At 34.3% G+C, this 72,089-nt stretch overlaps 4 protein-coding genes across 4 annotated transcripts in view; 2 read left to right on the forward strand and 2 right to left on the reverse strand.

The window, feature by feature from the left end:
* The first annotated feature begins 10,093 nt into the window (after positions 1–10,093).
* Positions 10,094–24,615, forward strand: LOC133195191 (neurogenic locus notch homolog protein 1-like). The gene is made up of 10 exons (XM_061331050.1): positions 10,094–10,129; positions 10,344–10,519; positions 12,828–13,605; positions 14,762–14,779; positions 15,287–15,441; positions 16,925–23,259; positions 23,616–23,763; positions 24,048–24,207; positions 24,367–24,461; positions 24,546–24,615. The coding sequence occupies exons 1-10, from the start codon at positions 10,094–10,096 to the stop codon at positions 24,613–24,615; spliced, it is 7,971 nt and encodes a 2,656-aa protein (XP_061187034.1).
* Positions 24,616–30,022: 5,407 nt separating this feature from the next.
* On the forward strand, positions 30,023–33,725 carry LOC133194707 (uncharacterized). Its single transcript, XM_061330617.1, has 6 exons — positions 30,023–30,114; positions 30,646–30,678; positions 31,100–31,432; positions 32,298–32,528; positions 33,244–33,319; positions 33,421–33,725. The coding sequence occupies exons 1-6, from the start codon at positions 30,063–30,065 to the stop codon at positions 33,686–33,688; spliced, it is 993 nt and encodes a 330-aa protein (XP_061186601.1). The 5' UTR covers positions 30,023–30,062; the 3' UTR covers positions 33,689–33,725.
* A 10,623-nt stretch (positions 33,726–44,348) lies between these two features.
* On the reverse strand, positions 44,349–59,900 carry LOC133195766 (nucleolar protein 8-like). Its single transcript, XM_061331695.1, has 17 exons — positions 59,828–59,900; positions 59,382–59,502; positions 58,693–58,758; positions 58,377–58,455; positions 57,076–57,226; positions 56,824–56,892; positions 52,563–54,254; positions 51,876–51,992; positions 51,491–51,610; positions 51,055–51,166; positions 50,504–50,618; positions 49,025–49,123; positions 48,321–48,556; positions 47,460–47,565; positions 47,023–47,099; positions 44,664–44,746; positions 44,349–44,497 (listed from the first exon to the last, which is right to left on the reverse strand). The coding sequence occupies exons 2-17, from the start codon at positions 59,497–59,499 to the stop codon at positions 44,426–44,428; spliced, it is 3,312 nt and encodes a 1,103-aa protein (XP_061187679.1). The 5' UTR covers positions 59,500–59,502; positions 59,828–59,900; the 3' UTR covers positions 44,349–44,425.
* Positions 59,901–64,285: 4,385 nt separating this feature from the next.
* LOC133194708 (uncharacterized) overlaps positions 64,286–72,089 on the reverse strand; it is a 14,091-nt gene continuing 6,287 nt past the window's right edge. The window contains exons 2-3 of the mRNA XM_061330618.1: positions 65,024–66,429; positions 64,286–64,596 (exon numbers count right to left, since the gene is read on the reverse strand). Of these exons, the coding sequence (XP_061186602.1) occupies positions 64,482–64,596; positions 65,024–66,420 (1,512 nt within the window). The 5' untranslated portion in view covers positions 66,421–66,429 and the 3' untranslated portion in view covers positions 64,286–64,481. The remainder of the gene's footprint in view (positions 64,597–65,023; positions 66,430–72,089) is intronic.

Consider the following 72,089-nt stretch of genomic DNA (forward strand, 5'->3'; position numbering starts at 1 on the left):
ATCGAGGAAGCATGAAAACTTTCATTTTATCTACATCACGTCTTTTGTGACGGTGTTTATAAACCTTAAAACAGTTATCAGGAGGCTAACACCTAAGACCTGAAAAAGGCAATCACTTGGTTCAGGAAAGGGGTGGAATACCAATGAGGTGGGGGAAGTGACAGGTGATAAAAGTACCCAAGGAGTGGCAAAACAATAGTTATAATTCCGTTGACCACAGTTAATGACTATCCAATGAAGAAGAAACCAACTCTAATTGTACATATGTAAATTTTTTATATTTTAGTGGTCAACAAATACCTAATCTAACAAGTTACTGAGGTTAACGAACCCTGAGTGTAACACCTCGGTGATAGTTTAATTATCCATATCACCAAACACCAATGCAACTCGGCTTTGTTGCACGTTACAAATGAATACCAGCTTTTTATGTCCGAACTTTATCTATAGAATGATAAAGATTCATAAAAATTTTAAGTTGGACCAACTTTAAATTACGGGTAATGTTTGTTTGCCCTCTCTGACTCAGGATGAAAAATTTGGGTTGGTAGGTAGGTGAGAATTATTTTTTTTTTTTTTACAGAAAAGCTGAATTTTTAAAATCTATTTTCTGGTATGCATAAAAAAAATTATCGTCTCTTGGAGGTTAAACAAAGTTTTAAGTCGGACCATTTTTAGTCACTCGATCGGGAGAGGGCAAACAAACAATTATTTAAGTATGGCCTTGGCTTAATATTTATTTCTAAATTATTCATCTAAATTGTATTTTGATTTCCACGAATAAGTTTTAGCTGCTCAAAGAAAAAAACTGACCATTCCGACCGTAATACTCAGATCACTATGTGAGGAAAAAAGAGCATTCTGTCCACTAAAAGTTTTTGTTCTGTTCAGAATAGACAGATTTCAAACATATTAAAGAGTGTAAAGTTACACAATGAGTCAAAATAAGTTCTTTTAAAATATGTGTATCATACAGCGGAAGATGATAAATATCATTGAGTACCGGTATAGCGAAGTTTTGACAAACACAACAGAACTGTAAAGCAAAAAAGACAGCAAAATATAAGTGCTGGAAAAACACAGGTCATACATGTATAGATCTACCGCATCGTTCTTATCGCCTATGTCAATGTCACGCAACTTAATTTTTTAGCTAAAACTTGTAAACACTATTCCATTGGAAGCATATAAGGGCGTAAAAATGTTCTCATACGGGCTGCGTTCAAGATCGTAGTGGCTAACCTTACAGCTTAGTTGTAGCTATCTATCTCTATTGAACGGGCAGGTAACCTAGCCGTTCGAACATAAATATATCAGTATAAACTTATTTTTGGAGCAAAAAAAGTTTATTTCAAGCGAAAATAAATATGTAAATATACATTTAATATGCTAAGATGTACAAAATAATTCCTCATTTAGTTAAAATTATATGTGCTGCGAAGTTTTAACTAAGGAGGCCATCTCCCAGCAGGCACACAACATTGAAAAAAACTTTGAATCAACGTTGATTATATATGTTGATTCAACGTTTAGTTTATGTAAGATTTTGAAAATTGTGTTCAACGTTGAAATCTTAACATTGATTCAATGTTGAAAATCAATGTTGATTAGACACTGAATAAAAGTTAATTCAACGTTGTTTTTTTCGGGAGGGGGGGGGGGGGTGGTTGGTTGGTTGGTGATTACTTATTTAAAATTTTAACTTTTTATTAACTAAGATGCCTTCAAAACTATATAAAGGAAAACATATATAAATCTATATTGTAAACATTTAATTAACTTCCTATCAATAGATCAGTTATAATAAATTTCACAAAAATATATTTTATAAATTACATGTTATCAGTACAAAACCCAAACATTTTACAAACGTTTTCTATTTTCATGTGTGGTCAAGAAATAGTCCAATACATGAAACATTCCAAGATAAGATGTAAATCTTATACGGTAACCATTTTGATGCACCAGATGCGCATTTCGACAAATTATGTCTCTTCAGCGATGCTCATGCCAAAATGTCGGAAATCCGAAATCTGATAAATATTTCTTTTTAAAAAAATACATTTTTAATTAAATCTTGGTGTTAGAGTCCTAGTGTTGGAGTCCTGAGGGTGGTGTTGGTCTTTGTGGGTGGTGTTGGACTCCTGGGGTGCTGTTGATCTCCTGATTAGTGTTCTCTCCTGGATTATGTTGGTCTTCTGAGTGGACAGATTGGTGCAGCGTTTTAGTTGATTACCCCTACAATATACAATTTGATATAATGAATATTTGTATAATGAAATACGTTAAAATTGTGTTCAATCTCATAATCTATTTATTCCAAAATTATCTTTCAGTGAAAATTGACGAAAACTTTAAGGAAGCTCTATACACTAACAAAAAGTGCTTTTTGGACTTGGAGAAAAATATATCATATAAAGGTGTGTATATTGAGTCTGTTTAGTTCATGTTCATCATAGGGTACCTGCCTTATTTCTGCGGGAAAAATGTTTAAAGACAATGGACTATTCGTGAGCAGAAATCACTACTGTTTACTTGTATTGGGAAAATTAATGGAAAAGTGAATTCAATTACTTATTCTCAGTCTAATATAATGCTAGGAATATTCTGATCTATTACAAATTGTGTAATTAACTGTAAATAACCGTTTTTTCTATCTTAATTCTAAGGGCAGATCACTCTAACTGCATAAAACTGCCCTATAAGTAGAACTCTTTAGTGTGCAGTGTTTAGAGCTTCCTTAATAAACAATTAATATCTTGCGCTTTTTTCCAAATTATGAATAGTCAATCCAAAGACAAATTATTAAAAACGAATTATTAATTAAATACATATATGCAAAAATTAGTTAATTTCTTGGCATTGCAAATGATATTTATTAATAAAACTTTAAAATGCAAATTTTTAAAGTGTAATGAGAATGGTTAATGCACTGTACCTTTAATTTCCATGTGTTAACATTCACCAGCTGCTTAATTTGCTGGAGGCTGTGAGGTGCTGAAAATCAAATGTCCTTCATTTACAAGGTACATCTATATTATTGTTTGGCCGTGAGATTAAATCTATCTCTTCCATTTCTTTATAAGCCATGCCTACTGTTTACAAAACACAAAATAAAATGAAGTAAATTGAAAGTGTAACAGGAAAGTAAAGAAAAAAGTTTGTGTTCCATCAAAGCAGAAGACTTACACATGAATTTCTCAACCCAAACTTGTGCAGCAGTTCAATATTTCATAAAACACATGGCCGTAGGGGGGGGGGGGGGGGCATATATAGATTACTATAGTAAACATAGATACTATTTGCCTTGTGCTCCCTCAATAAAAACCTCTGATGACCTTTTTTTTGCTTGTCAGGAAATTTTTGGTAGTGCCCCCTCAACTGTCGACTGAAAATGTATGGCTGTGCCCCCCCCCCCCCCCCCCCCCCCCAACTGAATTTGCTTCCTACGGGCCTAAAACAATTATTTACAAGAAAAACTCAAATCCAAGACATGAAAAAAAAATCATTGAAAGAGGAAATTACTTTTAAAATAATGATTTACTCATCAAATATAAAAAGGGGGAAAGGGATATACTAGAAAACAGACGGAGAATTCCTGACTCCCCCCCCCCCCCCCCCCCCCCCCCGTAAAGCTATACAAAGACAGTTCCATAAGAATCTGAAAATAAAAAATTCAGGGTTCCTTAAGATGTTACAGACTTGAAAATGGGATGTAAACGGGACTAGGTGTGCCGTGAAAACTGCCCGAAAACCTTCGGTGGAGATGGTAGACCTCCCCTTTCAACATGTTCAAGTGGCCACCCCCCCCTTTTTTTTTTTACAGAATCTTTGATCCGTTTATGCTATATATCCTAACACTTAACATACATAAGATGTAATACTCTCAAACTATGAAGTTAACTAAACTATACAATGGAATAGTTTTCAATGTGGTCTTCATGCATTCTTTGAATTGCAAAAAATATTGAACTGAAATTGGCGTCAGTTGGAATTCGAAAACATCCATAATCACGAGCAATTAAGATAGATGCCAAATCGAGTTATATTTTTAAAATCTTAAAACAGCTGTATATATAAAATCTTAAAATTATCAAAACTTACCAGTAACTGTTATGATTTACTGTTATCCTGTCTTTTTGAATATTTTCCGGATGTCCTACTGCGCACGCTCTTAATTCGTGCATTGGCAAATTCGTACTGAATTAATATTAATCACTGAATTTGTAAAATTCATATATTTACCATTCTTGTTTGTTATAATAGTTATCAATGATATACGGTAGTGCGACTTTGTCAAGTCCGACCTCGTTATGGTCCGACAATGTTATAGTCCGACATTAAATAGTATACACTTATTTCATGACTACGAGGGGAACAGTCAAACTGTTGTCCCGAGGTAATGGGGAAGACCTGGGAAACTGTTGCCCGAGGCCGAAGGCCGAGGGCAACAGTTTCCCAGGTCTTCCCCATTATCGAGGGACAACAGTTTGACTGTTTCCCGAGTTGTCATGAAATAAGTGTTTTATTACCTAACCTACTATATAATTTCTTAAAGTAATGATATCGACATAATAATCAATGGCTTTTAAAATACATTGACAAAAGTTTTTATAATTTTTTAAAACCAAACTAAACAAGTTGAATATTAATCAAATATTCACACCGATTGGTGTAAAATCAGAAAATTAATGGGTGTGATATTATCATGCACTAATAAATGAAAAAAAAAAAAAAACATGTAGTAAACAACATAATGATGTCTTAAAAATTTGAATATTGCACGTTTATGGCAAAGATCTATACTGAATGAAAGGGGCCTACATTTTTCCCAAACTACCCTCAGAAAAGGTGTTCATGGCCTCTTCTTTGAAATGATATTAAATTGAATATATATTTAAATTGGTATCAGGTTTACTTTTCAGATGATAATTTCAAATTGAATAAAAATGATTCAATTTATATATAATTCAATATTATAGCTGTAAAGTACGGGAAATTAACTATGACGTCATAATGGAACAGTTCAGCCATGCAACAGTTCATTCTGTGACCGGGTAAACAGTTTTGATTATTACCTAACCTACTATATAAATTGTAATTAGGCATTTTGAACTGTTTCCTGATTCTTTTTAATGTTTTTGCAAATCATGAAACAGTCAAAACTGTTTACCCGGTCACAGAATGAACTGTTGCATGGCTGAACTGTTCCATTATGACGTCATAGTTAATTTCCCGTACTTTACAGCTATAATATTGAATTATATATAAATTGAATCATTTTTATTCAATTTGAAATTATCATCTGAAAAGTAAACCTGATACCAATTTAAATATATATTCAATTTAATATCATTTCAAAGAAGAGGCCATGAACACCTTTTCTGAGGGTAGTTTGGGAAAAATGTAGGCCCCTTTCATTCAGTATAGATCTTTGCCATAAACGTGCAATATTCAAATTTTTAAGACATCATTATGTTGTTTACTACATGTTTTTTTTTTTTTTTCATTTATTAGTGCATGATAATATCACACCCATTAATTTTCTGATTTTACACCAATCGGTGTGAATATTTGATTAATATTCAACTTGTTTAGTTTGGTTTTAAAAAATTATAAAAACTTTTGTCAATGTATTTTAAAAGCCATTGATTATTATGTCGATATCATTACTTTAAGAAATTATATAGTAGGTTAGGTAATAAAACACTTATTTCATGACAACTCGGGAAACAGTCAAACTGTTGTCCCTCGATAATGGGGAAGACCTGGGAAACTGTTGCCCTCGGCCTTCGGCCTCGGGCAACAGTTTCCCAGGTCTTCCCCATTACCTCGGGACAACAGTTTGACTGTTCCCCTCGTAGTCATGAAATAAGTGTATACTGTTTCATGATTTGCAAAAACATTAAAAAGAATCAGGAAACAGTTCAAAATGCCTAATTACAATTTATATAGTAGGTTAGGTAATAATCAGAATTATTTATCAGAGAAAAATAGGATTCCCGCTCAACGAAGATCCGACGTTGAATCAATGTTGGCAATTCAACTCAATTTGAATTCAATGTTGAATCAACGTTACATTTTCAACGTTGAAAAGTCAACGTTGAATCAATATTGAATCTAGATTTATCAACGTCTAAACCCATTTTCAACTAATATTCAACGTTTAAACAACGTTGTGTGCCTGCTGGGCTTGGATTTGGTACTTAGCATCAAATATTTATGCTAGCTCTCCCTACTTAGTGGCTAGGCTTTCTCTCCGTTCAAGAGCGTAGCTTTACGTAGATGCTACGTAGCAGCTACACTGTTGAACGCACCCCTGATTTGAAGATTGTATCAAAATTGTCCGGCATTCGTTTTTTGGGACTAGAGACCATGGTTTCTGCACACGCGCACATTAAGGAGGAAGAGGTGAAGCAATATTTTTGTCTTGGGGCAGACAAGAATTAGTTTTTCTTGATAAAAGTAGATTTTTAAGGTTCTGAAACCTTTGAATTTTAAAACCTATAGTAATATTTTCAAGAATTGAACAAAATTTGCCCGTGTCATGGAAAAATTCTGTTCTTGTCAATTTTCCGTCACGGCGTCGATTTAAAAGGAACTTTCTTGAAAGACATTATTCAAAATGCATTACAGTGGTGTTTTATGAAATTCTAAATGAAAATATTTTAAAAAAATTTCTGTTCTGAGAAACCGATGGGTCATGATTCAAAACATGTCTTGTAAATAGCCAGCTAACAACTTAACTATATGACAAACGGGACTACTTCAGCATTTTCATCGATATCCTCAACTCGCTTATTTATGTATATTTATCCACTATCACCTGCATACGGTGTTTATGACTCCAAACTGATTCGCTGAGCAAAGGCATTATCTGTGTACGATCAATTCTTAAACCGAGGCAGGTTACTGACAAACAAGTTGATGTTATATATAACTATCAACAATCTCGTTTAAAGTCAGCATTTCGCAAATTCTATGCTCGTTATAATGACTTCGTTTGCAGATACAAGCTACATGTATCGTTGAGTTGCATACAATTATTAGGCTATTGTTTTAATATACTAATTTTGACTAACAGTTACTCCGTTCACCTGATCAATACAGAGGGCTCACGTGTGTGACCGGTCGAAAGGGGACACTTAATACCTGATCAATACAGAGGGCTTACGTGTGTGACCGGTCCATAGGGGACACTAAATACCTGATCAATACTGAGGACTCCCGTGTGTGACCGGTCGATAGGGGACACTTAATACCTGATCAATACTGAAGGCTCACGTGTGTGACCGGTCGATAGGGGACACTTAATACCTGATCAATACAGAGGGCTCACGTGTGTGACCGGTCGATAGGGGACACTTAATACCTGATCAATGCAGAGGACTCACGCGTGTGACCGGTCGATAGGGGACACTAAATACCTGATCAATACAGAGGGCTCACGTGTGTGACCGGTCGATAGGGGACACTTAATACCTGATCAATACAGAGGGCTCACGTGTGTGACCGGTCGATAGGGGACACTTAATACCTGATCAATACAGAGGGCTCACGTGTGTGACCGGTCGATAGGGGACACTTAATACCTGATCGATATAGAGGGCTCACTCGTGTGACCAGTCGATAGGGGACGCTTAATACTTTTTGTGACCTTGTTTTTTTTTTTACCTATTCACAAGCTTGATTTTTTAAGGAATAATTATTTATGTTTACCATTTCCACATTTTTGATATGCAAGCATTCAAGTAAAGTGCAATTTCATTTTTTGATTGATTTATGAGGCTGGAGTAGAAGTGGTCAGATAGTGGTCGGTAGCCTTGATAGTCATTAAACTTTATAGATTTTCTAAGATAGGCTGAGCCCTTTCTTAAATTTCAGGTTTAAAAAAAAGACAAAGGTCACTTGATATGCCCACTGTTTCTAGCAACCCTTAGTGTTTTTTCAGATCAAAGAATTTTTTTGTATCGCATGCATTTTGTTATGCACAGCAAAAATGTTCTATTTTATGTGCATATGTATCGTTGACTGACAAGGCATTTTTACCAAACACCCGAAAGAATGATTTTCTGGTGGATAATGGTCAATTTTTAGAATTTCTTATATTTTTTGGTACACTCTTATTCTTATCCTCACTGAAAATAATTCAAATCTTGGTAAATACCTTACCTTATTTCTGAAATTTCGGAATTTCTTTAGTAATGAAGTATACATGGAAATTAAGTATTGAGATGCATGACTGTATTAATCTTCACAATACTATACCGTATATTATCATTTCGGCAATCCAAAATAAATCTTGGTAGCTTTCAAGAAAGTTATGCATTTAGCCGTTTCTAGCAGTTATAGAAGTATAAAATTTTAAAGCAATTCCAGTAAATATTTCATTCAAACTATTGTTCACAGCGAGCTCTTTTAATATATAATTCAACCTACGTATTAGCTAAAGAACTACCGGTATTGATGCAGAAGAGCAACTGTTAACTATAGCTACTACTGGAATGCGTTTATGCAATAAAGTAAGGATACTGAATGTGACTGCTGAATAAGTTAACTACTAACTAGCAGCTAGAGAATGGCCTTTATATAAAACTAGGGTAAAAAAAATATAACTAAATAATAGTCACTGTTCATTTTGACTGGCAGTTCTATAGCGAACATAGAGTTAAGCAGCCTAAGGAAATGCTTATACCTTTCGGTTTCTTATAATATTTCATTTATCAAGTTTAAGTGAAATTAAGTAGATGTGTCACTTGTCTATTACCGGGTACCTTTGTACATTTCAAAACAATCGATTTTTGCATATAATTTATATACAGATACGATACATATATATGTATATGCATTTTTTACTTCCGTTTATAACATGTACTTATATAGCTTTTGAAACATTATAAGTATTGTTTGTATTTGTCTACATCAAGGTGACAGTTACTTGGCGGCGTGTGAATTCATCAGACGTTGTTATACCAGTTAAATTGGACAAATGCTTTGGATTTCAAACAAAGGTTTATCTCGCACTGCTGACAGTAACATACAGGTATATCTGAAGTAATTTTTTTAATTGGATTTTATCTCGGTTTAACTACAGCGTTAAGTATTCTTTTAGTTTTACGATTAATTTTCTTAATTATTGAGCCTCACTAAGTTTAGATACCCTTTTCCCTACAATACTCTCCCTCTCTCTCTCTCTCTTGTAAAATACCCATGCAATAGTCTTAAACCATTTGTGCTCCTTTATTAGCCGACCTGTTTTTATATTCCTATGAATTTATTTAAAAACCTTCTATATGAGAAGACGAAAACACTTGCTGTGGCCCCTACAACTCAACATTCAGATACATCAATTAACAATACAATTGTAGTTACTTCCATTCATATGTGAACTCGATATATCCCAGTGAACTTGAAATAAAAGACACCAAAGAGTCTGTCACATCTGTTTCATATTTTGATATTTTACTGACTATAGACGATAAGGACCAACTAACAACTAAGATTGTATGACCAACGAGATTACTTCGCTTTTCCATCGTCAACTTTCCCTATTGATGTAGTAATGTTCTGCTATCACCTGCATATGGTGTTTTTGTCTCTAACCTTAGTCGATATTCAAGATCAGTTTTCAAAAGGGAAGCAGGCTAATTACAAATAAGTTTATGTGTCAGGGATTTCAACAAACTAATCAATTTAAAGTCAGCATTTCATAAATCCTACGGTCGTTGTAATGACCTTGTTAACAAATATAACCTATCATGGGGTCGTATTACGTGTTTCGAACCAATCATTAGGTTTTTTAATACTAAATTTGACTACGGAATGTTCCGTATACCTGATTCCGTCTATATAGGGCTTACGGCGGTGTGACTGGTCAACAGGGGTACTTACTCCTCCCAGGCACCTGAACCCACCTCTCGAATTTCCATGGGTCCGTGTTTTATGCCCTTTTCACAGGTTTGTTTGTTTGTAGATTTTCTGAGATCGATCACTGATCGTTATCTTAACTTTTTTCATTGTAGAGGAAATAACGTTACAAAAACGAAAAATATATCATGGAAGAATTCGAATGGATCAAAGATTATAAACGGAAATGATACTACCAAGACAGTTTACGGATCTTTTCAAGGTTTGGTATGTTTTATGACAATTACAATGAAATTCTACAAACGCGTACAAAGCAAGTGCTCAAATGCATACAGTTTCTAATTTTTTTTAATTGACAGACAACTGATTTTTTTTGTTTTTATCTTAATTTCTGAGGAAAATTGTTACATGTTACTACCATAAACAAATTGTTGTTTGAAAAAAATGCATCAGTATTAGTAGTATCATACTTTTAGGACGGGATAAATGTAGAACTTCGGATGACATTGAGCTATTATACTAGAGACCCTTCTGGCAACAATATTCCACACAATCTGGCACTACAACCACAACCCATCAACGTCGGTAATTTTGATAGTTCGACATTGAACCACAGCGTATTCAAAAAAGATTTCAAAGATAAAAGTAGCAGGTATGTCAAGTTTTATAAAATCTATAAATCTATTTTTTCTTTTACCTGTTTTGATTAATGAGGTGCCCGATTCAATTATAATTTAATATTTTCCACACACTATGAGTACATTTACGATAATTTACTTTGCAAATGAGTCAAAATTTTAATATTCATTCAGATAACTGTAAGGTTAACTCAGCTCATAGAATATTCAATTACCTTTCCTATAAAAAATAAAAATATTTGAATTAATGTGTGCAGGCCTTTTTTCGATAACGAAAATACTGCATTCGATTTCAAATTTTCATTTCTTCGCTGAAACAATACCAGAAAAATTAATTTAATCAAAGTCACAAATTGTCATGAATTTTTTTTTCTATCAAGTACATTACATTAGAACTCTGAGGAAAATTGAGATTCTGTAAAATAAAAATGATAATAAATACAAATGTGTATATTGCAGTCACTACTGTATTTATCCACTTTAATAAATACTGACGTACAAAATATATGGATATATGATCAGACTCTTTAATGTCAGCCATAGTAAAAAGATATTTTGGAGAAGTGCTTGTACCTCTTGTGCATTCAAGATGTCCTTTAGACCCACCTTACATTGAAAGAAAACCCCGTTAAGCTCTTCACGTTCTTCGCGATCTATAAGATAGTGGTGTAATCGTTTGTTTGTTTGTTTGTTGTTTAACGTCCATCTCGAGAATTTTTCACTCATATGGAGACGCCACCACTTGCCTTTGGAGAGCTGCAAATTTTGTCCTATGCTCGGCACTTACGGCCATTGAGCAGTGAGGGATCTTTATAGTGCCAGCACCTACTGCGACGCGGGACCTCGGTTTATACGGTGTCATCCGAAGGACCACGTCCCACAATGGGATTCGAACCCGCGACGAAAGGATGAACTCCTTACTTCGTGACTCTAGAGCAGACGCTCTAACCACTGCGCCACGCGGGCGACTGGTGTAATCGTAGAAAAATAGGAAAATTACTTCTTGTTTGAAGACAATCAGAACTTATACGAAAATGGGTGGGTGGGTCCCTCTATGTTCTTAGCGACCGATGCGCTCCTCTATGTTCTTAGCGACCGAATGCGCGAGGTCATATGACAGCGTCATTATGCAGTTACGTTCGAGAAGATTGTACCACGCTAGCGTTAAGCTACTGCCACAGGCACGTAGTATCGGGAGGGTTAAACCCTCCCCTTTCCAAACATAGCTTTTTACAGTTGAAAATGTTCATTGAAAGACTGTTTGCCCCTCCCCCACTTTTTTGTTGCAAATCGGGGTTGTGGAGTAATGTACTAATAAAATATGACCGTGAACAAAGTTTGAAAAAACCCCTTCCCGGAAATAGGATTTTTGAGTTTGGACACTTTGCCCTTTTTTCAGGTAAGTTGTCAAATTTCATAAACGATACTACGTGCCTGTACCACGAGTATCTCAGAGGGTTCAGATTTTATATTTGACAAATATAAAGGAAATTCACATTTCATTTGTGTGAAACTTAACATATTGATTTATTTATGTATTTTTTTCAATTCATTTATGTATTTTTGCACTGTGACACATTCTTTAAAGGTTTAATTTGATTCAAACTTGTATATCTCTCACCCAGTGGTGTAAATACCTATCGTTGCAAGCCACTTAAATTCGATCGCTTTCTATTTCCACCCATACTTTTTTTCCCTAGTAAGTACAATACAGTATTTGCTATATGAAAGCATTCACAATAATGGAATTTTTATTCAGAAAATGAAAATAAAATTTTCGATGAAGGATACATATGCTTTAAGGCTTGCTAAACGAAAATCACAAATCAAAAAAGCAAAAATGAACCAATGTAAATGAGGAATTGAAAGAAGTTAATATTAGTTCAAAATAAACTATTTGAAGAGTTAACATTTGAAGAATTATTTTTTCATAAATGTATACGTGCGGTACAGCTGTAATCAATGGGAAACAAATGAATTTTAAGTTTGAACTTTAAGATATTTTAGTGATAAAATAAAAATATTTTTTTACAAAAAGAAAAGCTTTCAAAGAAAAAGGAGATAGTTCTTACAAAACTAAAATACAAATACTTCATTTCTTTTTGAAATAGATATCTCTTAAGCTTTTATAAAAATATCGCTTTCTCTTTCAAAGATATTTTTACACGAAATTTTTATACATGTCTTCTTTCAGAAAAACATTGCATGTATTTCTGTAAATTTTGAAGATCTATTGTTTCTGGCTACTTGTAAAAATTAGTTTCTTGCAAAATCTATTAATATTTTATCAATTTTTTCTTGACAATTACTTCCTTTATTTAGTTTTCCAGCATGTAGAATAGAAATACGATTTTTTCACAACTGTACACCCAATCCAAATTACGAGTACTGTGATAAAAAAGGAAACTTGCAGTGCAAACCCTGTAAAGGATTGGGATGTATTTCAAACTGCTCAGAAATTGATCCTAGAAAAGGAGAGTGTAAATGTGGACATGTTATCTGCCATGAAAATTATTTCGGAGCCCGGTGCAAAACATATTGCAAAAATACTACGACAGGATATTGTGACCAGTATGGTTCATTAGTATGCAAAGATCAGTACTACGGGGATAATTGTACAACCCACTGCGTTAATGTTACCAATGGATTGTGTGATGCACAAGGCAATCTACAGTGTAAGAAAGACTATTATGGAGAAAATTGTACCGCTTTCTGTCGAAGTCAACATGGAAATTGCTCCGATGACGGAGATTTAAAATGTGATTCAAATTACTATGGGAAGGAGTGTGAGCATTATTGTGCGAATACAACGGAATATTACTGTGATGTTAATGGTGTGAAGGTGTGCAATCCTTCGTATCACGAAGACAACTGCTCCAGACGATGCTTGGAAACTAACACTTCGATTTGCACCAGTGACGGTTATGTCAAATGCAAATCTGGATTTTACGGGGAAAATTGCACTGTGCAATGTCAGAACACAACATATGGAACCTGCAATAGTTCGGGAATTCTGGAATGTGCAAGAAATTATTACGGAGTTAAGTGTGATAAGTTTTGTGATCCTAGACAAAATATTGGATACTGTAACAGAACAAAGGTATATATATACAAGTACACTAATATAAAAGAATTGGATCTCCTAAACCTTTTTGAAATTGCTGATAAGACTTGATCCCTTTGTGTTCTAGTCATTGCTTTATTAGTAAATACTATATATATATATATATATATATATATATATATATATATATATATATATATATATATATATATATATATAATCACAGGCACTTGACAGGGATGTCAAAATATTTATTTTCTTTAGTCGAATAGTCGATTGCATTATTCGAACGATAGTCGAATATATTCGAAACTAAAATTTTATTTCAAACTCCACTGGTACTTCACATATTTAACCCCAATTCCCCCTTTTTTTTAAATTTATCAATAAGTTACATCAAATGTTACACACAGATGTTCACATGGGCCTAAAATGTGGATAGCGTGTTTTTATTTACTTAATATAGACCGCTAATTTCTCCAAAATGCATGATTTCTCCGTCAATCATGTTCATAAATCGGTCTGTAAAGTCAGTTTTTTAGGAAGCATAAAAAATGACTGTGCGATATATCTTTTTAAAGCTTATTAAAATGAGGGGGGGGGGGCACACACGGTGTCTGTGATAATGTTAAATATTTGAAAATACTTTTTGTACCAACTATCAAAATGTCTTTAAAATATGTAAAAGAATATTAATTTTATAATAATTACCGTAGTGTCCAAACATGTCACGGCTATAATGGGTTCATGGTATGGTTTGTTCCCATGATTTGAGATCAAGTCCAATTAATAATTTTACAAAGAAAGCGCAGTATAGCGAAATAATTTTAGTACAAAAACAACACATTAATTGACAAATAATTCTCGTGGAAGTGAAGCATTTCTAATCACTGTACTTTCTACATGTAAAGTCAGCAGTTTTTAATGAGGAAAATTATCTTAACGACTGTGTCTGAGGAAAGACGGTCTCTCAGTTTTAGGATGAGAATTCCATCCCTTTATCACTCTTTTATTGAATTCAATTATTCGAATGTCGTTTTGTTATTAGATCGTCGGTGCTTTCGACTGATGGTCGAATAGTTGACTATACGTTGACATCCCCAATATATATATATATATATATATATATATATATAGATATAGATATAGATATAGATAGATATAGATATAGATATATACTGTACTATTACAGGGAGGTGGTGCAGAATTGGTAATTTGGATTAGTGTCGAAAATTTCATATGTTCATCAAGCAACCAATACTTAATGATGAAATTATCGTGAGTACATTATGGTCTGTTCAGTAAAACGATAAAAATCTGCAGAAATTCAAACACAGAAAACGGTACACCTGAGTGAAAAATATACACAACAAATTCAGTTTCCATTTTTTCACATTTATTACATGAAAGTTGAAAATAATTTTTTGCACCCCCTTTTTTGCAGACATATGCAGTTTTGAGTAATATTATTAAGGGTTAATCTATATAATTAATTATTTTTACTTTTATACAACAGTCCAACCAAAAATCGTACTTGTCAGCAAAACACAAACATATTCCATGAGTCAAACATGAGGCAACCGGAAGTCGTAATTTATAGATTGAAAGATCCCGGGGTGAGTGTGCTTTACTAATCAGCACAGTTATTAGTGCATATATATGAATACAAATTGTATACACTAGTATTGAAATGACTAACTCTAATTATTTTTTCCAGAACCATTTCTATACCCTTATTTTTAGTGCGTCTAAAAACATGGAACAGCTCGCTGGAAATCAGATGTCATCTCATTCTTATATGCTCAATTTTTCCTTACCACAGTATTCGGCAGAACACATACTGTTATACAAACAACCCATATACATTTCAAGGTAAGAAAGTTGATTGTACCGGGACTTATCTGAATGATTTTTGCTTACATTTATCCTTTTAACTTAATTTTGACGCTTCTTAGTATATACAGTATCTCGAACACTGATATCTCGAATACTATGGATATGTCGAAGTGATATGGAAGTCCCAACCCCTTATTCTTTAAGTATTTTACCCTGGATATCTCGAATCCTCGGATATCTAGACGTTTTTTCTCGGTCCCATTGAGTTCGAGATAACGAGGTTTGACTGTAATTCGAAAAATATGTTTGTTTTTAACTCTTCTTCAAACGTGCGGTAACATGACCTAGGAGGGGTAGGGAGTGGAGGAAGGTAACCACGAGAATGGAAAGAATTTAAAATGCTTTTAAGAAGGAATTGTTCAAAGATGGCATGAAATAGTATCGTCATAGAATCATGGAAAGCATGCGTTTCGTCATAAAAATAAATAAACACAAGACGTATGTGGAATTTGTGTGTAAATAAGGATACTCAAAGTTGAAAGACGTTTATATTTCAAATTTGTTTGCAATCAATGTGTATTTTTAGATAAGTAACTAAATTCTTTTAAACGGCCTTTATTTGGTTAGAATTGCATTTCAATATTCTGTTGAGGGGTGTTAAAAATAATTCTTTAATTCTTCATGTATGTGACGCAAACCTATTAATGATACAAAGTTTAGATCTTGATAACGTTCCCCAAGAGATTGAGTAATTCATCTATCCAAGTCAAATAATCAATGTAAAAGACTAATAACCCTCTGCTCTAAATTTTACAAAAAAAATTTTAAACTTCCCAACATTGATTTTCATTCAGAGCTATAGCATCAGCTTCAAATGGAAAACAGTAAGAAGTGTAAAGCGCTGCTTATCTTATCAGAAATGATTTTTATGTCAGACCATGATATGAAGAAATCTTACACAGAGAATAGAAAGAGTAAAAAATTCATTTTCACAACATAAAATTAAAAATATGAGGTGTACAAGAAAATATTATTTAGTGTCATACCTACTAAATTCATATTAGAAAACATAATGAACCGCTGCTTTCTAAATCAGAATATCACAATGTTATATGTGCTTGTAAGAAAAAAAAACATTTATTAGCAAGACTTATCTTTCTTATAAATATTTTTTCAATGGAAAAATGTAATACAAATAAAAATTCTACATTGATACTTGATATATTAAAGCATTTTTAAAATGTTACATAAAAAATTAAAACTTATACAATTTTAAGGGTTTTTTAACTGGATTGAAATGTGTTTTGTCAAATTAAACAATTTGAAAAGTATAGGCAAAAGTAGACTTTATTAACTATTGTAATAATCATATACATGGATAACTTTTTGGATCTCCACATGAAATCTGACAATTGTGAACAACAGTAAAGGCATCTCCAAAATTACATGAAAAAAAATGTAGATAAGTTTAGAAAACGTTTGAGAATCAGTGGATTGTAAACAATTTGTTAATTTTCAGCTGCTCTTTTAAAGGAAAATTCAAATATTATTTTGACTGCCATGAAAATACTTACACATGTGATCACAAAGGAAATCAGGTTTGCAAATCAAGTTACGTTGGACCAAATTGTGCACGTACCTGTCCGATACTAGAAAACGGATCTTGTGACAAAAACGGCGACGTACAATGTAACGCAAATTGGTACAGGCGAGACTGCAACAAGTCGTGTACTCCTCCCACCAACGGTTTCTGTGATCAATGTGGTAATGTGGTGTGTAAAACACATTACTATGGGAATGATTGTAATACTTACTGTGCTGATTCACATACCGGAAACTGTAATACAAACGGGACGATGGTCTGTCTCCCAAATTATTACGGAGAAAACTGCACACAATTTTGTCAAAATATAACTCATGGATACTGTACATCATATGGGAAACAAATTTGTCATGACAATTATTATGGAAACGACTGCACAACTTTCTGCCCAAACGTCACCACCGGTCACTGTTCAAATGATGGAAAACTACATTGCCAGGCAAGATACTATGGAACAAATTGTACTGCATTCTGCCCAAACGTCATGCATGGTACCTGCTCTGGGAATGGGACATTGAATTGTCATCCAAAATACTATGGCGACAATTGTACGATATTTTGTTCTGATGTCACATATGGTACTTGTTCACCACATGGAAAACTTATTTGCCATGAAAACTATTATGGAGAGAACTGCACCCAATTCTGCCCAAACGTCACCTATGGTACCTGCTCTGAAAATGGGACATTGAATTGTCACCCAAATTACTATGGCGACAATTGTACGATATTTTGTTCTGATGTCACATATGGTACTTGTTCACCACATGGAAAACTTATTTGCCTTGAAAACTATTATGGAGTGAACTGCACCCAATTCTGCCCAAACGTCACCTATGGTACCTGCTCTGAAAATGGGACATTGAATTGTCATCCAAATTACTATGGGGACAATTGTACGATATTTTGTTCTGATGTCACATGTGGTACTTGTTCACGACAGGGAAAACTTATTTGCCTTGAAAACTATTATGGAGAGAACTGCACCCAATTCTGCCCAAACGTCACCTATGGTACCTGCTCTGGGAATGGGACATTGAATTGTCATCCAAATTACTATGGCGACAATTGTACGATATTTTGTTCTGATGTCATATATGGTACTTGTTCACCACAGGGAAAACTTATTTGCCTTGAAAACTATTATGGAGAGAACTGCACCCAATTCTGTCCAAACGTCACCTATGGTACCTGCTCTGAAAATGGGACATTGAATTGTCATCCAAATTACTATGGCGACAATTGTACGATATTTTGTACTGATGTCACATGTGGTACTTGTTCACGACAGGGAAAACTTATTTGCCTTGAAAACTATTATGGAGAGAACTGCACCCAATTCTGCCCAAACGTCACCTATGGTACCTGCTCTGGGAATGGGACATTGAATTGTCATCCAAATTACTATGGCGACAATTGTACGATATTTTGTTCTGATGTCACATATGGTACTTGTTCACCACATGGAAAACTTATTTGCCATGAAAACTATTATGGAGAGAACTGCACCCAATTCTGCCCAAACGTCACCTATGGTACCTGCTCTGGGAATGGGACATTGAATTGTCATCCAAATTACTATGGCGACAATTGTACGATATTTTGTTCTGATGTCACATATGGTACTTGTTCACCACATGGAAAACTTATTTGCCATGAAAACTATTATGGAGAGAACTGCACCCAATTCTGCCCAAACGTCACCTATGGTACCTGCTCTGGGAATGGGACATTGAATTGTCATCCAAAATACTATGGCGACAATTGTACGATATTTTGTTCTGATGTCACATATGGTACTTGTTCACCACATGGAAAACTTATTTGCCTTGAAAACTATTATGGAGAGAACTGCACCCAATTCTGCCCAAACGTCACCTATGGTACCTGCTCTGAAAATGGGACATTGAATTGTCATCCAAATTACTATGGCGACAATTGTACGATATTTTGTTCTGATGTCACATATGGTACTTGTTCACCACATGGAAAACTTATTTGCCTTGAAAACTATTATGGAGTGAACTGCACCCAATTCTGCCCAAACGTCACCTATGGTACCTGCTCTGGGAATGGGACATTGAATTGTCATCCAACATACTATGGCGACAATTGTACGATATTTTGTTCTGATGTCACATATGGTACTTGTTCACCACATGGAAAACTTATTTGCCTTGAAAACTATTATGGAGTGAACTGCACCCAATTCTGCCCAAACGTCACCTATGGTACCTGCTCTGAAAATGGGACATTGAATTGTCATCCAAATCACTATGGCGACAATTGTACGATATTTTGTTCTGATGTCACATATGGTACTTGTTCACCACATGGAAAACTTATTTGCCATGAAAACTATTATGGAGTGAACTGCACCCAATTCTGCCCAAACGTCACCTATGGTACCTGCTCTGGGAATGGGACATTGAATTGTCATCCAAAATACTATGGCGACAATTGTACGATATTTTGTTCTGATGTCACATATGGTACTTGTTCACGACAGGGAAAACTTATTTGCCTTGAAAACTATTATGGAGAGAACTGCACCCAATTCTGCCAAAACGTCACCTATGGTACCTGCTCTGAGAATGGGACATTGAATTGTCATCCAAATTACTATGGCGACAATTGTACGATATTTTGTACTGATGTCATATATGGTACTTGTTCACCACATGGAAAACTTATTTGCCTTGAAAACTATTATGGAGAGAACTGCACCCAATTCTGCCCAAACGTCACCTATGGTACCTGCTCTGGGAATGGGACATTGAATTGTCATCCAAAATACTATGGCGACAATTGTACGATATTTTGTTCTGATGTCATATATGGTACTTGTTCACCACATGGAAAACTTATTTGCCTTGAAAACTATTATGGAGAGAACTGCACCCAATTCTGTCCAAACGTCACCTATGGTACCTGCTCTGGGAATGGGACATTGAATTGTCATCCAAAATACTATGGCGACAATTGTACGATATTTTGTTCTGATGTCACATATGGTACTTGTTCACCACATGGAAAACTTATTTGCCATGAAAACTATTATGGAGAGAACTGCACCCAATTCTGCCCAAACGTCACCTATGGTACCTGCTCTGGGAATGGGACATTGAATTGTCATCCAAAATACTATGGCGACAATTGTACGATATTTTGTTCTGATGTCACATATGGTACTTGTTCACCACATGGAAAACTTATTTGCCATGAAAACTATTATGGAGAGAACTGCACCCAATTCTGCCCAAACGTCACCTATGGTACCTGCTCTGAAAATGGGACATTGAATTGTCATCCAAATTACTATGGCGACAATTGTACGATATTTTGTTCTGATGTCACATATGGTACTTGTTCACCACATGGAAAACTTATTTGCCTTGAAAACTATTATGGAGTGAACTGCACCCAATTCTGCCCAAACGTCACCTATGGTACCTGCTCTGGGAATGGGACATTGAATTGTCATCCAACATACTATGGCGACAATTGTACGATATTTTGTTCTGATGTCACATATGGTACTTGTTCACCACATGGAAAACTTATTTGCCTTGAAAACTATTATGGAGTGAACTGCACCCAATTCTGCCCAAACGTCACCTATGGTACCTGCTCTGAAAATGGGACATTGAATTGTCATCCAAATTACTATGGCGACAATTGTACGATATTTTGTTCTGATGTCAAATATGGAACTTGTTCACCACATGGAAAACTTATTTGCCTTGAAAACTATTATGGAGTGAACTGCACCCAATTCTGCCCAAACGTCACCTATGGTACCTGCTCTGAAAATGGGACATTGAATTGTCATCCAAATCACTATGGCGACAATTGTACGATATTTTGTACTGATGTCATATATGGTACTTGTTCACCACATGGAAAACTTATTTGCCTTGAAAACTATTATGGAGAGAACTGCACCCAATTCTGTCCAAACGTCACCTATGGTACCTGCTCTGAAAATGGGACATTGAATTGTCATCCAAATTACTATGGCGACAATTGTACGATATTTTGTTCTGATGTCACATATGGTACTTGTTCACGACAGGGAAAACTTATTTGCCTTGAAAACTATTATGGAGAGAACTGCACCCAATTCTGCCCAAACGTCACGTATGGTACCTGCTCTGGGAATGGGACATTGAATTGTCACCCAAATTACTATGGCGACAATTGTACGATATTTTGTTCTGAAGTCACATATGGTACTTGTTCACCACATGGAAAACTTATTTGCCATGAAAACTATTATGGAGAGAACTGCACCCAATTCTGCCCAAACGTCACGTATGGTACCTGCTCTGAAAATGGGACATTGAATTGTCATCATAATTACTATGGCAACAATTGTACGATATTCTGTTCTAATATCACATATGGTACTTGTTCAACACATGGAAAACTTATTTGCCTTGAAAACTATTATGGAGAGAACTGCACCCAATTCTGCCCAAACGTCACCTATGGTACCTGCTCTGGGAATGGAACATTGAATTGTCATCCAAATTACTATGGCGACAATTGTACGATATTTTGTTCTGATGTCACATATGGTACTTGTTCACCACATGGAAAACTTATTTGCCATGAAAACTATTATGGAGAGAACTGCACCCAATTCTGCCCAAACGTCACGTATGGTACCTGCTCTGGGAATGGGACATTGAATTGTCATCCAAATTACTATGGCGACAATTGTACGATATCTTGTTCTGATGTCACATATGGTACTTGTTCACCACATGGAAAACTTATTTGCCTTGAAAACTATTATGGAGTGAACTGCACCCAATTCTGCCCAAACGTCACCTATGGTACCTGCTCTGGGAATGGGACATTGAATTGTCATCCAACATACTATGGCGACAATTGTACGATATTTTGTTCTGATGTCACATATGGTACTTGTTCACCACATGGAAAACTTATTTGCCTTGAAAACTATTATGGAGAGAACTGCACCCAATTCTGCCCAAACGTCACCTATGGTACCTGCTCTGGGAATGGGACATTGAATTGTCATCCAAATTACTATGGCGACAATTGTACGATATTTTGTTCTGATGTCACATATGGTACTTGTTCACCACATGGAAAACTTATTTGCCATGAAAACTATTATGGAGAGAACTGCACCCAATTCTGCCCAAACGTCACCTATGGTACCTGCTCTGGGAATGGGACATTGAATTGTCATCCAAATTACTATGGCGACAATTGTACGATATTTTGTTCTGATGTCACATATGGTACTTGTTCACCACATGGAAAACTTATTTGCCATGAAAACTATTATGGAGAGAACTGCACCCAATTCTGTCCAAACGTCACGTATGGTACCTGCTCTGGGAATGGGACATTGAATTGTCATCCAAATTACTATGGCGACAATTGTACGATATTTTGTTCTGAAGTCACATATGGTACTTGTTCACCACATGGAAAATTTATTTGCCATGAAAACTATTATGGAGAGAACTGCACCCAATTCTGTCCAAACGTCACCTATGGTACCTGCTCTGGGAATGGGACATTGAATTGTCATCCAAAATACTATGGCGACAATTGTACGATATTTTGTTCTGATGTCACATATGGTACTTGTTCACCACATGGAAAACTAATTTGCCTTGAAAATTATTATGGAGAGAACTGCACCCAATTCTGTCCAAATGTCACACATGGTACTTGTACTCAAGACGGACTACTGTATTGTCACAAGAATTACTATGGTCCCAACTGTACCACATTTTGTCGAAACACCAAAACTGGCATTTGTTTATTATCTGGTACTCTTCAGTGCTTTGAGAACTACTATGGTAAGACATGTGATGTGTTTTGTAGAAATTTTACACACGGATCTTGTTCTCGTGATGGAACCTTAATTTGTGAATCAAATTATTATGGAATTAACTGTGATAAGCATTGTCTTAAATCAGAGAAAGGGTCTTGTGATGAAAACGGGAATCTTTTATGTAAAAGGAACTATTTTGGGAGAAATTGTAAAAAGTTCTGTCAAGATGTACCTCATGGGAAATGTAATAATGCCGGAGTGTTGATCTGTGACAATCAGTGGTATGGTAGTAGTTGTTCTATGAATTGTGTTGAATTCAAACATTCGAGATGTGATGATCAGGGACAGTTGTTTTGTTTCGACCATTGGTATGGAGAAAACTGTACCATTTATTGCAAGGACGATGACGTTGAAAATTGCAATATGAAAGGTATGGGTTTATTTAATGACTAAGTGTTATAACCTAATGTTCATATGATAGATTTACAAATTTTATTTTATTATTATTTTAATAATAAAAAATAATAATGTTTTCTTTAAATTCTATTATATATGTATCATCAAAATTTGATTTAACCCGATACATTATAATATATATATATATATATATATATATATATATATATATATATATATATATATATATATATATATATATATATATATATATATATATATATATATATATATAGTATATAAAAGAAAAGAAAAAAAATACTATTTTATTATTATATAAAGCCAATTACATTTATTAACTTTTTAATAACTTTTTTACTACTTTAATAGGAGCTGGAGCAGTGGCAGTTGATGGGAAATTAAATAGCAACTCTGTGATACAACTTGAATTATCTGTCGAACTCTTTGTATCAGAAAATATTTGTGAGGAGAACAGAAATATTCATGTGGACATTGATGTGTTGAAACTGAGAAACAAGTACGAATATTAAATGAAACTTTTTTGCATTCAATTGAGTAAACTTTTAAAAAGAGGTTGTAGAATAAAAAATCTTTTTCCTGACAAAGTTCTTTCTATTTGACATGCAAACGACAACCCAAATTAGCTATGCTTTGGCCTTGTTCATTGCATTATGCCTAAGTCAAATATTTAAAGGTTTAGATTAGATATAATGGGTTAATAAAAGCGGTATTAGAAGAATTAACACTGGTAGTTATATTTCGACAAAAACACTATAAATTATATTTTTAAACTGTAACCAGGTCGAAAACATCAACTGTTGCGCTGAGCATCTCCTGTGATGAAGAAATAATAAACAGCGATACATTCCTTCAAACTTACTTGGCAATGGCACCAGAGAAACTCCGAAAGTACAACTTTCCTTTTCGATTGATCAAGCCCATAAAGAAGGACCATCATGCGGTAAACAAATGTTATATCATTTTTCTTTTTAAAAGATTTCCCAGTTTTTTCCTCACTTTTTGTGCGTTTTTTTTATTCCTTCCTCTTTTTTTCTTTATTTCTCGTTAAAGTGATTATTCTTACATATAAGTTGATTTCATAAAATAACTTTTTTTCAAGGACTGGCTATCATTAAATTGGCGACTGTTGACAGTTTTGCTCGGGACGACTGGTCTTATTTTGTTTCTGGTATTCTTCATGCAGAAATGTAGAAGGTATGTATTTTTGCCAGAAGAAAATACACTTCTGCGTCCCAGTAGAGTAGTTAAGCTATTAACTGAACATCTTTACTTTTTTAGACAACAACGTCGGAGGATTGAGAGACATATATTCACGTTGGAACTCGAAACAACTGAAATATTTGAGTAAATGTACTGAAACGTGTGACGCTCTTAGACATTGAAAAGAAAAGGTTTCACCTTTTTATGTCAAGGTCAATTCTCTGGTCTTGCTGCCTAAGCTAAGCTAATATATAAAATACATATACTATAGGTACCCGAATATTGCAGTTCTCTTAACAAAGGTTTGGAAGGATGTCCAGTGGACAAATTGATATCAACTAGAGTTCAAGAAAACTCACTTTTAACAAATATTTACTAAGCGCTGCAGAAATGTCATAACAGAAGAAATAAAGAAAGCAAAAAAAAAAGGAAAATACGAATTACTTGTAAGAACAAAATCAATACATTTTAGTTACCATAAATGCTAAATATATACATATATGTGCAAATGTTATATTATTTTAAGAGTATGGAATTTATCAATGCATGTTGATGAAATGTCTTTCAATTGTTTCTTGTATAATTTTTAATTACTCTCATTCCCAATTTTTTTATTGAAAATACAGTTGGTTGATTTGTTAACCTAAGAATCTCATGAATATATTTTTTTAACTTATGAGTCTTTGTCATTCATTTTATCATTGTATCTCATTTATTTTAGCACACACATTTGTTATATATATTTCATACATATTTCATTCAGTATGTACTATTATACACTTATAATAAAATTATGTATTGTTCTGCTTCACATTTGTTTAAAATTGTCTATTCTTCATGAAATATATAATAGAAAAAGCAGTCCCGTAGAACTCGGGAGGGGCAGGAGGGCCCGCTCCCCCCCCCCACTTTTTTCTGAGTATGGTATTTTGCTATAGTAAATTTTTCTTTAGATGATGGTTGCCCCCTCCACTTTGTGATGTAAATATCATGTTGTAAATTTTGAATTTACTAGGGGGGAGGTAAATGCAAAATATACAATTTTGCATTTACCCCCCCCCCCCCAGTAAATTCAAAATTTACAAAGAGGACTGGCAACTTCCAGGATTTGGACAGTAAATTAACTGCTTTTCTTTCTTCTTTTTTTTTTGTCAGATTTTTGGGGGAAGTTGCCCCCCCCCCACACATTTTAAAGCGTTGCTAGGGGCCTGAAAAGTACTTTCTAATATTTTTAATCTTTTAAGAATCAAATATATTTTGGGGTTTTATGAATCAAACATAATATTTATGATGATATGTGTTCATTATTACTTGACTGTGCTTCTTTAATTAAAATTCAAACCATTCAATTTTTTTTAAATTATACGTTATAAATTTAATGCTTCATCATTCGATTTCTGTCCTTTTAATATTAAAAGAAATTAAAACATTGCATCAATAAACTCGGCAGTGTTTTCAACAAGTCCCTCAAGTACGAAAGATGTTCAGGTATGCTTATCTGTATATATGGCACCTGATCCCACCTCTGATGTTTTGGAGGTCCGTGTTTGCTCTGCTCCAAAATTTGTATTGTTTAATGGACTTTTGAGCTTGAATACTGTTCGTTATCTCCATATATTTCATTATCAAAACTGTCCGGTTTTCTAATGATTGCAAGTATGCCCTGCTATACATGTAGCATCATTGCTAACGCTCTCGACAACGCGTCTTCTTCATTGGAATTCGCATGCTCGAATTAATGCTAGGGCATTCTGGAAAACAAATTACGTTAGTTTCATAAATTATCTGAATATACATACAATTTTCCTAATTTCGTGTTTTGTCGTCTAAGCAGTACAAAAATAGAAAACTAAGGCCACATATTACACCAAGTCTGCAGCTTCTTAGTCATTTTGTTTTCTAAAATGTATGCCTAACTTTTCTTATAACAACTGTCATTTATTAATTTTCAATCTAAAGTTGAAAATGATTACATATACATAAGTTTAATCCTTTCCAGTCCGGTGGTTTTTGAGAGAATTTTTCTTATATATTTCAATTAAAACTGAACCTTTTTTGTGGCCCTACCCTGCCCTGGGGTCCATGATTTAAACAATTAACAATCTACACTATGTCTGGAAACTTCCACATAAGTTTCACCTTTTCTGGTCCAGTGATTTCTTGAGAAGAAGATTTTTAAAGACCCCACCCTATTTTTGGCTTTTCTTGATCATCTCCCCTTGGAAGCGGGCTTGGCTCTTCTTTTGAACAATTTAGAATCCCCTTTACCCAAGGATGCTTTGTGCCTCTTTGGTTAAATTTGGTCCAGTGGTTCTTAAGAAGAAGTCGAAAATGTGAAGTTTTCAGACAGACAGGAACGGACAACGGATGATCAGAAAAGCTCACGAGCTTCCAGCTCAGGTGAGCTAAGAAAAGGGTGGACAAACTTTGAATGAAATATGCAAGCTGAATTTACAGCAAATATTAACTATCTCAAAAAAAACTGGGCAGGTCTACTGTCTACCTATGAATCAATAGACAGTTCAGCAAAATAAACCAGTGGTTCAGAAACCTACTTTCGGGTATTATAATGACTACAGCGCTAACTCAACAATTAAAAAAAATAAGCTTGTTAAAACATAAGAGTAGTCACTGCATACTAGCATTAAAGTTCAAGCAAAGAAAAAACATCATCAACATATAGTAAAACTGCGATAATTAATATTCATCAAAAAAGTTAGAATCAATAGAAATTCAAGTTAAATGAATAATTAAATAAATTATTAAAAACTAGAAATATGTCTATAGGACATGAATGCCCCGCCGAGGGTATCAGTAATGCAACATGAAAATTTGTATTAGTGTATGGAGTTTGATGAGAATATCTTGAATAGTTTCTTTAAAATTAAAATTGTAAAAAGAAAAAAATTGGATATAGATGATAAATTCTTACCAAATTATGTATAAATGCGTAAGCTTACGTAAAAATATCTTAAACGGTTTCTTTAAAACTAAACAAAATGCAAATTTAAGAAAAGTGAGCTCTGGGTCACAGGAAAAGTCAAGGTCAGCAGTTTTTAATGCAGTTGAATAGCTCTCACTAATACGTATCAACATATTAAGTTTGAGAAAAATATCTTGAATGGTCTATTTAAAACTGAGCTAAACACTAATTTAAGAAAAGTGAGTTCAATGTCAAAAGAAACCTCAAAATCAAAAAATGTTGATGCAGGTGAAAAGCTTACATCAGTATGTATTAGCATATGAAGTTTGATAAAATATCATGAATAGTTTCTTTAAAACTGAGCTAAACATTAATTTAAGAAAAGTGAGGTCAAGCTCAAAGGAAAGGTCAAGGTCAAAAAATGTTGATGCAGTTAAATAGCTCTCATCAATATGTATCAGCATATGAAGTTTGATAAAAATATCTTGAACAGTTTCTTGGAAACTGAGCTTTGAACTGAGCTAAATGTGAAGGAAGAACAGACGGAAGGACGGAAGACAAACTGTATATGCATGGCGGGGCATAATAAATATTTATTCATATTTATTCATATGAGTTTATTTCAGAACACTGAGTCGGTGTACCGATTTCGATTTATTTTCAGACAACTATAAAGGAACAATCGGGAAAAAAATCATATGGTCTTTTCTGTCAAGTCAGTCGTGAACATCATCCGGCCTCTTCCGTCAAGTCGAGAAAAAACGAGGGTTTTTCAAAGGCCAATTGATTTTGCGATTGCTAATAGAATGCATTTAAATTTTAGTTTGCATATAGATTTTATAAGTAAAGTTTTATGACATCCTAAACATGTATTATATATGCTCAGCCTACCTCTCCAAATTTGTACTCTCGAAAACCAAGGTCAAGATCCAGTTGTCAAAAGCCTGGGTAATGGCATGGTATCTACAGAATTACCCCTCAGAGGTTTGAAAAGTAGATAAAGGGTCAGGTTCATGGGTCACGAGTTCATGAGCAAAAAATCGTGCCCTACCTCTAATAGTTCTCAAGATATGACAATGTAATATTTATTGGTATATATTCACAAATAAAACAGAAGGTCCAGCTAGAATTGGTTTCCGAAGTGCAGTCTGCAATTGATTGGACTATTCGAACAGTTAAAAAATATAATCTCAAAGTGTGCTAAAGAAAACTAAGTTTTGCGTAGAATCGTAAACAAAGAAAGTTATCACAAAACATCCCTTCTTGATCTCTCCTTAATCAATTAAGGGCTTCTGATACTCAGTTGACTAAATTGGCAAAATGTATATAAGATGACGTAAGAAGAGAGCACCTCAATACATACTGTAGCGACCGGATCAGTGCCAATTACTAGTATACTGGAACTGGTACATGCCTCCAAAAAGAATAGTCTGCTCTGGTATTAGATCTCCTTACAGGTTCACTGTCACATAATTATCTCATGGTCATTATAATATACAGAGAAGAAGGAGGAGAAGTGGGGCTTCTTTCATCGATCGCAACATCGATCTTGAGCTTCTCAACTAGTGTAAAAACAACCATCAATGGACGTGCTTTTGGTTGACCCCCTCCCCCTTTTCAACCGATTACCTGAAATAAAGCTAGTTGACCCGAATTTTTGCCAGACTTTTTCGAAGACGCAACCATTTTGTATAAATTACTCACATTCCAGTGTTCTCCCATCTCACCGTAAAGGCCAAAGAAATTGCGAATGCATTTTGTTCTCATCTTCTATCCGTCATTTGCTCATGATTAAACTTAAACATCAACATTTTATTTACCTACATTGCATTGGAAGATTGTAATTTGTAGCGATGAGTGACGTAAGCTGACTATGGAAATAAATGCTTACACGAAAGGAAGAAAAGGTGCTTGAAATCTGGCATTTTTAAATGGTCGACAACTGCCGAATCCTTGAGCTTACTAGTATCTGATATCTTACAAAAATAACATAAAAATATACATGTATATATAATATCTGTGTGCACTAATCGAGTAATTTATAAGAAGCATCATAAAATGCAAATACAAGTACTTAGTATATAAATAAATTAAAAGAATAGATATTTAATGCTAAAGCAAATAGAGCATAATTACTGATCAAATGACGTCTGGGATCGAATCGCCAAATGTTCGAAATTGGCATATCTATGCTTAATTTCCGAGTTTATTACATGAGCACTAGTGTGATAAATGTAAACTTCAGATTAGGGGTATAACGAACTTATAATTCCATTTACTCATTTTATCAAGAGCTCTCCTTTTTTATGCAAACGCCAAAAAACGCCGATTTCCAAAATGCAACCTCGTCTTCAAAAATGTTGTGCAATTACATGTAATAGATACATATATTTATTAGTCTTTTGTTACGCTTTGTTCAATTCAATCGATATACATAAAGCTCAGAATGCTGGAACACTGATATAAAGTGCGTTGTCATGGTAACATTTTCTACCTGAGTTTTTCAGGTAACCATTTCTAGGTGATAAGCGAGACATTCCGTAACGTTATGTTTTTCAAAGGATATTTCTTCATTCTGAGAAATGAGTGGATTGATAAATAATTATTTATGATACCTTCTGGGAATGACAATGTTTACTTCCGAACATCTTTAGAATTAAAACAATAACAACATGGTAGCCATATTTATCTGGTTTGGATTCTATTTACCTGCATCAATACAAGGTTAGTCGGTCATGTTTTTTTATTATTATTATTTTCAGGATATTGCATGTTTCGATGTTCACATACATGAAATGACATGATTGTTTTATTTATTTATCAATTGATGAAATTAGCAACAATTAAAAAAAATAACATAAAGACAAAAAAGTTCATATCTATAAAATGAATCACAGAATTACAGCAAGGGATTGATGTTTGAGAAGACGGGCTAGTGTAGGGAGGGAGGGTAAAGTACTAGTGCATGTAGGGGATATGGGAGGGAAGAGAGAGAAATGACTGGATAATAAAGCAAGGGGAGAATAGTACGCATGTCAACCCCAAAAAGATTGGTGTCAGCTTTGCCTCTTCAAAGCACACACATGTACCTTTCTAAGTTTAAATCGATCAACTGTATGGTTAATGTTAATATATCAAAACATATTTTTTATCAGTTACTACTAATGAAAAATATATAAAATATAATGAATTTCAGATAAAACTGAGTATTGTGTGCTTGACTGTATTAATTATGTCAGTTTAATCTATTTTTAGGATCCCCGGCTTGTCCAAATGAAGGCCTTCCTGGTAATTATTCTAATATCCAACACAAATAAGTTTTTTCTCATGATGTTTTTTATGCAAAATGCAGTGAAATGTTGAACAGATTCACGACGAGACTTTATGTTGGCATCTTTCAGAAAATCATTAAGAAAGATGAAAATTTTTAATGTCGTAAAATCACTTAATTTTCTGGGTGGAGAATTTTTGTGGTTTGAGGGGGAAAAATATAGGTTTTAGGGGATTTTATGTCGTGATTAGAGGAGTCTTGGTATTGTCTTGATTTGAAAAATTAATATTTCTTGGTGGAAGAGAATTCGAAGGTCTCTTCATATAACGGAAACAATTAAACTCAAACGAAAATTGATGTTACAGTCATTATCATAAAAAGTTCAAAACCCGTATTATAATTATCAGATTTTCCTTGTTTTTTTTTTTTTCTTTCCAGTAATTAACATGTGCAAGGGAGGCTCTTTGGTAAAATCAAATTTACTGATGGACTTTTCCTTCGCTCAGCACTCGTCCGTCACAACATGTCGATGCGAGATTCTCGTCATAAAAGGGAGGCAATTCCATTTCAGCCAAGTTACCGCCCCTGGTTACGTGGGATGTGGCTCGGAGATCCACGTTCAGAAGAATGATAAACCACATTCAGGGGACATAATCCCATGCTATGGGGGAACAACTGTTCCTGGACTTAAGGAGGGCAATACCCTGCAGATTACGATAATGAAACATAATTCACCGTTTGACGTTCATTACTGTTACAGGCTGGATATAAGTAACTAATTATTTTTTTTAATTCTGATCTAAAGCTTTTAAAATGAGTTTGGTATTTATATATATATATATATATATATATATATATATATATATATATATATTTTTTTTTTTTTTTTTTTTTTTTTTTTTTTTTTTTGGGGGGGGGGGGGGGGTCTATTGTTCAATTATATAAAACTTAGAGACAAAAAAAAAAGCTGTCCTGATATTTATAGATATATTTTCGTAAAATATAAAATTCACAAGGCTAGAAAATTTGTAATTTTTTAATTATTTCTATTGTTTATAAACGATGAAAATATCTTATTTATCATTAAGTTAATTTCCCTCACATGATAGTTATAAATTCCAGCATATATATCTCAATTTCAATCGATTCTTGTGAATTCTCCCTGCAGACCTTTTACATTTATAACCCAGTGCCCGTTAACTCTTGTCATTAGATGATGCTTTGTGTGTGAAAGAGAAAAAAATCAATTTCAAACCTGTCCATATATATACATGTAAAGTGGTACCTTCCTTTTACATGGAAATGGTTTTTAGTTGCATGATATCTTCCATGAGACATCAGAATAGAATCTAAGATATTGAGGAAATTTTTCTTATCATTTATAAATAATCTTATAATAATGTTTAATAAGTCAGCAGAAATCAAGCCATTTTTCTATTTCTATTTAAGAATTAATAAATAAAACACATGAAAAATTAATAAAACACGTATTTAACAATTGAAACATATATCCATTGGCTATTGCTTACTTTTCAGTGATTGGCAAACTTCAATTTTCCATAGCTATGAATCTGCTCATTACATATAAAATAAATGTACACAGACATCTAATTAACAACCGATTCTTTGTTTTAAGCTGGTGCTACCGATGCTGCAATGTCTGTTACTTGTTATAATGAAATAATCCAACTAACAACAACTGAGCAAATCTCGACAACAGCAAGTACGGAAATCGTCACACAAACTAATGACGTCACCACTATCTTTTGGAATACAAGCCAATCAGAGACGTCTTTGAAAAACAAGAACCTGAATTTGGCACCATATGTAAACAATCAAGAATGCAACAAGTCAACCCTTTATACAGGTGTGTTATTAATCACGTTACTATTCTCAGATCAGAATGCAATAGCTAATAATATACTATATCCACTAGCAAGAGGTCCATGGGCCACAAGTCTCATCTGTGTCACCTTGGTCCTGCTTTTTTCCCTCTTTGTTCACATGAAAAATATGATGCTTGCTACATTTCTATGTCTAATCAAGGTCGTACTGTTTTTGAAATGAAGATTTCTTCGAATACATGTATATTCCCATGTAAAACTTTGATCCTCTATTGAGGCTCCAGCCAACAACGGGAGGGGGGGGGGTGTCATTTGAACAATCTTTAGTCTGCACTACCTGAGAATGTTTGAATATTAATATCATTGATCATGACCTTATTGTTCTTGGGAAGACTGTTTTAAAGGTTTTCAGTGACCCCCCACCCCCACCCCCCAAAAAATATTACTTCATAATAATATCTTCAAGAAAAGCATGACCTTCATTTGCCCTTCACTTGAGGATGCTTTGTGGCAGGTTTGATTGAATTTTATACTCATTGATTCTGAAGAGGAAGTTGAAAATGTAAGAAGTTTACAGACAACACACAATAGAATGACAAACTGACAGACAGACGCTGGACATTCTTTTATCAGAAAGCTTACTTGAGCCTTTGGCTCAGGTGAGCCATTAAGAAACCAAACCTAGATGTCTGATCTTTTTAAAATCATTGAAGTATCGCATGATGATCTTTTTTTCAGTGATTGCACTCTTGCTGGTGCTTCTAACGGCAGTTGCGTGCTATGCTGCCATAATCACCTTCAAGTTTTTTACCAGGTTTGTGTTTAATTCTATTGCATATCCATCTTTCACAACAATTCAAACTTTGACAGAAAAACATTTTCAATCACTTTATTTTTTAAAACTTTATATTTTAGAGATTATAAAAAATCAGAAAAGTTACAGCAAAATAATGATATCTATGAAGAAATTCCCGCCAGAAACTATATAAGTTCAACACCAGTTTATGAAACGGAAGTGCAAAAGCGTCGCTATAGCAACTGTCAAAATGGTGACCAGAACACCTTACGATCAAACGTTCCAGGGCATTGGAATTGGACCTATGGCGAACACAGAGAAACGGACACACGTTATGAAAAACCCGGCCCCGCCCATACATACGAATATGAAGTGGCCAAATTCTAAATATTTTTAGTCCTTTATTATAAAATGAAGGTTTTATTGGTGCTATCTGTTGTCTTAACTTGGAACATAATATTCATACGTTTTAATTTCTGACGTGAACAATTTGTCAAATGTGTTTTGTTTTGTGTCACTTGATTGTATTTGCTTGTTTTCTTGTTCTTAATGTAACATTCTTTAAATTGATATGTATTATTTTACATGTATATGTGAAAATGGAAGTGGATGAATTAAAAAAAAATGACCAAACGCATATTTATCAACCCACACTAAAAATACAGGCAATGAAAATAGATTTCTATGTCTCAGCATATGTCTTTAGATAGTGTCTAAATACCTGCTAAATATCTCGTTGATATCTCAATTAACAAAAAAGTTATGCCCAAAAATTGTCAGGAGTGCAACACCTTTTTGTGACATTTTGAAATTTCAATATTTTTTGGAGATCTGTGAAATAAAAAATAATGCTTCATGTTGAAAATAAAGACTTTCCTGATAATATTCAAAGTATTGAGATTTAAATGTGGACTGTCATAACTTTTGTTTAATCAGGTTGTGGTCATGGCTGATGTTTAAAAAAATGTTATACCATGTCAGGAGTGCAACAGAAAAAATGTAGTGTTGCCAAAAAAACATCAATTGTAAAATTCTGAAAGAAAATTAAGACAAAAAAGAATTTTGGAAGTGTAAAATAATAACTGATATACATTTTAAAACTTAAAAATGTTATATAAATCACAAGCAGCATTAATGAGAGTCAAGTATATGTGCATACCCAAGAATGTCAGGAGTGCAACATTTGATGTTTTGCTCCCAAGCATGAAAAAACTATTATCATTATATGATTTTCTGATTTTTATTTTGGAAAATAAAGACACAAAGAACATTTTTACCAAATAGATTTATCAATTACAGGATCTGTCTGTGCTTCAGATCCATATTTCTATGGTCAGGAGTGCAACACATTTTTTTAAAGATTCAAGTTGTGTGACGAAAAGACTTCTATTCATGCTTAGAAGTATTCATTAATTAATAATAATCTTTTTGTATAATTTAATGCTAAATTATTGACAGTTTTATTATTAAAATCCTTCCTTTTTCAAATTTATCAATTCAGATGTGTTTTTATCTTTTTTTGTGATTTTTTTAATGAACGTTTAAAATAAACACACTAAAACATTGTCATAAAATTCGAGTAATTCCTCCTCAACTTCACTGAAACAACAGGACAAGTTCTTATGTAATTTTCACTTCACAATTCTACTTTAAAGGCCCCAATGCTTTTGGTCAGGAGTGCAACAAATATGTTAGAATTATAAATCATCCAATAAGAATAAAAATAAAGAAAAAATGATGAGTAGAATTTTTCTGGTGGGTTACTGTGTTTGTCTTCTAAAGGAAAATATGCTTTAAAATATATTTTATCTTCTAAATATACATTTAAGCTAGTTTTTTGGCATAAAATAGGGTATCATCCCAGATAAAATGCGAATTTTAAATACTTTCATCTGTTTTAATTATGAAGTATTGGACTATAAGTATTGCACAATTTCATTACCACTTGATGTTGCCAACACTTTATGAATTTTTGTGTTCTATGGTTTTAATTTTAAAGTTTACTGCAGTCAGGAGGGCAACAAAACTGCTTCATAATTACCAGTGCTTTTTAACTATCTTTACTAAAAATTAAGTTGAAAAAAAATGCTTGATACTATTTGATGTTCAAAAGACTATGTCTATCAACAAATTACAGAAATTTTACAGTCAATTCAGGGAATATATTTTAAATACAATTTACATATATTACACTTTGCAAATAATCATGTTTTAAGGTCTTCAAAATATGAAAAACCTGCTGTAAACGATGAAAAATATCAACACGACAAATTTATTTACAAAGTAAGAATGGGTTATTGTGTGTTAAAATTTTTAAAACAATGTTAAATAAAATACATATCAGATGTCAGGAGTGCAACACAATAATGTAACATAGGGTCACTTCAAAATCTAGTATTTTTCATAAGAGAACTCCTATATAACAATTCTTTTTTGGCTTAGATTTAAAGAATTGACTTGAACGGACAAAAAAGTGAAGTTTGAGGAATTTTATTGCTTCATATTTTTTTCATATTAAAACTTTTCAAACTAGAATTGAAAAAATGATGTAAAATAACAATCAAAAAGCCAATTTTTTGTCACATGTACAAGAGAAGATACTCATTCAAGGTCTAGATTTAATCATTTATACCCCTTTAACCATTTTGAAGCATAAAAAACTATAATTTCTTGTGATTATGTATTTTAGAAAGTCTTTTAAGGTGTAATGATATTTTCTTTTTTCAAAAGAAATTTTACTAATAAAAATTCTGAAACTTTTTAATCCAATTGTCTATTCTATTGCCACTTCAGGATTTTAAACTAGAATGCATTTGCAATATGATGATGTAAGTGAAAAATATGTTATGAGTAGTTGAATTTTGCCAAAAAAATTCAGTTTGGTGGTCATTTTTTTTTTAATTCACCCATGTAATGAAATACATTGCAAGGGCACAAAAAATTGCCCGTAAGGAAACCGTCATCAAAAATAAGCTTAATACCATAAATCACGATGTAACAACGGAGAAGTTTTGAAGATTCTACAGGGTAACCAACAGATGAAAAGTATGGTTCTGACGAAAGCATGTTGAACAGTATCCATTGATATGAACAGTCACTACAGGACGTAGCTGAACATACTGTAAATATACTGTATACAGGGTTATTTTCGCCGTTTCACACTTGCAAACTGTTCAGCCTTTTTTTTAATTTGCCCAGATAAAGTTGTATTAAAGAAATAATGCTGTCTTCTTTGAATTCGACCCATTTTAAATACGCCCACTTGCAACGAGGGTGAACGGGGTAAAAATAAAAAGGGGCGAAATTTTCTGTATATGGTACTTATTTTAGCGGTAATAATATTCAAGCACCTTTAGCACTAACTCCTGTCCACTAATTCAAGCACGCGTTTATATTATAAATATAAGGTAAACTAATTCATGATTATGCTAATCAGTTGTTGAGGGAAATTGCGCTAAATTTTGAGTGCGGTAATACCTATATGTAAATTTACAGTATATACTAGTAACAATGTTAGGATGGGATTGCAACATCAAAAATATTTCATTACATCAAATATTAGAGAAAATAATAATGAACAACTACTTTATCCAGAAAATTGTATATATGAACTTTTAAATACCGGTTACAATACAGCATATTATTTCACTCAAGTGATTATCGAACTAAAAAAATAAATATTCAGCATTTCTGTACTAGAATTACAGTGCAACACCGTAAGAAGCTAAGTAATCACTAAGTTAGAAGCTACGTACAAAGCCAACTTCCGATGAAATGTCTTACTAGTTGCTGCAATGATGAAGACAGGTTTGTCCTGCTAGATTGAATATAGCCTATTCATAACGGAAATAAACCTGCATGGAGTTTGGGACTAGCACCTGATAAGAGTTCCCTCACAAAATTACTTGCATACTAGCCTGTATCTTTTGGCATCTTTCAAAATGATAAATATGCTAAAGCATAAACTTTTCAGAACAATACATGCTGACGTTGCTATGTAAAAGCAAGTTCTGTGGATGGACAGGACTAATCAACCAACCAAAATGATATACTGGGTCCAAATAAATTCAGAATGAGGTCATCCAGACCTATTTCTGGATTGCAACACACTTATGTAAACTGACAAACATAGTCTGAACACATAAACATAATCTGAACACAATTAGAAACTGTATAGAACAAGGAATTCTAAAATTAAGACACACCTTTTCTCTAGGATGCACCATGCATGATTTTTGAACTGTAAATGCTTGGGCTTATGCAAAGCTACAGTAAATTCATTATCTTGAACTCAACAGGACCAAGATAAAACTTTGAGATTTCCTAGGATTGGCAATAAGGCTAAAAAACATAAAGAAAAAGTCAATTCTCTATTGTTCTAAAATTAGGTCCATGTGACCATGCCAGGATTACAACACACCTTCTCTCCAAGATGAATGAAAAACAAAGAACTAGAAATATGTCCATAGGACATGAATGCCCCGCCCAGGGCTCATTAGTAATGCAGCATGAAAATTTGTACTAGTGTTTGAAGTAAGATGAAAATATCTTGAATAGTTTCTTAAAAACTGAGTTCTTAACAAAACAAGAGGCCCAAGGGCCTTAACGGTCACCTGAATATAATACAACAATTTAGAGGATCCATAGAGTATAAAATGAACTGAAAGGTGAAGCTTTGTTGCCCAAAAGCAAGAAAAATAGAGTGATCAGGATCAAAAAAATAATTAGTCTAGCATTCATTCACAGTTCATAAATTAGGTTCTAATCTGTTCCTCATTTAACAATTTCACCATACAGTAAATTAACAAAATATCACCGCTTCTGTACCATCTTAATTCCTTGTTGAAATCTCTTACATTGGCCTCTCTTGATCTTTGATGAACATTAATAAGACAAGTTATTTTTGTCTCATTTTTATTTATCTATTACTTACACGTCTACCTGATCATTAAAACTACGAAAGTACTTTTTGTATTATACAATAAAAATTCTTGCATAATTCTTTTATTCTATTAACCTTTCAAGTACATTATTTACAGTGATTAATTATCAAAAGTAAATGGCAAAGGGGAATAACTCCTCTCAGTAGATTACAAATTAATAGTGCCCTAGCTAGGACCAGAACACTTGACTAAATGGTCCAGATGTTCAAATATCTGGTAAAAATGCCCTTCCTTATTAAAACTTTTACTCTTTTTGCCTCTGATATGCCCAGGTGCAGAGAAGATTTTTAAAGAAATAATGCATTTTTACTACAGATTCACTATATTATCAATAGAACCCCCCCCCCCCTCCATCGAGAAACATCAGAGCCTCTCACCCTGGGACCAGAAGTTTGCACATCATAAGTAATCACTTTGTTTATCTGCTTAACACTGAGAAGCAAACAGGAATATTTAGTAGAAAAAATGCATTTTCACTATATTATTAAGAGCCCCACCCTTGCACCAGCACATCTGACCCAGGGGTCATGCAATTCACTACTCTGGAAGAAGCACTCTTGCTCATCATAACTATACACTAGCTTCTTTGCTTTTTAACCAGAAGCAGAAAAGAATGTTTTCAGAAAAAATTTGCTTTTTCACTATATAATCAATAGAGCCCCCCCCCCTTTTTCACCAGAACCCTTGACCCTGGGGCCATGAAATTCACAAGTTTGGAAGAGGCATCCTTGCATATCATAACAATGTACTTAGTTTGTTTAAATAATACCCAGGGGCAGAGAAGAAGAGTTTTAAAGAAATAATTCACCTTCACTATAGGATCTATATGGCCCCACCCTAGCACCAGAACCCCTGTCCCTGGGGCCATGAATTTCACAATTTTGGAAGAGGCATCCTTGCTCATCATAACAATGTACTAAATTTGTTTAAATAATACCAAGGAGCAGAGAAGAAGATTTTTAAAGCATTAATGCATGTTCACTATATAATAAATAGAGCCCCACCCTAACACCAGAACCCCTGATCCTGGGGCCATGAAATTCACAATTTTGGAAGAAGCATCCTTGCTTATCATAACTATGTATTTAATTTTTTCAATAATACCCAGGAGTAGAGAAGAAGATTTTCAAAGAAATAATGCACTTTCACTATATGATCTATATAGCCCCACCCTAGCACCAGAACCCCTGACCCTGGGGCCATGAATTTCACAATTTTTGTAGAGTCACTCTTGCTTATCATAACTATGTATTCAATTTGTTTCAATAGTACCCAGGAGCTGAGAAGAAGATTTTCAAAGAAATAATGCACTTTCACTATATGATCTATATAGCCCCGCCCTAGCACCAGAACCCCTGACCCTGGGGCCATGAATTAATTTCACAATTTTGGTAGAGTCACCCTTGCTTATCATAACTATGTATTCAATTTGTTTCAATAATACCCAGGAGTAGAGAAGAAGATTTTCAAAGAAATAATGCACTTTCACTATATGATCTATATAGCCCCACCCTGGGGCCAGAACCCCTGACCCTGGGGCCATGAATTTCACAATTTTGGAAGAAGCATCCTTGCTTATCATAACTATGTACTTAGTTACTTTATTTAATACCCAGGAGCACAGAAGAAGATTTTCAAAGAATTAATGCATTTTCACTATAGAATCAATAGAGCCCCATCCTAACACCAGAACCCCTGACCCTGGGGCCATGAATTTCACAAATTTGGAAGAGGCACTCTTGCTCATCATAACTATGTACTTAGTTACTTTATTTAATACCCAGGAGCAGAGAAGAAGATTTTCAAAGAAATAATGCACTTTCACTATATGATCTATATATCCCCACCCTGGGGCCAGAACCCCTGACCCTGGGGCCATGAATTTCACAATTTTGGAAGAGGCACACTTGCTCATCATAACTATGTACTTAGTTACTTTATTTAATACCCAGGAGCACAGAAGAAGATTTTCAAAGAATTAATGCATTTTCACTATAGAATCAATAGAGCCCCATCCTAACACCAGAACCCCTGACCCTGGGGCCATGAATTTCACAATTTTGGAAATGGCACTCTTGCTCATCATAACTATGTACTTAGTTACTTTATTTAATACCCAGGAGCAGAGAAGAAGATTTTCAAAGAAATAATGCACTTTCACTATATGATCTATATAGCCCCACCCTGGGGCCAGAACCCCTGACCCTGGGGCCATGAATTTCACAATTTTGGAAGAAGCACTCTTGCTCATCATAACTATGTACTTAGTTACTTTATTTAATACCCAGGAGCACAGAAGAAGATTTTCAAAGAATTAATGCATTTTCACTATAGAATCAATAGAGCCCCACCCTAACACCAGAACCCCTGACCCTGGGGCCATGAATTTCACAATTTTGGAAGAGGCACTCTTGCTCATCATAACTATGTACTTAGTCACTTTATTTAATACCCAGGAGCAGAGAAGAAGATTTTCAAAGAAATAATGCACTTTCACTATATCATCTATATAGCCCCACCCTGGGGCCAGAACCCTTGACCCTGGGACCAAGAATTTCACAATTTTTGAAGAGGCACTCTTGCTCATCATAACTATGTACTTAGTTACTTTATTTAATACCCAGGAGCACAGAAGAAGATTTTCAAAGAATTAATGCATTTTCACTATAGAATCAATAGAGCCCCACCCTAACACCAGAACCCCTGACCCTGGGGCCATGAATTTCACAATTTTGGAAATGGCACTCTTGCTCATCATAACTATGTACTTAGTTACTTTATTTAATACCCAGGAGCAGAGAAGAAGATTTTCAAAGAAATAATGCACTTTCACTATATGATCTATATAGCCCCACCCTGGGGCCAGAACCCCTGACCCTGGGGCCATGAATTTCACAATTTTGGTAGAGGGCTCACTGCTTATTACAATGATGCCAACAGTTTGACTGCTTGATATCCTGGAGTAAAGAAGAAGATTTTTAAAGATTGCATTATTTTTGGTGGTTTTAGCCCCACCCCTCAGGCCCCAGGGGGGCAGGGACCATGAAATTCACAGTTTTTGTTCCCCTTCACCCATAGATGCTATATGCCAAATTTGGTTGAAATTGGTTAAGCGGTTTCAGAGAAGAAGCTAAAAATGTTCAAATGTTAACACACGACGCACGCTGACGGACGAGAACGGATAGCAATAGGTCACCTGAGTGACTCAGGTGACCTAAAAAGTCAAAGGTCATTGGGAAGGTCAAGGTAAAAACAAGAGGCCCAAGGGCCTTGAATCACTCTTCTGATAAACTGTACAACCTATTACTTCTATTTGAAGCCTCTAAGTATCCTGTATATTTAGATACAGATTTGAAATTCCAAAGGTAGGTCATCATGACCTATATTTTAGATGAAACACTCTGAGAACCCAAGATGATTCTAAGCCAATTAGTACCTGAGAGTAGGTCAAGGTGACCTACTTATCACTTGTCATTCTCTGAGGACCCATGATGCATCAACTAAGTTTGATAATTCTAAACCAATTAATACCCAAAATATTTTTTAAAATTATAACCATAAAATTTCACAAGTAGGTCACGGTGAACTACTTTTCAGTTGTCGTATTCCAAGGACCCAAGATGCATCAACTGACAAAGTTTGATGATTCTAAGCCAATTAGTACCTGAAATATTTAATTAAAGCCATAAATTTTCAAAAGTAGGTCATGGTGACCTACTTTTCAGTTGTCATACTCCAAAGACCCAAGATGCATCAACTGACAAAGTTTGATTATTCTAAGCCAATTAGTACCCGAATATTTAATTAAAGTCATATAAATTGAAAAGTAGGTCACGGTGACCTACTTTTTGGTTGACTTTTTCAAGGACCCAAGATGCATCAACTTACAAAGTTTTATGATCATAGGCCTTAAAATGTCCAAATTATGCCTCTAAAATGCTTTGAAATCGAATGCCTGCAAATGTCACTGTGACCTACTTTCTAATAAATACGTTTTATGGCCCCAAGATGCATCATCTTACAAGATTTAATGATTCTAAACCTCTCAGTATTCAAATTAATGACCTTAATTGTTTTGAAAAAGATAAGCTATAAAATTCAAAAAGTAGGTCAAGGTAACCTACTTTTTAGTTGACGTACTCAGAGGACCCAAGATACATCAACTGACAAAGTTTGATGATCATACACCTTAAATTGTTCAAAATATGCCTCTAAATCATTTTGAAAAAGAATGGCCGCAAAATTTAAAAAGTAGGTCACCATGACCTACTTTTGAGTCAACATGATATGAGGTCCTTAGATGCATCAACTGACAAGATTTGATGATCCTAGTCCTTATAGTAAGCAAAATATCAACATTTTAATAAAATGTAATTTTTGGTCAACTTTGAAGTGACCTTGAGACCACGCCCTTTGCCCCAGGGTGATGCCTTGAACAATTTTTAATCTACACATATCCTCATCCTTTTGTGTAAGTTTGGTGATAATCTGCCCAGTGGTTCTTGAGAAGAAGATTTTTTAGCAACCGGTACTTTTGTTTCTATTTTCCTAATTATCTCCCCTTGTTTAAGGGTCACAACCCTAGTTTTAGTAAAAAAGGGAGCCCTTGAGCCAAGGATACCCTGTGACAAATTTGACAATAATTGGCCAAGGGGTTCTTAAGTTATGGCCCATATTCTAAAAAGTTTACTCACACCGCACAAATGGCCATAGCATTAGCTCTTTGAGCCTTTGGCTCAGAAGAGCTAAAAATGGACCAAATTGATAAATTCTCACCAAATTATGTATCAGTGCATATGCTAACATAAAAATATCTTGAACAATTTCTTTAGCACTAAGCACTAAATGCAAATTTAAGAAAAGAGGCCAAAGGTGAGGTCAAGGTCCAAAAATTTTGATGCAATTCAATAGCACTCACTAAAAATGCATTAGCATATAAGCTTTGATTAAAACTTTTGTTTCTTTAAAGCTGGGCTAGTCACAATTTTTTTTTTGAAAAATGAGGTTAAGGTTAAGGAAAAGTCAAGGTCAAATATGCATGTTCATGCAATTGAATAGCTTTCATTTATATGTATAAGCATACTATTTATGAGAAAAAAAAATTGAATGTTTTCTTTGCAACTTGGATAAACACAATTTTTTGGGCCCTGACCTTTCCTTTGATCTTGACCTCAGATTTCTTTCATAAGGTCAAGGCCAAAGGAAAGTTCAAGGCCAAAAAACGTTGCTCTTGCCAAAATGTTACAGCATATAAGGTTTGAAAAAAATATCTTGAATAGTTTCTTTGAAACTGAGATAAGCACAAATTTAAATAATGTGAGGTCAAGATCAATGGAAAAGTCAAGGTCAAAAAATGTTGAAGCAGTTGAATGGCTCTCATCAACATGTATCAGTATATGAAGTTTGATAAAAATATCTTGCATAGTTTCTTTGAAACTGAGATGAACACAATTTTTTTTTAAAAGTGAGGTCAACATAACAGGAAAGGTCAAAGTCAAAAGTGTTGATGAAGTTGAATAGCTCTCATCAATATGTATCAGCATATGAGGTTTGATTACACTATCTTGAATAGTTTCTTTAAAACTGGACTTTACATAATTTTTGATAAGTGAGGTCAAAGGAAAGGTCAAGGTCAAAAAATGTTGATGCAGTTAAATAGCTCTCATCAATATGTATCAGCATATGAAGTTTGATAAAAATTTCTTGAATACTTTCTTTTAAACTGAGCTAAATGCAAAGTGTGATGGAAGGACAGAAGACAGACACGACAAACACTATATGCCCCTTCCATATTCATGGTGGGGTATAAAAATTTATGCATGTAAGATATGATGAATGCATAAAAATGCTAATACTTAGACAGAATATAGGAATACAAACAGTTCAATGATGGAGATATGGTTTCCCTCCTTTTCACCAATCAGATATTGTACAAGTTCAAGTAAGCTTTATCAATCTCCATAATAATTGATATTCTACATTTCTATAAGAATTTGTACAACAGTGTATGATTTCAAATCTTTTTTTCCTGACATTTTGATAGCGAATTAAGTTAAACAGTACAATAAATGTGATGTCTATGTTGTAAAATAGAATAAAGCTCATTTGGTAATATTTAGAAATTTTATTGATATTTTTTTGTATAAAAATTTGAAGCATTTTCTCTCTTTAAAATACTAGTTCATTTTCTTCTTTTGTTTTTCTGAGCTATCCTCTTTTTTCTTGACAAACTTTTATGTTTTGTTGTGTATGCCTGAAAAACAAAACATTTTTTTTAATTAACTGGCCCTTCTTTACATATTATGAATTCAGTTAAATAGTACTTTATGTGAGGAAAAGCATTTACTACTCTAAAACCAAGAAAACCGAGAAGCTTTGTTTCCACAAAGTCTCTTTTACTGAATATAATTAGAGCTTACATTTACAAGATTCTGTCTATTTTCAAGCCATTTTTCTCTGATTGTTTCCAAATCCTCTTTCCTGCAAAACTCCTGAATGCCCTCTGATGTATAAAGAGATAAATAAAAATTTTCAAAAAAAAAAATGCAAACAAATACTGATTTAAACAAGAGCAAAATATGTGGTCAATTACATTAATAATTAGAATATCCCAATAATATAATAATAAAAAAAACATCTACTGTCTGCAATAGCAACATTCAAGATGTATGTACATGTCTATTAATGTCACCAAGAGGTAACAGAACAAGAGGGCCATGGACCATAAAGCTCACCAGAGTAACCTCCATGGACATGCTAATCTTGAGAAGAGGACATAATGAATTTTTCCCATATATTCCAAAATAAAATTCTGATCCCCAGTTGTGGCCCCACACTAATCCCAGGGAACACAATGTGAACAAACTTGAATCTGCACAACCTGAGAATTCTTGAATATTTAAATGTCTAATCTCTACCACCAGAGGATATTTGCATATTAATTATCATAGCCCTGTTTTGCTTGAGATGAGTATTTTAAAGAATAAAGAATTTTAAAGAATCTTTTCTTATATACCACCACCTTAAAATCTGATCCACTGTTGAGTCCTTCTCTTATCCTGGGCACATGATTTGATCAAATTAAAATTTACACAATGTCAGAAAGCTTTCATTATTTCTAAATTATCTCCCCTTGAAAGAGTTCACATAGTCCTTCATTTGAAGAAACTTGAATTCCTTTCACCCAAGAATGCTGTGTGGCAAGTTTAGTTGAATTTAGGCCATTGATTCCACAGAAGAAGTCAAAAATGTAAAAAAAAAAAAACAAGATGTGTTTGTGAAACACTATGCTCCCGTATGGCAGCTTATGTCGAAGATTAAAGTTTCTCAAATGCAAGTCAAAATCCAGGCCAAAAGATAAAAAATGTTGATACCCAAAGAAAGATCTTGTCTCGAGGAAAACACCTGTGGAATTTGAAAGACCTAGATACAACTGTTCGAAAGTTATGGTGAAGGTTAAAGTTTTTTAAATAAAAGTCAAACGTCAAGGTCAAGGTCAAAGTGGTTGGTATCCAAAGGAAGATCTCGTCACAAGGATTACATATGTGAAGTATGAAAGCCCTAGCACCAACCATTCAAAAGTTATGGCCAAGGTTAAAGTTTTTCAAAAGTAGGTCAAACTCCTAGGTCAAGGTCAAAGGGTCAAAGTGGTTGGTATCCAAAGGAAGGTCTTGTCACAAGGATAACATATGTGAAGTATGAAAGCCCTAGCATCAACCATTCAAAAGTTATGGCCAAGGTTAAAGTTTTCAAAAGTAGGTCAAACTCCTAGATCAAGGTCAAAAGGTCAAAGTCATTGGTATTCAAAGGAAGGTCTTGTCACAAGGATTACATATGTGAAGTATGAAAGCCCTAGCTCCAACCATTCAAAAGTTATGGCCAAGGTTAAAGTTTTTCAAAAGTAGGTCAAACTCCTAGGTCAAGGTCAAAAGGGTCAAAGTGGTTGATATCCAGAGGAAGGTCTTGTCACAAGGAATACACATGTGAAGTTTGAAACCCTAAGCACCAACTGTTCAAAAGTTATGGCCAAGGTTAAAGTTTTTCAAAAGTAGGTCAAAGTCCAAGGTCAAGGTCAAAAGGTCAAAGTGGTTGGTATCCAAAAGAAGGCCTTGTCACAAAGAATACACATGTGAAGTTTGAAACCCCAAGCTCCAACTGTTCAGAAGTTATGGCCAAGGTGAAAGTCTCATAAAATTTTGCAAAAGTGGGTCAAACTCCAAGGTCAAGGTCAAAAGATCAAATATGATGGTACCCAAAGAAAGGTCTTGTCACAAGGAATACACATGTGAAATATGAAAGTCATAGCTCCAACCAATCAAAAGTTATGGGCAAGGTTAAAGTTGACAACAGACAGACAGACAAACAGACAAACAAACAGACAAACAGACAGACAGGACAAAAAACAATATACCCCCGGGATCTTTCGATCCGGGGGCATAAAAATTAACAGACTGACAGAAGACGGACTACAGGAGATCGGAAAAGTTCACTTGAACCTTTGATTTCTGTAGTTAAATATCTTGTTTCAACGGTCAAAATTAGAACAAAATACAAGTAAGTGACCAAGCATTTTCTAAAAGGTCTTGTTACATGCTATACAAAATCCTAATGTCGGTAAACATGTATATAATATTATCAAAAACTAACATGCAATGCACAATGCTAAAAATCAAAGTTTTAGCTTTCCACTTTGATTATATGAGGGGAATTTATGAATAACAATTATACCACTTTGTAACAAAATAATTTTTCATCAGAAGAAATGATAATTGTAAAAACCTTTTATTCTTTCATCATCTTCAGTGAAGAAAAAGGTACTTTGGCTACTGGTAAACAAGTTGACTGGTACATTGGTCCTGCAGAGAAATTAATTATTTTTTAGTTCACATGCACCTTAAGCAAAGCAAGAATATACTGTAAGGCCATCTATGCTCCCAGCACAAAAAGGACTAAGTGAGTAAGGATGTACTGTTTATTAACTCTCGAATTAAATGCATGTAAATCAGTATTTTATCAAAATATTTTTTACTTGTTTTTGACAATTTGGAATAAACATGTCTCTAGTCTTCCCCAAAAAACAAATGTGATTAAATTTCTTGTTCAAAAATCCAAAATAACAACGTTCTTATAACGACTGGCATAGTCACATGTTATTACCATTTTGGGGTATAGTAGATATTTATGAAAAATTCTGTTTTTTTTATGTACAGACATACTCAGCTTCCTCGTCCGATGTCATATTTTCGTGGCTACTGTCAACATGCTGTTTCCATAGTAACTGCCCCGCCTTCTGACTGGAATTGGATTCGATCTGTTCTACTTCTGGAAGAGAATTGAAAAAAAATACTCAGATGGCATAAATGATTACTGCACAAAAATAGTTTTGTTAATGAAGAAAACAACTGTTCATTACTATCAAACAAAGGGAACATTTTTAGAGAAAACATGGCAATATACATGTACAATAATAGTGTACATACATTATCTATTTTCAGTTCCTATATCAATATTTAGCTGGTACAATGTATAGATAGTGCTTTTTATGAATTCTGGTCTATAGATTGATTAAATGCTAGACTAAAATAATGTTCACTGGACATGAGTGCTTTCCTGTTGGTTACCATCCTATTGTGAAAACTGAGTGTGGAGCTGTCAGAGACAAACTCACAGTTTAATACATGAAGATTTTTTTTTTCATAATACTCTCCACAAGATGTGTCTGTGAAAAAAAATGGACTGAATGGATCTTTCTATAAAATGCCTTTCACAAATTCCCTGAATATTTTTTTTTCTTGCAAGATCAAAATAAGCCCTTTTCTGACTTATCAGTCTTTTGTGAATTACTATAAATTACATATTTTCATGGGGTCAGATTTTCAATGTTCGAGGAAAAAATACTGCTTTGTGGGGATTTGATTTCATGGTTGAAGAGGTGTTGATTTGATATATTGGTATATTTGAAATTTGAAATTTTGTGGAGGACATGAATTCATGGATCACTTCATACCATGAGAAAGTTGAAAAGTAAACCTCCATGAAAATTAATGATTTCACAGCATATATCAGTGACTGTGTACCTGGCATTTCTTCATCACTGTCTGCAGTCTGCTGTTGTTGCCTCCCGAACACAGACAGGAGTGAGAACTGGGAGTCCACCACATCTGATGTTTTGTTTGAGAATGTCTCCTTGAAGGAATCTGAGGCCACCTGATAGAACCTCTCCTTTGTCACCTCTGGGACCTCCTCAATGGGCTCCTTGTGTCTGTCTGGATCTACAGCCTCAGTGTCCTCATCTGAGGAGAAGCTCGTTTTCCTATGAAGATTCATTGTTGAAAAGTTTCATTCTTGAATGCATCACAATTTAAAACATTTATGTAAATAATTTTTTTCCATCTGAAAGTGGAACTTTGAAATGATAAATTCTATTAGAAATTTACAATTAAAGACCTATATAATCAATCCCTGTTATCCCCAACTCAATGGGGGCCATTTCAAAACTTTAAGATATCCAAGTGTTCGAGATATCAAGGGTAAAATTCTTTAAAAAATATAAATGGTTGGGACTTCAAAATCTTTTCGACATATCCACGGTATTCAAGATATCAGTGTTCCAGATACCAAAGTTCAACTATATTAGTATACCAGTACATTTAACACTACAGTTAGTAAAATTTATCATAAAGAAATTATAATTCAGTATGCATCCCATTTTGAGCAATGGCAGACAAAAAGCAAAGAAAAGTGACTTTTGTTAAGTCAGCAATATAAAGAATAATTCTACCTCTGTACTGCTTTTATTTTCTTTTTCTTCATCTGTGGCTCCATTTCAAACTGTTTGTGATCTTCCTTGGTAGGGTCAAAATGAATGGCAGACACGTCTCTTCAATCAAAATGACATACAAAACTAGTGTTTTTATAAAATGACCCTATATTAGGGGGGAACAACATGCCTCCATCATGATACAATACGTATCATATAATTTTGTCTGAGTAAGGTTATTTTTGATGCATTTTGATAGAAGGAAACACATTCAATGTTGTTTCAAGTTTTGTTTCACCAAATCCAGTCACTTAATCTACGTGCAAATCGACTATAGAGAAATTGATTTGAATGAATTGAACCAAAAATGGAGATTTTGCACCGTGTATCAGACCGAGAAAAAATACCAGGGTGAATCGATACCATGGTGAACATTTTTCCCCTACCCTATATTATGTTTTAAATCAGACACAGCTTTTTCATTTGCACAATTCAAGTTCATAAATACATAAGTCAAATTTAATTCAAAGAAATACTGTAAACCAACTTTAATTCGCTTGCGAGAAATATTCGCGAGTTTCGCGACCTACCTTTACTCGTGAATATTACTAGGTGCAAACCATTTATTTTGTTTTGTATTTGTAAAGAATGTCTCCTCAGTCACGGAAATTAATTGTCGTGGATAGATTTTAAACCGACGAATTGCAAATAAAAGATGACGTGAATATTAGTTGTTTACAGTATGCCATCAAGAAAGTAAAATATAATTATGCTCACTCATTGAAGTGGTTAAATTTTTATCGTTTGAATAGAATGTTTTGGTCTTTCTTATAGAATTCCGATCATGACACACCTATTTCTTTATATACAAGAAAGCAATGCTCGTTGCAATGTTTAAAGGCACCCCACTCTCTGCGACCAATATATATATATATATATATATGTATTTATGTATTTTTCATGTTTATCAAAATTATCACAACACATGTATCAATCAAACAACTGTTTACCTGGTGTGTATGTAGACTGCCAATCTGATTGGCTATTGTATTTACAGAATACCTGTTTTACAGGTATTGGAATGATGCATGTGAAAGAATCTATGACAATTGAGGGCTCTCTCTCTCTCAGTGAAGACTCGTCTTTCCCTGCCCACTCTAACACTACTACATGTCATCTTCTTTTACTGCTTATATAGGTTTAATATGTCATCTTCTTTTATTGCTAACATCCGTTTATTTGTCTTTCTGGTTATTATACTTTCAAAAAAAGATGAAAATGCAGTTGGGAGAGCAGTTCTGTACCTACATCCTTGTTATTTATTTCATAAATTATTCGAGTTCGTTTGAGTTGACACAAATGAGAACCAACTTCTCCTTTCTAAAGAAATAAGTGTGTCATTATGTAATAACCAAAGCTAAAAATATTAATATTCCATTCAAACAGAAAATTTTACCACTTTAATGTGCATCATTGTATTTTTTTTTTTCAATGTCTTACTTGAACATGGTCTTCTTCTTCTGTACTTTCTTTAATGCCTTGGATCCTACCACTTCTTCCAAGATTTTTAATGCCCTGGACTTTTCATCATCATTCTCTGTTGGAGGCTTGAATCCTGCAGACAAAACACACTATGGAAATAACATTAAACTGGTAAGAAAATGCAAAATCTAAAAACATACAACATACTGCAAGTAAATATCTGTGATATTGAAAGAGTCTTCTATACAGTAACCTTAGTTATAGAGAACTCGCTTTTAAGGAAATCTTGGTTGTAAGGATTTTTTTTTTTAATCTCAAACGGGACTTTGCACTTTGTTCTTTTAATAATCATGGTTTTAAGGAAACAAAATTCAAAGTACCAATGACTTCTTCATAACCGAGTTTTACTTGTTCCCAAGTACAGATCTGTGATAATTTTCAATCAAACTGAATAATTAAATTCTGAATGTTTTGTCGTCCATGAATGCATGTATATCAATATCTTTACGTGCATCTAAAATGAGAAGGCTTTACATGTTAACATTTAAAATAAATAAGTTTAAAATTACTTTCATCTTCCTCGTCAGAGCTGCCATTTTTTTCCGAGTCAGTTTCATCTATAAATTTCTCATCCAGTTTGAATCTCTCATCATTCTTAAATCTGGATTGAAGCTTCATCAGCTGAAATTTTCATGACAGAAAATAAAACCTCAGTCTTTACCCCAAGATCATGAAACAGTCTTTAGATGTTTCTATGTAAATTCTACACCATTTCAGCACAAATTGCAGATTCTGACTTAAGCTTGCAATGTTTCATGATGATGATTTAAATAAAAAAGATAGAAAGTTGTTTCCTCATGCACTAGTACACATGTACCTAGCAGTTTAGAACTCAGGTAACCACATATGCAAGAGAACTGCTGTGGCTTATCAGTTTCTATCAGGGAGAATATTTCAAAAAAAAAAAATACTGAATTTACAGTGTAAAAAAAGGAAGAGGTAAACCTTTTTTCCTGCTTTTCCCTCAAATTCGGGCCGTATTCTGAACCTCTCTTTGTCTGAATCCTCATCTGATGCCTCCTCAGAGGAGCTGTCAAACAGGGCCGGCTTCTTCTCTCTCTCAGTCTACATTACAAACCACATTAAAAATAACATGTCCGTTTCATTGGAGAAAATTGTTAGGCAGAAAGTTATTCTTAAAATCAATAATTCTATTATACACCAGACTTGAGGTACTGTGACTTCAAACACAGCATATTTAAAAATATATATATTTTTTTATTTACTTGAAGCAAATATTTGAACCATTAACGTTCACATAAAGTAAATAAAGACATTCTTCAATAGTTGATCTTCCTGATATGAGTAATAATTGATGTATGGAGCTTACATTGGTTTTATTCGCTGTCTGAACTCTATCTCCCCCCTCTTCCATCTGCTTGTCTTCTGCATCACTGCTATCAGACTCAAACACTATCTTCTTGTTGGGTCTTTCTTCCTTTGAGTTCTAAGACAGATTTATAATCATGAATAACTATTATTTCTACTTTTTATTCATGTCAAGGAGACAATTTTGTTTCTTTAAAGAATATATGCTCATTTTTACCAGAAAATATTACAGCTAGGACCTATTAAAATATTAAATTTTGTATTCAAATATGCTTTTTCAAACAAGCAAATTAGAAAAATTAACTTCAATTGAAAACATTTGGAAAAAAAATTGACAAACATTTATTGAATAACTAATCAAATATTTTTTTTTTTAATTCAGCAAAGAATTATGGGTTTTCATAGTTATTACTGTAAATTCCTGAATATACCTGAGAAATTAATCATCATTTAATTTCGCAAGAAGCACCACTCGTGAAATAAAATAACTTGCTTTTATTTTTATGGTGCTAAAACCCATGTCAAATCTTTGATCCACCATCCACATGCCAATTAATGTTTTCATGATTTGACTTCTGAGAGCTATCTCACAACATTAAGTGCTCACATTAAACAAGGAATCTACAGTAATACTGCCCTACTTGACATTGCTATTATTCCGGCTCTAACCCCTCTGACAATGACTGACCAGTTTGAGGGCTTGCTGTATGGCTCTCTTCTTCATCTCTGCTTCCTTTGTCCTCTCCATCATGGACTCCACTCTCTTTCTATCTGAGGCCTTACTTCTCTGTTTAACATCCACATTAGCAGTCACTTCTGTTTCCTTTGTCTCCATCATGGACTCCACTCTCTTTCTATCCGAGGCCTGGCTCCTCTGTTTAATATCCACATCAGCAGTCACTTCTGATTCACACTTTTTCACTCCTTCTTCCAATGAATGACTTTGAACAAAATTCTCAGTAGCCTTCTTATTTTTTATTAATTTTCCATCCTGAGTCTTGGTTTCATTCTTTTCTATGGAATTTTTAGTGTTTTTAATAGAAGAATCTACCATGACAGTTCCTTTAGAAGGTGATGTGATTACCTTTTTTGTCTTTGTTTCTTTTTCTGTTGGAGAATCTTCCACATCATTTCTATTGCACATGCTCCCCTGGTTCTTGCCAACATCAGAACTGTACAGAGACGAAGTTCCTTTAAAAGGAGGTAAGACACACTTTGGTCCAGTTTGTCCTGATGAACTTTTAAATTTCTTTGCTATATTTTCAGTTCCTGCTGTATCTTCCTTGAGCCTATCATCTTCCCAGCTGCCTTCTGACGCACTTAAACTGAAAGTTTCCTCGTAACTGACCTGCACTGAATCATCATCAGAATTTGACACAGAATTATTTTGCACTGAATCATTGTTGGTACTGCGTTCAGACACAAGCTCAGTTTTCATTGTTCTCTTAGCTTTTATGTTTCCTGTCACAAGTAATATTTTCTGTTTGTCTGGTGAACTGTTCTTCAAAGAAGTCCCAGTTACTTCAAAATCAAGATTTCCTTCATTATTTGTCATGTCACTATTAAATTTCCTCTGATATTCCTTTTCAATTCTTTTTGCTAACCTCTCATAACCTACTGCACTTAAACTATCATCACTCTCATAATTAAAATTGCTAGACTCGCTTCTAGATTCTTCCACTGTTAATCCATCTGAAAATTCGTTAATTCCCTGTGTCACAGAGTAACTCGTGGATTGAATTGAAGTTTTCCCAGAATTCCTATTAGGTTGCTTGGCAACAATGACATCTGTGTCAGCAGATGAAACAGATTCCTTATCTGAATCATCTTCCATGAAATTCACAACACAACTTGAAGCACCTGCAGATTTCTCAGAATCATGAACAATTTTTGAAGAGTTATTTTTCTTGCTAGTAGTTTCTGTGAACCTTTCAGACAATTTAACATTTTTTGAACCTTTTTCAGTGTTTTTCTCTTTTGATGAACGTTCAGTCTCACTAGATGAAACTCTGCCTTTATCTTTCGTGACAGAATTTTTAATTGCTTCATAATCTGAATCAGAATCTCCATCTGCACATGCTCCAAGTTTTGCACTTCCTGTGCTTTCCTTCAGAGGAACTATCTCCAAATCGTCCTCCTCTCCAGTAACACCATTCAACCTCTGTGTTAGGTCCTCAGCAGAAACACTGGTCTGATGATATTTTCTGCCGGCAAACTTGGAGGTTGAGCGGACATCTCCGATTCGTTTCTTCATCTTCTCTGGATTTTTTTCCTTCAATGCCCAGGTTAGTTTCTTGGTATCACAGTTATCAAGTTCTTGCTCCTCCTCTTTTACCCTTTTGACATTGTGACAGAACTTGGAAGGATCTATAGTCATTATCTGATTTTTTTCATTAAGGGCTATTGAATTTATATGCAATATCTGAAAACATCTTTTTTAGTCCCCTGCTTTCATAAAAAGTGGGAAATATTAATTAATTTGGATCTGTTTGTCTGTCTGTCAATGCTGTCTATAAGGAAATCACAACCCCAATTGATTCTGAGGTAAAAGGGTCAAAAGTCAAGGTCTGCACAAACCTGTATTATTATTACAAAATATTTCTGGCTTATATCTCAAATGAATTTCTGTCCTTCAGCAGGGTACATAAATCCATTGAATTAGCTTGTTTTTCAGTGTTTTTCTCATGTACTCTACCTGCAAATTGATATAGAAATTCTTTTCCATTTATTCATGCAGTGATTTTGATTTATAGAGGTAAATTTTAGTTTACATATAATTTGCTTGGGAAAACACCATATGCAGTGGAGTTAGAATTAAGAGTTTTTTCCCCTTTAATAGCAATCTCCAACTATTTATAGGGAGAACCACCTGGTAGTTCAATGGTGACAAATTTCTGAAAGATGAAGGAAAATAGAGGAAATTCAAGCAAATTAAGTATAGGGTAAAATTTGATCACTGGTGAGGATGAAAATTTATAATTTATGTTTTATCTGTTATCCATGACCTCTTTACCACACCTGACCTTTGTCAGCACATTAAAAACACATTTATGTATTTTAATCATGTTGTCCATATATTAAATCTCAGGAAATCTATAAAAAAATTAAATACCGGGTGTCCCAGAATATATGATACCATTTCAAGATTCTGTAAAACCTAAGGTAATGAATATTGAATTACAACAAATGCATTATAAACATTACATACACTGTCCAATTTTATTCACATAATTTGACAGTCATTAAAAAGAAAACAATAAAATGAGTTCACTTTGAAAAATGCAATGGTTTTTAAATGATGCCCTATAAATGACATTCTATCTGTGTAATAATAATGTCTAGACATTGTGCGAGGTTCCTTAACTTGAGACAACAGTGCCTGTCTCGGTAGTAACTTCTTGATTTTCATCAGAGGTAAACCTTTTATATATGTTAAAGATTCTGGTTTGGGTTTAGCAGCAGTAACCTAAGACTAGGATTGATAATTACAGTTTCAAAATGAGGAAATCTAGCTCTTTCGATAATCCATTTTGATTGAAATTCCAGTTTTGTGCAAAAATTTGATGTATATTTGATATGCTGCAATTTCATAAGTGTGAGAATTTTTTTGGAATATTTTGTTGCTTAAAAATTGTACTTATTCTAATATTTTTAGAGACATATATCAAAGAAATTGGCCAAGTGATGTCATTGTGGCAGGTATTTCAAATGGTATCATATATTTTGGGACACCCTGTGTTATTTATTATACATATATTTTTTATGTATATTTTTATATATATTTATATATATATTTATTATATACATTTTTTTAGAAAAAATTATGAAAACTGAAAAATGACTTCAATATTTTCCCAGGGTGAAATTTTCATGGTTTGAAATAAGAAATATTGGTTGATGGGGATTTTATTTCATGGCTGATGAAGTGATGGTAGAGAAATGGTTCAAATTTTTAAATTTCATGAATTTTAAGATACATGTATGGGTCTCTCAACAAAAACAACAAAAATGAAATCCACAAAAAAAATAAGTGATTTCAATGTAGATTCTTCTTCAAGCTTAAATAGCCATTTGTGCTAAAGGTATAATGTTGGACCTCTTTATTTTTAAGTCAATGGGACCAAGAAAAAAACTCTTAGATATCCAAAGGTTCGAGATATTAAGGGTAAAATAATTAAAGAAAAAGTGCTTGGGACTTTCAAATCGCATCGACATATCCATGGTATTTGAGACATCCAGGTTCCACATACCACAGTTCAGCTGTATATTAACATTTTAACCTTTTTTGGTCTCAGTTTCATCATGTTTTTTTTTCCAAGTCCAAAAATATGTGATCTTAAAATGATTTTTTTTCCAAGTCCAAAAATATGTGATCTTAAAACATCATCTACTTTGTTCAATCAAGACTTTCAAAATATATTAATTAGATATTGCCATTGAATTATTGATTAAAATAAATCATTTGTCTTGATTTCATACTAGGTAATACAAAAGAAACAAGAGATGTTTGTGAAACACTTATGCCCCCCCCCCCCCCCCCAATAATGGAATTTTTCTAAGTCCAAGGGGCATAACTCTGTCAAAAGATGCTCAATCGTACCCAAAACAGAACTTGACCTAGATATTCTTATGATAAATCTGTATACCAAATTTCATTTCAGTATGTGCAACCTCTGCGAAGAAAATGAATGGAAACTGCAAATAATGGAATTTTCCTAAGTCCAAGGGGCATACCTCTGTCAAAAATTGCTCGATCGTACCCAAAATAAAACTTGACTAAAATATTCTTATGATAAATCTGTACACCAAATTTCATTTCAGTATGTGCAACCTCTGCAAAGAAAATTAACGGAAACTGTTGATGGACCGACAGACCGACCTACAGACAGCAGCAAAGCGATATGCCCTCCCTTCTTCGAAGGAGGGCATAAAAAATCAAGAAAGGATACTTTTTTGCTATGCTTGCTGGGAATGTGGACTATTGGTAATACTCTACCATACTTTCCAACCACCCAATTCTGTGTGAGATAAAAAAGTCAAGCAATTAAAAAATACCGGTACCATCTGCAATTTATAAAACATAATGTTTAGATTAGCATAATTCTGAGAAGTTTGGAAAAAAACGAAAATATATTTCTGTACATTACACCGTCCAAGAGAGGAAAACAACATTTTATCAAATGCACAACTTTAAAATTCACCTCCTCTCCCTGTATGCTGGTGCCTGGCACAGCTCCCCGCATATGAAAATTCTGAATCCCTTCCTGATTTCTCAGCGGATCATGGTGGATGGCCTTTTTGCATTTCACTTTAGGTTCAACAGCAAAACCATTTTCACGTTCCTTGCCAAGTCTGCATGAAATTGATTCAAGTATCGGTTATGCATACATATACAGATAAATTCTCAATCAAATCATTTAAACTAGAAATATATGTCCATTGGACATAAATGCCCAGCCAGTGATACATTAATTTTATTTTGAAAAATGAAAAGAATTGTTCCTTGCTTCTGTGGTCTGAGATAATACCCAGTAGGAAAATATGATGAAAGAAGGAAGAATAAGTTTCATTTTCTTTTCATATACAGAACTTGTACGTTTAGAAGTTGTGGTCTTTTGCAAAGTGGTATAGTTTAAATTCAATCTATCTATCCAACATCTAATGTCTCATTGTTTTAAGTTCATTCTCTCATATGTAGCATTTATCTATTATCTCTGGAGTATGTATGGTTGAAATGCTTTAAAATGACACAGTTGAACTGCTTTAACCAATTTATATCAATGTAATCCAGTTTGATGAAAATAACTAAAACATATTTCCTAAACCAGGATAACTGCAAAAAATAGAATAGAATGTCAAGGTTATAGGAGAGTTAAGGTTAGAAAAAATAATGACACAGTTGCATTGCTTTTGTCTCCTTTACAATACCTTCTTGCATGAATATTCTTTGACAGACCCAATTCAATGTGTTGTGTTTTATTAGTCCCCTACCGGTGAAACCGGAGGGGACTATAGGTTTCCTCTGAGTCTGTCCGTCCGTCTGTCCGTCCGTCTGTCTGTCTGTCTGTCTGTCTGTCCGTCTGTCTGTCTGTCTGTCCCTCTGTCTGTCTGTCAGTCTGTCCCACTTGGTTTTCCGCACTTTTTTCCTAAACGCTTGCAGATATTGAGCTGATTTTTGGTATGTGAGTGTATCTTGATGAGTTACAGACCAAGTTTGCATTTCGTTCCGCTTCATTGATTTTTGACGGAATTACGGCCTTTTCAATTTTTACGGGTTTTCCGCAATTTTCTTCTAAACGCCTGTAGATATTGAGCTGATTTTTGGTATGTGGCTTTACCTTCATTAGTTATAGGTCAAGTTTGCATTTCGTCCCGCTTCATTAATTTTTGACGGAATTATGGCATTTTCAATTCTTAACAGGAACAGAACCAGATTACACCTGCCGGTAGGGGACTAGTATTGCTCATGCAATACTCTCAGAATGCTTGTTATAATTGTTACCTTTTTAAAAAATCCTCTTTGGCTAATTGTAGCTTCAGCTGTGAACCCCTCCACTTTGTCTTGTTGTAAACACTGAAACCTAAAATGAATTTTCTACAATAACATAATGCACATACATTGTTTTAGAAAATTGTATACATGAATCAGCTGAATAACATTTGTTATGTAAACATTTATGCAAATTTATCTAATTACTTCCTAAAGATTATATTAAAAATACAGGTAAAACATTAAAATCACTGCCAAAAACATCGCAATAAATAAATTGCTTTTGTCCAAGATTCCAGGTTCCTGTATGAAACAATAAATTACTTACATTTGGACAAGTTTTCCTCACTGATGTTCAAATTCACATATGCAAAAATCTTTTCAGAAGAATCTTCTATAAAATAAGAATGGCAAATACATACCCAGTACTTATATATATATCCATCATGCACTATAATCTAGCATTTTTATCTTTACTGCATATGCAGCCAAAGCAAACAAGTGCCATGCATTTCATATTTAGCACTTCTTCAAATACTGGATGAAATTTATACAGAAAAAATAAAATATTTAAAAAATAACAATTTTTGTCACAATAAATTGTATTAAAAAAAAAAAAAAGAGAGAGATGTGATCCACATTCAAGTGAGAAATTACAATCAGTAATCCACAGGGATTTTGCACATTTAAATGCAGGTAAAGATTTAAAACACGTCTATACATTAATATGAGGAAAGATAAAGTTATGGTAAGCTCATTTTAATTCTTTCAATTCCTTTTTTTCCTTTCATTTTCTTTTTTTCCAATGTACACAAAAATATAAATTTAATTATACAAATTTGCATCTAAAACCTTTATTTTGGTTTGTCATACATGTTTTCTATTAGGATTGTGACATCTTTTTTTCAAAACACACACAAAAAATATTTCAAGGCAAAGAATGAATATTTTCATTCTAATAAACATCCTTTAAACCTTTCCTTATGCTCCAGAAATAGTTTTCCTACTGTAACTTACCTCCATTCTTTTTTCTTTTGATTTCCACCTCTGTCACTTCTCCAAAGCGACTGAATCTGTCCCTTATTTCCTCTTCTGTTACCCCAGGAAATAAACCCCCAACAAACACTCTCTTCATCCTCTGTGGACAAAAAACCTTGAAATTAGAACATTTCATGTATTTTATTGTTTATTTTCTATCATGTCCATAATACAAAGACAATACATGCTTATTGCAGGTTCACAGGAGATAGTTACAATCTAATTCATTCATTTTTATACATTTATTTGAATCTCATCACTATTTTACAATGATACGAAGAGATTTAATGAAAACATAATCTACACAAACTAATACGCATTAGCACTATAGCTTAATCAAGATGTATCATATCCTATTTAACAGTTTCACAAACAAAAAAGATTGACATAACGTTAGTGTGCATTTTTTCATACACAAAACAAACCTTTAGTAATATAATGTGCTCCTCAAATCATGACAAATGCGCTTTCGATCCTCGATAGCCCATCAGCCCCATGCCTAGATCGTTGAACATCAACTGGAAGTAGTGTGATGCATGATAATGAAGGAATGAACACAAAAGGAAATCATAATTCCGGGAAAATGTATTTGACTTTCTCGATTTAGAGTTCTTTTTATCTGACTGTGTATGCAGTTATAGGGATTTGCCCTTAAATAAAAAATAAATCTTAATAAAATAAAAATAAATTTTAATAAAATTAAAACTTAAATTAAATTTAAATTATATATTAATGAAATAAACAGAAATCCATAGTAAATGACACAATTTGAAATAGATTAACTTATGTCTGAGGTCACGCCAACAGACAGTATAAGATTAGTCAGACCTGGACAAGTTGTTAGCGTATTCATGTAGCTTGTCACCTAGAAATTCAGGAGTAAGAAGAAAAAGTAAACTGTTAAGCAGGAAGCAATTTCATTGGGGGGGGGGGGGGGCACCAAAAATTTTCATTGAGGCGGGGGGGGGGGGGGGGGCACTACCGATACCAAGCAAAAATTCCTTGACAAGCTAAAAAAAATCTTCAGACGTTATTATTGAGGGGGAATATCTATAGTGTACTATATTTATTGGCAAAATTAGAGGAGGGGGAGGGGCACGGCCAGTACCAGGGAACAATATTTGGAATTCCATATACATGTACATGTATATATGACCAACTTAGCCAAACCCGGGGCCTGCACCCTGGGAGATGAATTTATAAATTTGGTAGAGGGCTTATAGTGTTACAGAGGTCTTAAAGAAGTCAACAGCTCATACACAAGTCTGAGAAATCAACTGCTTGCAAGACAGTTGTCTCTGAGAGAAGGTAATTTACCTAGTGATGCATCAGTGTTAAAAAAAATCAACAGTTTACGATGCAGCGTTTACGAATTTCAGCAGCTTGTAAGGCAACAAAGTCCGAGAAGTCAACAATGTGTGCTTCAGAAGTTTCAGAGAAGAAGTTAATAGCCTGCATTAAAGATACCTTTATAAGATAATGACAATGGATAAAATTTGATATTGCTTTCAATTGACGCCACATAAGTGTAACCGGAAAGGAGGAAATATATGGCTGGACCGATAATTGAACCTGGGACCCCTGCATCACTAGTCAGGTGCTCTACCAACTGAGCTACCCAGGCCGATATCCACCGCCCAAACCTTTATATTCCTCCCTTCTTAAATTGTCTTCTACCTCCAAGATACAACCTCGGTTCTCAGTGCCCAATGAGAAGTACAATCTGCTTAATTGCATAGAACGAGATATGGATGTGATTGACGGGGAAATTTTATATTTTTCATAAATTATAAGCTCTTACATTTTTTTTTAATTAAAGGGGAGGGGGCGGGGCTTCAGGCGCCTGTGGTTGCACTTGCACGGCTTTCAACGTTTGTGACGTCAAAACAAAAATCATCCTTTTTGACCTTAGATACCCATCTGTGTTGTTTTTAATGCCATAGCTTTCCACACACTCATGTGGAATGTTCATTAATATATTTAAAAGAGCCATCTGGCAAACATTAGAGTCCACACTCTGTGATAATCGATCTTTCATTATCTTCTCAACAAAAGTGGCTCTTCGTAGCCAGTCTGGTTAACCTTGTGTCATCATAACATAATCCTTGGTCCATTCTGGAACCTTTCTTTGTCTTGCCGACTTCCGCGGAGTAGGAACTGAGGTATCTTGAAATGGTTCACCTTCATTTATGGAAGGCTGGTTATCATCTACTTCTTCAGCATCTTCTTCTTCAACTATGTCTTCACCTTTGAACAGTCTGATTCGCAGGCTCCTGCTTCTGAAGAGCGTCCTCTTCTGAACCAGTTGCTGAAGCTTCTCCGGTCGAAGACAAGTCGTCACCTTCTTGACTGGAGGTCTCTGTTACTAGTAAATTCTTGGACACTATATGGTTACCTATAAATGGGAATTCACTGTCAGAATCTGAAATAAAAAGAGAATCATTTGTATTAATATTTACAGTTTCTTCTCTATTCTCTGCCTTCCTTCCTTGCCTAGGTTTGGGTACTGGAGGAAAAGAGGATGTAAACTTGGATCCTATTGGTAATAATAGGTTACGATGTAAGACTCTGCATCGTCCTTCGCCAACCTCTCGCCTCACCTTGAAAACAGGAATGTTCTTGTTCGGTTGGGATAGAATCTCATATGGCACATCTTCCAAACTGTCCGCAATCTTTTAGTTTGTCTAGTCCAGGGATGCCAAATGGTGTCAAATTTACACTGACATATCCAATGTAGGGCATAAGTTGTCCATCTGCACATTCTACCTTTGTGGCCTCTTCTATAGAATGTAGCTCTACATCTCTACTTCTTTCATAATAGAAGGATTCACTAATTGTCGAGACTGTAGCTCCGGAGTCTATAAGTGCTGTACATGATATATTATTGATGGACACTCTTATTTCATTTGATGATCCAATTATTGGAACTTTGGGACTCCTTGTTCTCTTGCCAACCCCTTGTCCCCAGACGTTGGCTTCTTGGAGTTTAAATGCGCCCTTCTATGATCCATTCGTACACGACATCCAATGGCTATATGACCCTTCTGCCCACATTTATAACACGTAGGAACTTCATACTCATTCCTATACCTAGGTGTGTCTGAAACAACATCTGAATGTGGCACCCTAACTGCCTGAGTGGAATTTCCTCTATAGTTTCCCTCGTTTTTAACTGCTCGTATCAATATTCCATCCTTTATCTTTAGTTTTGAAAAATTCCGATGAAAAATAAGGTCATTTTCAGTCTGGAGCTAGTTCTTACTAGGTTTTACTCCTGTGAGGACTTGCTGTTTCCAATGAGATAGTATTGTCATCATCTTGCAATGCAACAATATCAAAATGCTCTCCAGGTTCACTGACAGGTTGCATAAACAAGCATATCTCTTCATCTACACATAATGTCTCTGCATAAGGTTGACCTATCTGGCATATGGCTTTGATGGACTCTGAAGAAATTGTATCAGTTTCCTTCAGTCTGAATAAACTGTCAGCATCAGTGTTGGTTTTTCCAGGTACCAGTCATGAATTACATCTCCTTGGAATACCATGGTGTAATCTGCTTCCAGTTCTCTCAGTTTACTGAGCAGGCTCTGTCACTGTGTCCCAACGTGGGCGCCAAATTGTACCAGTGGGTCGTGTATAAACAACAATCACGCCTCTGTCAGGGTTCAGCACCATCATATCATATCACATCAATTCAATTCTATCAATTCATCTGCTTTATTTAGATACATCTTGTCTATTATATATGATTACCAATATGTTATCTATGAGAGCTAGATGTATGTATAAATGATGAATTGATAGAATTGAATTGATGCGATATAATATTGTTGTTGTATTAAATTACAGGGCTATTTTCTTGTTTTCCATTGATCACTGTGTCTCTAATAAAATTAGAGCTGAACCCTGACAGAGGCGTGATTGTTGTTTATACACGACCCACTGTTACAATTTGGCTAGATAGAAAGATAGACAGATAGATAGATATCTGAAGTAAATAAACGATATTCAATGCTTTGTAGTTTTACATAGAATTTATTTCACACGTGGGCGTCGACTCCTGAAAATATCTCCAAAAAATAAAACTGTCTCGTGAAAGATTCCATATTCAGCTACAAAGCATTGAATTTTCTGTTTATTACGTTTTCTTTGATTTTCCCACGTACCTTTAGATCGTTTTAATCTGAGTTCTGACTGACCAATCTGGGGGCATAAAAAAAAAATAAAGGTATGGAACACTTCACAAAGAGTTTCCACTTTCGCCAATGAAATATGAATAAATCAAATAATTTAAAATTATACACTTTCTATTCATATATCTTCACATAAAAACAATCTACATTACTACCAAAGTTCATTCTGCAATTCCATATACTTCCTAAGATATCCTGAAATCAATTCCAAAATTGACCTATCTTTCTTTACTCGAAACTTGCTTGGGCCTCTAATTGTAAAGCGGGAACGAGGGGTCGAATTTTTTTTTATACCCCCCTCCCCTCCATTTTGTTAGTCGAATAAAGCGATCCAAAGGTCTGTGGATTTTCCCTTTGCCTCTAGCTGTCTTTTCGTAGCACAGTGACGTGATAGTTGACCCGTTGTAGAGTCATAGCAAAGCGATAGTGATGTTGAAAATTTTAAACAACATATATTTGGAGGAACTTCAGCAGTTTTAGTCTCTCTCTTCTTACCGGTATCTTATAACAGGCTAGGGAGTACCACGTATTTTTCATAACACTAGTACATGTACTCTTCGTGAAGGGAAGGAAAATCTCGAGTTTTGATGCACTTTTGATATTTTTCAGAGTGAAAAAAAATATCATCTTGATATTTTTTCACAGTGTGACAAGTATAACTTTTATTCAGTACATAAATTACAGTATTACACTGTTGAAAATGTAATAAAAGTTGTAAATCAACTTACAATGTAGGTCAATCTATCCTGAGACAACATAAATTACTTTCTTTTTTATAATTCCGTCTTTTCTTTATTTATTTTTCTCTTCTCTTTCTCAGAACTACATAAAATATTGAAATTAAATTTTAAAAAAAAATCTTCAAGATGATCTGTCAAGTGCCTCAATTCTGATTGCTTTGTTCTATCTCTTCTTTAGACATCTTTTTCAGAGCAACAGTCTGGCTAGTGGAGTCACTTTCAATAACACCTTCCATCTTTGAGAAATCTATTGACAGCCTAAAAGGTTAAAATTGAATAAAAATTTTTTTTTAAAAATCCAGTATATTTAGTCATGTTTTAAAAAAGTAGAACAAACTATGTAACAAAGAAACTTCAGGAACATACGGTTTAAAATGAATGTATTAAACATACATTTTATCACTGAATAAAACATCATATTTCCCCAATTTTGCTGCCCTGGTTTAAATAAAGGGTGTATCTGATCTTTACCCCATTATCCCAGCCAGTTCAGAATTTAACATGATAGATTAAGCCCTCTCCATTTCCTTAAGAAAAAGTTTATCCCCAGTTGGAACATTTCTGTGCACGTCTCCTTAAAGCAAATCCACTTTCAGCATGGTATAACACAGCATAAAAATTACTTAATTGTTCTATGACATCAATTATACATGTAATAAATCTCAGTATTCAAAACAATACTTACTTTTTCTCTCCAAAAGTGGTGGAATAGTTTTTGAATTTCAAGTATCTCTCATATGCTTTCTTATACTTCATCAAATTTAGATGAATGATTCTACTTTCCTCTGTTGTAAACTCATTCCAGTTTCCAGAGGCATTTTCATCACCAATGGGCTTCCACTGGTATGGCAAAGTGCTTTCTACAGACTTGGCTATGGAGGCTGCTGTCTCTCCAAGGGGTTTTTTGACAAGGCCTGTTGTAACTTGTTTAATTGTTTTCTTGTTATCTGCATTTTGGTTATCTGTAACAGCTGATTTCAAAAGGACTTTGAAAACATCTTCTTTCTTGACATAATTCATATTGATGCCGTATTTCCATAACAGACTTCTTGGCTGCACATCTAACAGGTTATGAGAAAATTTACAAAACGGATAGTATCTACAAGTCTCGGCAACGTAGGTGCAAACATGTAGATAAGGGCAAGTCTCAGTGTTACGACATCCCAGAGAACTATTGTAATAGCGGCATATACCCGGTACGGTCACTCCTTTCCTGTTCACCAATGCTCTAAGCAAGGAATTCACCTGTTCGGGATACAAATACTGCATGAAGTGGGACTCGAGCACTCTCTGATTGTGAGGGGTCTCGTAGTCATGGCCAAATTTACAATTCCAAATTTCACAGGCATTTAAAACAAAAAATTTGCAGAGGTGAAGTTCATTGCAATCTCCCTTACAGTATCCACCTGTGTGAGGAAGACAGATTTCTAAATTCACCAGCAATCCGACTTCAACTGACACCACCGATGTCTCCGAATTGTTGAAATAAAATACATCTTTAAAACGTTTCAAGAACTCGACAAAAGCTTCAGTGTCATTGAAACCAGAGGGAAATGGTTCCATGTTGACTTTATCTTGCAAGTCCTCTGCATCCAACTTATAATTATTGTCCGCAAGAATACGCACAATCAAGGCTGCCATGTGTCTATCCTCTTGAGATGTGGGTTCCTTTATTTCTTGGACATTGCTGCTAGCATCTGCATTTTTCTGAATCTCTTCCCGTACTGTTGATGGGTTTGAGACTTCTGCTTGATTTCCATCAGGATTAGAACTATTTTCCACCTCTTGATGGCTGATATTTAAGCTGTTGTCTTCATTCTCTGGCATTTCAGTTTGTTCTCCAGAGTAGCTATATCCTCCATCCAAAGTTTGACCAGCACTGACAAAACTGGAAGAATAACCTGTGTATTGCTTCAATTTCTCTATGCGAGCTTTTTCTCTTGCTTTCTTTCGCCTTTTTGGATTTAACCTTTTTGTCTCTGGTTTTGGTACCTTATAGAGCATGACATCGTCCTGTTTGGAATTCGTAGTAAATCCAATGTCAGGCCAATGGAAGTTATGAAAGGCACGATCTGACTGCATTTTTGATTCCTGAAAATCAAACAAAACCATTATTGACATAAGTAGCAGATAAAAGCTGTGACCTGCCAGCAACAGGTTTATTTTCTAACAAAAGGTTTAAGGGCCTTAATGGTCACCTGAGTATCTTACAACTCTGTAAAGGATTCACAGAATGGCAATTTATTCAGTATATAACAAATTAAAATTTCCCCACATGATCAAATGAGCCCTGTCCAGGACCAGAGCCCTTGAGTTTCCCAAAGTTGGAAGAGGCACCCTTGCTCATCAAATATGCACTTAGTTTTTCTGCTAATTACCATGAACAGAGAGACAGATTTTCCAGAATTAATTCATTTTCAATATATATTCAAAAGGGCCCACCCTAACACCAGAACCCATGAATTTCACAATTCTGATAGAGGGCTAAATGCTCATCATATTCATGCCAATATTTAGACTGCTTAATGTCCAGGAGTAAAGAATTATTTTATAACATTTTTGAGGATTGCATGCACTATAAATCACTTTAATTGGAGAACTTTATTTTCGCATAATTACGCGAGATAGTGTGCATGCGAAAATTTTATTCTCGCATATATTAGTATTCCTTAAGAATATTAAGATTATACAGTCTACGACCAATAAACAATTTGCGATAATTTTATTTCGCTAATGAGTTAATGACTATCTCAAATAAGGTGTAATGAAAATTTAGTGATCTTCAGTATTTTGTGGTTTTGACCCCATCCCTTGGAGAGAAAGGGGAGGGGGAGGGGGGGGTGGTTGGGTTGAGATCATAAAATTCACAATTTTTTGGCCCATAGATACTATATGCCAAAGTTGGTTGAAATTGGTTCAGTCTTTCCAGAAAAGCTAAAAATTTTCAAATGTCAATGAACAACAGAATACACACTCATGACAGATGAAAACAGATACATGTAGCAATAAGCAGGGTTGTCCCTAAGAATTAAAATAGCAGGGGACATTAAACAAGAGGCCCATGGGCCACATCACTCACCTGAGTACTCTGGCTAGGAAAAAAGCAAAAAAAGCAAAAATCAGTTCAGTATTGAAAAGCTTAAATGCATAAGTGGTCCCGACCTATCCCTAAAAGGGGGGGGGGGTATGATTTGAACGAAAATTGAATCTACAATAACTAAGGATGCTTACATATTTCTATGACTAATTGTGGCTTTTTTCCCTGCAAGTTTAAACTTCCATTGTGGCCCCACCCTACCCCCAGGGGTCATGATTTGAACAAACTTGAATCTACACCACCTGAGGATGCTTCCATATAAATATGACCATCATGGCTTTATTGTTCTTGAGAAGAAGATTTTTAAAGATTTTTCCTATATACATGTACATGTACTCCTATGTTAAACTTTGATTGTCCATTGTGACCCCACTCTACCCCCAGGGGTCATGATTTGAACAGACTTGAATCTACACCACCTGAGGATGCTTTCACATAAATATGTCCAATCATGGCTTAGTTGTTCCTGAGAAGAAGATTTTTAAAGATTTTTCCTATATATTCCCATGCAAAACTTTGATTGTCCATTGTGGCCCCACCCTACCCTCGGGGGTCATGATTTGAACAAATTTGAATCAACACTACCTGACAATGATTCCACATGAGTTTCATTTTTCCTGGCCCATTGGTTCTTGAGAAGAAGATTTTTAAAAGATGCCATTAATTTTTCACTATTTTGTTATTATCTCCCCTTGGAAGAGGGTGTGGCCTTTCATTTGAACAAATTTGAATCCCTTTCACCCAAGGATACCCTGTGTTAAGTTTGGTTGAAATTGGCCCAGTGGTTCTGGAAAAGAAGATGAAATTGTGAAAAGTTAGCTACAATGACGAGGACCACAACGACAGACAAAGGACAAATTTTGATCAGAAAAGCTCACTTGAGCCTTCGGTTCAGGTGAGCTAGAAAGTAGAAGTGGATCTCGAGTTCCTCCTTTAACAGAGGAATGAGAGGGAATACCAGAGTAACTGGTATATTACGTCATTATAAGTGGGGAAATTCCTCGGCCCACGCGTCTTAGGGACAACCCTGAATAGGGAAACTGAGTGACTCAGGTGGTGACCTAAAACTGTGAGGGACTCTGCATCTATCTTTATTCTTTTATTGACTGGGTTCAAGGGCAACGTGTTTGGTTTGCGGGATCAACAAAATCCATTTTGCCCAAGAACACAGTCAATAAATGTTTACCGGTAGTTATCATATCTTTTATTTTTTTTATTTTTACATATCTTGCACTGGTTTTTGTGTTTGCAATAATTGATTTAAATTCCGTTTACCCGCACTGTGGATTTAACCTGGTTAATTTTCTAACTCTGAAACCTTCAAATGCAAATATTAAAATAAAGCAGATCCAGCCTACAGTGTAACGTAAAAAATGTCACAGTGATTTACAGGTCCAATATCTTACTCACTGGTCAAATATCAATTATTATTTTGAACTGCTCAGTATACATGTAACATTGGAAATGTTAGACTTTTATTAAGTTATACATTTATGTACATGTAGGAAACATTTTCAAAGGCAAATGAAAAGTACTGGTAAACTTTAGTTTTTGGTTTATAATAATCAATCTGAACCTGTCAAATTAGTATTCCTAGTATGTGGTAAGGGATTTGATCATATTTGCAAGCCAAAGATTTTTGACCCACTCCTCTATTGAAGTTTGTTGGGAGTGGAGTGAATCAAAAACCCTTGGCATGTGAAAATCATAAATGGGATTTGATATCTATGCTGAAAGTTCATGACCATCCCTGCTCTTGTATGAGTATTTCATATAATAAATTCATTACTAGTACCAGTCTGAAAATAAAGAATTTAATGAAGTACTGGTAAATTCTTTTAAAGAGGTGTTTTGGAAAGAAGGTTTTTGTGTGAAAAGAAAGTAGCTGCAGAATCGTAGCTCTATGAAAAAAAAATATTGACGGAATGGAGAGCTACAGTGCCACCCATAGAAAAATTTGTATATTTATTGGGCAGAAAAAATTAAGCTCTAGTTCCAGCTAAAAAAGAAAGGTGTTTCAGATTTTCAGTCCCTAGCTGGAAGTTGTTGAATTTGCTGTCAAAACAAAAAATAATTTTGAGCGTTTGGTGATTTTGGTGAACATTAAAACTTTATTGAGGATCTAGTTGAAAAATTGAATGCATAGTACATGTAATAACAAGCATTTCTTAAGTAAAAAGTCCCCAGGAGGGAGAAGGCTTCATCCCCACTCAAAGGAAATTAAAATGGTCGGATGTTTTGAAAATGGTTGAGAGACTCCCTCTTTATTTTCTTCCTGCTGAGTGCTCATGTCACAATGAACTGAGTGGTAGGTTAAATAAGTACCATCAAGCTCATCCCCACCTAACCCCCCAAACCCCTTATTTGATAAATGGTCTTAACAACCTGATAACTTCAAAATAATCTAGATCCTTCCCCCCCCCCCCAAAAAAAAACAATGTATAATCTTGTCGCCAAATGTCACGATGCATTGATTATAAAGTTAGGCAAGTGCTCATATAACAGGGGTCATCCCTAGCCCCTCATTTTACACTTGTTCAAATATCTTTAAAACAATTGAATTCCCCACACCTATGCAAAGATACACAGCATATTATGTTGAACATGTGCCCCTGAGGTCATTCCCAACCCCACATATTAGAAATGGTCATGTATCTTGAAAATATTTGAGATCCCAACCCCATGCCATATGTATTTTCTTACTGCTCATTAAAGAGTAGGTTAAGCAGGTGCCCCAGGGTCTTCCCTCAACCCCTCTTTTAATTGATCGATATATCTTTAAAAGTTCTATTTTACTTATTAAGGTATGGTTGAATTGTCACTTAATTGATCTTAACTAATGTGGGATCAGATAAAGGTTTGAAGGTTGTATTACACCCAGGTGATCATTCAGGCTCATGGGCATTGTTGTAGAAAATCAGCATTTATGGCCCCTAGTTGATCCCCTGGATGAAAATGAAAATTCAGAAAGCTTTTTGCATATCTACAGGACATTACTGATCATATTCCAAAAGATGATTAGGCTACTTCATAAGATGTAGTAGAAGTTCTAAGAACCAGGTTTTTGTAGAAAAACATCATTTTTAGACCCCTTATTTGCCCCCAGGATGGAAATGAATATTCTGAAACCTTATTGCACATTTATAGGACACCATCAATCATATCCCAAAAGATGATATGGCTAGTGTAAAATGTTAGAGTTCTTGGATTGATGGAACTAGGATTTTGTAAAAAAAAAAAATGTTGTTTTATACACACAAACACACACCCAACCGGCCCCAAGGAAGAAAATGAAATCTCCAGAACCTTATTGTACATCTATGGAACAACACCAATCATATTCCAAAAGATGATTTAGCTACTGGGTACATGTATATGTAAGAGGAGTTTGGGGAACCAGGTTTTTCTGGGGAAAAAAACATCATTTTTCAACGCCAAATGGCTCCCAGGATTTAAATGAAAATTCCAAAACCTTACTGCACTTCTACAAGACAACATCATTCATGTTCCAAAAAAAATGAATAGACTACTTCTTAAAATGTAAAAGGAGTTTGAGTGAGAAGATATTGCAAGAAACAGATGGACAAGGATAACAACAATATACCCAAACTTAGTGTCAGTATAAAAATAAAAATCAGAACTCATGTGAAAAAATAAACATGAAGTTAATTAAAATGTTGTCAGGGGACATCAACAACTCTAGCAATATATATATAGGATCAAACAACAAGTGAGTACTTGAAGAACCCTGTTTATAGACATAATTATGTAATGGAAAGACTTGAAAACAGGTTTTCTGTAACATAAAAGTACAGTTGCTCAGCCTCAAAATCCTTTTTGTCAGAGGTCACATGTACATGGGCCATATAAGATCTTCCTATAATAAATGCTCTTAAGAAAGACAATTTTATAAACAAGCATCAACCAATAGTATTTTTAGCTGATTACATAATAATGGACAGAATGATGAAGCATTTAACTTCATAATGCAACATGCTTTGTAGGTAATGGTATTTTGCATATTTTTGACTTGTGATTGAAGATAAAAAAGGGGTTGAAGTACTTTAAAAAATAATTATATCAACTTTGATATGTACACCAAGATAGTATGCATCAAAGGAGCACATCTGTAAAAAAAAATTTGTCATAAATAATCATTTAATCTATTCACGGTGGAATAATCTCTAAAGTACATCATTTATCCATTCCACTTACGTGTACTGAATAATCTAAACAAAAAATTCTAAATTATTAACTTGTCCTTAAAGTTAATATTTGATATTAAAAAATGCACTGAAGATGATCGTGTAGCAAAAACTTAAGAGTCTTCCTTTGAAAGGAGTGCCATATTATGAATAGAAATTTGCCGTAAATTGAGGAGTTGAGATCTTAAACTTGTTCGCATATGTGAACTTGTACATATACTTTGACATACAAAAAATATAATTTGTCTGTTGAGATCTTACTGACATGTAACGTGAACGTGTACACTGCAATTGGTGTTTCTGTTTCAACTATTTAGTAATTTTGTGACATCAGTTTGACTTCAGTTAGTAAACAAAACATGGTTAAAATAAATGCTCCTGAAACTAAACATCCTGAATAATGTACAACAATCACATTTTCACACATAAATTGACTAATTTTAATTTAT

Source organism: Saccostrea echinata, unplaced genomic scaffold (genome assembly GCF_033153115.1).
Source record: "Saccostrea echinata isolate AGI-Se365-2 ecotype Australia unplaced genomic scaffold, CSIRO_AGI_Sech_v1 ptg000029l, whole genome shotgun sequence".
In the NCBI taxonomy this organism is placed as follows: Eukaryota; Metazoa; Mollusca; class Bivalvia; order Ostreida; family Ostreidae; genus Saccostrea; species Saccostrea echinata.

Coding starts and splice junctions, on each gene's coding strand:
- LOC133195766 (XM_061331695.1), bottom strand. CDS start 59,499: ATGAAGAGAGTGTTTGTTGGGGGTTTATTTCCTGGGGTAACAGAAGAG. Junction 58,456..58,692: donor TGAGGAAAACTTGTCCAAAT/GTAAGTAATTTA, acceptor AATTCATTTTAG/GTTTCAGTGTTTACAACAAG. Junction 57,227..58,376: donor AAAGAGGATTTTTTAAAAAG/GTAACAATTATA, acceptor AATTTCATGCAG/ACTTGGCAAGGAACGTGAAA.
- LOC133195191 (XM_061331050.1), top strand. CDS start 10,094: ATGATACTACCAAGACAGTTTACGGATCTTTTCAAG. Junction 10,520..12,827: donor TTCAAAGATAAAAGTAGCAG/GTATGTCAAGTT, acceptor TCCTTTATTTAG/TTTTCCAGCATGTAGAATAG. Junction 23,260..23,615: donor TGAAAATTGCAATATGAAAG/GTATGGGTTTAT, acceptor CTACTTTAATAG/GAGCTGGAGCAGTGGCAGTT.
- LOC133194707 (XM_061330617.1), top strand. CDS start 30,063: ATGGTAGCCATATTTATCTGGTTTGGATTCTATTTACCTGCATCAATA. Junction 31,433..32,297: donor CTGTTACAGGCTGGATATAA/GTAACTAATTAT, acceptor CTTTGTTTTAAG/CTGGTGCTACCGATGCTGCA. Junction 32,529..33,243: donor CAAGTCAACCCTTTATACAG/GTGTGTTATTAA, acceptor TCTTTTTTTCAG/TGATTGCACTCTTGCTGGTG.